The sequence below is a fragment of the Rhinoderma darwinii genome (assembly GCF_050947455.1).
Source record: "Rhinoderma darwinii isolate aRhiDar2 chromosome 8 unlocalized genomic scaffold, aRhiDar2.hap1 SUPER_8_unloc_2, whole genome shotgun sequence".
Lineage (NCBI taxonomy): Eukaryota > Metazoa > Chordata > Amphibia > Anura > Rhinodermatidae > Rhinoderma > Rhinoderma darwinii.
Genome location: NW_027461825.1, coordinates 1 through 72,089, shown reverse-complemented (window position 1 = coordinate 72,089; position 72,089 = coordinate 1). Strand labels below are relative to the sequence as shown.

The window sequence follows — 72,089 nt, the reverse complement described above, 5'->3', positions numbered from 1 at the left end:
GTCGTCAGACAGACGCTGGAATATCGCCCGCCGCCTGCTCTTATTCTTCACACTGTTCACATTGATGGAGGTGATTTTCAGCCTCATCCTGGTTACATGTCTTTCCTACTTTTTTTCCTTCTTCCACTGCTATGTCCTGTAACACCCCATCTTTTGGTGGACATTGTGGGGTCAGCATCTTCATCCTGAGGTTCGTCATCTGGGTTGTGTGAGGAGACTTGCTCCATCTCTGCTTCTTCTTCCTGGTCATCTTCTCCCAGCGCACAGTAACGTCCCCCAGTTATCGCCAGCACTGGAGACTCTGGTGATTTCTTTGCAGCAGTGATTTTTTTCCTAGAAGAATTATCTGTTTTACTTCTCCTTTTAACCGTCTGAAATCCCTCCTCATCGATACTGGCCGCTGCGGCTGGATCAGCTGGTTTTTTACTGGTCGCTGCGGCTGGCCCAGCTGGTTTTTTACTGGTCGCTGCGGCTAGATCTGCTGGTTTTATACTGGTCGCTGTGGCTGGATCAGCTGGTTCCTTACTGGTCGCTGCGGCTGGATCAGCTGGTTCCTTAATGTTCGCTGCGGCTGGATCAGCTGGTTCTTTACTGGTGTTGGGCAGATGTTTAGATGTTTTGGTGACAGAGTGACTGGATATTTTACTTTTAGCATGACCTCTATTTTCAGTGGCTGGTGACACTTGTGCAGCATCCACAGATGGGACATTCGTCTCTGGAGCACGATCTCTGGTACTTCGGCTCACATCCTCGCTTGGACTTCCAGGTTCTGGGGTTGTATCTACACATATGGAGACATCCTCCTGGTCTTCCTCCATGGCTTCATTAAAGGTCTTCTCCTTATTATGTTCTGCATGCGGACACTCCCGGAATGTATGTCCAGGTCCTAAGCACAGGTTACAGATGACAGACCCTGTACAATCGTCCTTCACATGCCCAAACTGACCACATAGTGAGCACTTAATACGGGAACAGTTGAATGCCAGGTGTCTGCCCCCACATCTATGGCACCGTCGCGGTTGACCAGGGTAGTAACATACGCCTTTCTCCGAGCCCAGGTAGAAGGAGTGCGGCAGATGTCTGGTCACTCCATTCTCCTGAACCAGCTGGATCTTGACAGAATATCCTCCATTCCAGATCTCCTCCTCATCATAGATCTTTGTTGGCAGTCTCTTCACCTCACAATATCTGCTCAACCAGTGCTGCAAATCTGCCAGAGCCACCACCTCAGACTGGAACAGGACGGTGGCAGTGACTACCTGGGGTTTAGTCAGCTGGATGACATGTAGATGCTCCCACATCGCGTGCTCCTTTGTATCATTATAAATACTCCAGAACAAGTCTAGACTATATTGCAGCTTGAAACTGATGTCATAATTCCAGCTGGAGGGAACGTGGATCAGAGCGAACACCTCAGAAGCTTTAAACTTCATCAACTCCTTCAACAAAACTTTCCCAATGTGGAGTCTGGAGGGGAGGTTTTCCTCTGGTCCTGAGTACCTGATTCTGAACGCGTTCCTCCTCTGAGGTGTGGGGTTAGTCGGTCTTGTGACGCTGGAGAACAGTCTCCTGTACTGAGGTCTGTCTGCAGGTGGGTCAGGAATGGACCTCTCCTCAGCTGATTGTACTGCAGATCCTCCTGTGTCTGCTCCTGATCGCTGTGTAACCTGCACTCCATTCACTGACACTGTGGACGGCTGAACCTCCAGAACAGGGTCTGCAATGTCCGCCTCAGCCTGTGCCGCTGGTTCATCAGATATCAGACTGTCAATCACCGCGCTGAGCGAGGTCTCACTTACAATATCCGGACATGAGGCACTTTCTTGCTCATTCCCAGGAGTGCCACTCGCATTCACTTCATCAGTACTGCACATAGAGTCTACTGCAGTTAACCCCTCGTCAGTTGGCACACATTTCTCTGCAGCTTTAGCAGCATTTGTGTTGGCTGATTGCACAGACCCCACACATGATGAGAGATGTGAACCTCCAGCCACTGCACACTCATATCTTCCAGGGTTTCCCTGTGCCACAATATTATAGTCAGTGTCTTTTTTTGCAATTATATTTTTTCTCTTCACAGTTTGGGCTCTGGTCTCCCTTTTATTCTCAATTGCCCAGTTCTTTATTTTGGGTACTGTGCATGATTCTTTCTGCAATCTCTCCTTCAATATCACCAGCTCACGTGTGCAAACATCCAGACACTCACATTTCATCAGCTTTGCCTTTTGATCAGTCTCTTGGTTAATTTCAGTTCTCAATTTGCGAACTTGCATTTCCATTTTAAAGATATTTTTCTTTGTCATTATTGTGCACAATTCACCAACATCATGAGATTCAGTTGACTCACCAGCCACCATTTCCAGATCATCACCTCCACCATCTCCATGCTGCAGGCCAAACTCCAGACTCTGGGCTTTCCCAGGATCATCAGCCCAGGACCCCTCCCCTCCACCTGGGTCAGAAGCCATGCATAGTCCTAACAGGGAGCTCACAAGCACACGTCTATCCTCTCCTATGGACAAGAATATAACTACTATAATACTGCCTCCTATATACAAGAATATAACTACTATAATACTGCCCCTATATACAAGAATATAACTACTGTAATACTGCCTCCTATATACAAGAATATAGATACTATGATACTGCCTCCTATATACAAGAATATAACTACTATAATACTGCTCATATATACAAGAATATAACTACTATAATACTGCCCCCTATATACAAGAATATAACTACTATAATACTGCTCCTATATACAAGAATATAACTACTATAATACTGCCCCTATATACAAGAAAATAACTACTATAATACTGCCTCCTATATACAAGAATATAGATACTATGATACTGCCTCCTATATACAAGAATATAACTACTATAATACTGCTCATATATACAAGAATTTAACTACTATAATACTGCCCCTATATACAAGAATATAACTACTATAATACTGCCCCTATATACAAGAAAATAACTACTATAATACTGCCCCTATATACAAGAAAATAACTAGTATAATACTGCCCCTATATACAAGAAAATAACTAGTATAATACTGCACCCTATATACAAGAATATAACTACTATAATACTGCTCCTATATACAAGAATATAACTACTATAATACTGCCTCCTATATACCAGAATATAACTACTATAATACTGCCCCCTATATACAAGACTATAACTACTATAATACTGCTCCTATATACAAGAATATAACTACTATAATACTGCTCCTATATACAAGAATATAACTACTATAATACTGCTCCTATATACAAGAATATAACTACTATAATACTGCCTCCTATATACCAGAATATAACTACTATAATACTGCCCCCTATATACAAGAATATAACTACTATAATACTGCTCCCTATATATACAAGAATATAACTACTATAATACTGCTCCTATATACAAGAATATAACTACTATAATACTGCCCCCTATATACAAGAATATAACTACTATAATACTGCCCCTATATACAAGAATATAACTACTATAATACTGCTCCTATATACAAGAATATAACCACTATAACACTGCCCCTATATACAAGAATATAACTACTATAATACTGCCCCCTATATACAAGAATATAACTACTATAATACTGCCCCTATATACAAGAATATAACTACTATAATACTGCTCCTATATACAAGAATATAACTACTATAATACTGCCCTCTATATACAAGAATATAACTACTATAATACTGCCCCCTATATACAAGAATATAACTACTATAATACTGCTCCCTATATACAAGAATATAACTACTATAATACTGCTCCTATATACAAGAATATATCTACTATAATACTGCCCCCTATATACAAGAATATAACTACTATAATACTGCCCCTATATACAAGAATATAACTACTATAATACTGCCCCTATATACAAGAATATAACTACTATAATACTGACCCCTATATACAAGAATATAACTACTATAATACTGCCCCTATATACAAGAATATAATTACCATAATACTGCCCCTATATACAAGAATATAACTACCATAATACTGCCCCTATATACAAGAATATAACTACTATAATACTGCTCCTATGTACAAGAATATAACTACTATAATAGTGCCCCTATATACAATAATATAACTACTATAATACTGCTCCTATGTACAAGGATATAACTACTATAATAGTGCCCCTATATACAATAATATAACTACTATAATACTGCTCCTATATACAATATAACTACTATAATTTTGCCCCTATATACAAGAATATAACTACTATAATACTGCCCCCTATATACAAGAATATAACTACTAGAATACTGCCCCCTATATACAAGAATATAACTACTATAATACTGCTCCCTATATACAAGAATATAACTACTATAATACTGCCCCCTATATACAAGAATATAACTACTATAATACTGCCCCTATATACAAGAATATAACTACTATAATACAGCCCTCTATATACAAGAATATAACTACTATAATACTACTCCTATATACAAGAATATAACTACTATAATACTGCCCCTATATACAAGAATATAACTACTATAATACTGCCCCCTATATACAAGAATATAACTACTATAATACTGCTCCTATATACAAGAATATAACTACTATAATACTGCTCCCTATATACAAGAATATAACTACTATAATACTGCCCCCTATATACAAGAATATAACTACTATAATACTGCTCCTATGTATAAGAATATAACTACTATAATACTGCTCCTATGTATAAGAATATAACTACTATAATACTGCTCCTATATACAAGAATATAACTACTATAATACTGCTCCTATATACAAGAATAGAACTACTATAATACTGCTCCTATATACAAGAATATAACTACTATAATACTGCTCCTATATACAAGAATATAACTACTATAATACTGCCCCTATATACAACAATATAACTACTATAATACTGCCCCTATATACAACAATATAACTACTATAATACTGCCCCCTATATACAACAATATAACTACTATAATACTGCCGCCTATATACAAGAATATAACTACTATAATACTGCCTCTATATACAAGAATACAACTACTATAATACTGCCTCCTATATACAAGAATACAACTACTATAGTACTGCCTCCTTTATACAAGAATATAACTACTATAATACTGCTCCTATATACAAGAATATAACTACTATAATACTGCCCCCTATATACAAGAATATAACTACTATAATACTGCTCCTATGTATAAGAATATAACTACTATAATACTGCCCCTATATACAAGAATATAACTACTATAATACTGCCCCCTATGTACAAGAATATAACTACTATAATACTGCCCCCTATATACAAGATTATAACTACTATAATACTGCTCCCTATATACAAGAATATAACTTCTATAATACTGCCCCCTATATACAAGAATATAACTACTATAATACTGCCTCTATATACAAGAATATAACTACTATAATACTACCCCTATATACAAGAATATAACTACTATAATACTGCTCCTATATACAAGAATATAACTACTATAATACTGCCCCCTATATACAAGAATATAACTACTATAATACTGCTCCTATATACAAGAATATAACTACTATAATACTGCCCCTATATACAAGAATATAACTACTATAATACTGCTCCTATATACAAGAATATAACTACTATAATACTGCCCCCTATATACAAGAATATAACTACTATAATACTGCTCCTATATACAAGAATATAACTACTATAATACTGCCCCTATATACAAGAATATAACTACTATAATACTGCTCCTATATACAAGAATAGAACTACTATAATACTGCCTCCTATATACAAGAATATAACTACTATAATACTGCCCCCTATATACAAGAATATAACTACTATAATACTGCTCCCTATATACAAGAATATAACTACTATAATACTGCCTCCTATTTATAAGAATATAACTACTATAATACTACCCTCTATATACAAGAATATAACTACTATAATACTGCCCCTATATACAAGAATATAACTACTATAATACTACCCCTATATACAAGAATATAACTACTATAATACTGCCCCCTATATACAAGAATATAACTACTATAATACTGCTCCCTATATACAAGAATATAACGACTATAATACTGCCCCCTATATACAAGAATATAACTACTATAACACTGCCCCTATATACAAGAATATAACTACTATAATGCTGCTCCCTATATACAAGAATATAACTACTATAATACTGCTCCTATATACAAGAATATAACTACTATAATACTGCCCCCTATATACAAGAATATAACTACTATAACACTGCCCCTATATACAAGAATATAACTACTATAATACTGCCCCTATATACAAGAATATAACTACTATAATACTGGCCCTATATACAAGAATATAACGACTATAATACTGCTCCTATATACAAGAATATAACGACTATAATACTGCTCCTATATACAAGAATATAACTACTATAATACTGCCTCCTATATACAAGAATATAACTACTATAATACTACCCCCTATATACAAGAATATAACTACTATAATACCGCTCCTATATACAAGAATATAACTACTATAATACTGCTCCTATATACAAGAATATAACTACTATAATACTGCTCCTATATACAAGAATATAACTACTATAATACTGCTCCTATATACAAGAATATAACTACTATAATACTACTCCTATATACAAGAATATAACTACTATAATACTGCCCCCTATATACAAGAATATAACAACTATAATACTGCCCCCTATATACAAGATTATAACTACTATAATACTGCTCCTATATACAAGAATATAACTACTATAATACTGCCCCCTATATACAAGAATATAACTACTATAATACTGCCTCTATATACAAGAATATAACTACTATAATACTGCTCCTATATACAAGAATATAACTACTATAATACTGCTCCTATATACAAGAATATAACTACGATAATACTGCCCCCTATGTACAATATAACTACTATAATACTGCTCCTATATACAAGAATATAACTACTATAATACTGCCCCCTATATACAAGAATATAACTACTATAATACTGCTCCTATATACAAGAATATAACTACTATAATACTGCTCCTATATACAAGAATATAACTACTATAATACTGCTCCTATATACAAGAATATAACTACTATAATACTGCCCCCTATATACAAGAATATAACTACTATAATACTGCCCCCTATATACAAGAATATAACTACTATAATACTACCCTCTATATACAAGAATATAACTACTATAATACTGCCCCTGTGTACAAGAATATAACTACTATAATACTGCCCCCTATATACAAGAATATAACTACTATAATACTGCCCCCTATATACAAGAATATAACTACTATAATACTGTCCCTATATACAAGAATATAACTACTATAATACTGCCCCTATATACAAGAATATAACTACTATAATACTGCCCTTATATACAAGAATATAACTACTATAATACTGCTCCCTATATACAAGAATATAACTACTATAATACTGCTCCCTATATACAAGAATAGAACTACTATAATACTGCCCCTATATACAAGAATATAACTACTATAATACTGCTCCTATATACAAGAATATAACTACTATAATACTGCTCCTATATACAAGAATATAACTACTATAATACTGCTCCTATATACAAGAATATAATTACTATAATACTGCCTCCTATATACAAGAATATAACTACTATAATACTGCCCCCTATATACAAGAATATAACTACTATAATACTGCCTCCTATATACAAGAATATAACTACTATAATACTGCCCCCTATATACAAGAATATAACTACTATAATACTGCCTCCTATATACAAGAATATAACTACTATAATACTGCCCCCTATATACAAGAATATAACTACTATAATACTGCCTCCTATATACAAGAATATAACTACTATAATACTGCTCCCTATATACAAGAATATAACTACTATAATACTGCCCCTATATACAAGAATATAACTACTATAATACTGCCTCCTATATACAAGAATATAACTACTATAATACTGCTCCTATATACAAGAATATAACTACTATAATACTGCCCCTATATACAAGAATATAACTACTATAATACTGCCCCCTATATACAAGAATATAACTACTATAATACTGCCCCCTATATACAAGAATATAACTACTATAATACTGCTCCTATATACAAGAACATAACTACTATAGTACTGCCCCCTATATACAAGAATATAACTACTATAATACTGCCCCCTATATACAAGAATATAACTACTATAATACTGCCCCCTATATACAAGAACATAACTACTATAGTACTGCCTCCTATATACAAGAATATAACTACTATAATACTGCCCCCTATATACAAGAATATAACTACTATAATACTGCCTCTATATACAAGAATATAACTACTATAATACTGCTCCTATATACAAGAATATAACTACTATAATACTGCCCCTATATACAAGAATATAACTACTATAATACTGCCCCTATATACAAGAATATAAATACTATAATACTTCCCCCTATATACAAGAATATAACTACTATAATACTGCCCCCTATATACAAGAATATAACTACTATAATACTGCCCCCTATATACAAGAATATAACTACTATAATACTGCCCCCTATATACAAGAATATAACTACTATAATACTGCGCCCTATATACAAGAATATAACTACTATAATACTGCCCCTATATACAAGAATATAACTACTATAATACTGCCCCCTATATACAAGAATATAACTACTATAATACTGCCCCTATATACAAGAATATAACTACTATAATACTGCCCCCTATGTATGCTTTCAGGAATACTAGTAACGATTGGAATAAATGCAGAGTTGACATTTAACCTCTTACTTGCTGACCACCACAACATTTGACACTTTATTACTGGAGAAATTATTATTAAACCTCTCAGTTATTGTTATGCACCCGGGATATTCGCTATTCACCTCTTTGCCCCCCTATATTTGCTGCTAGAATTGAAGGGGGGTTGAACAGAATCTCTACTCGTTGCCAGGTCCCCATATGACAGTGTCTGCCTTGTGGGGTGTGCTGCAGAGATGAGGGGCTGCAGGTTGTAATGTGGTGGAGTTGTGTAGCTGCTCTCTGCTGGAAAAAATTCCAGAAGTGAACGTTTTTGAACCCTCCGCTAAACCTACCGCCCGCAATTGCCTCTCATGTTCTAGTGATTGTCTGATTCACACCACCCCTACTCACAGGAGGCGTAGGACCCCCCTCTATTAATAAGAGCGCAGCTCTGAAGGTTTGTAGCCTCTACAGAGATCTGCTGCACGTTATACATTGTTTTCCTGTCCCCGTAGTGCAGAGTTCATCCTATTATCATATTGATCCACTGTGGACGCGCGGCCCCTGACAGCCACCACCGGATCACAGCGGCGCGGTCTAGTACCTGCACCCCGGGTGTCCTCATCCCGGATATTACAGGTAAAGAAGGAGATGGAACAAGGAGACACAACGGACCAATAATCACAACGGAGGAGATCTGCATGCGCTGGAATTCTGTCATCCATTGCGCAAAAATAGCGGCGTATGTGACGAACTCCACATTTATTGTTTTTTAGGCACTTTCCTCAACCGTATTGAAAAGTACCTAAGAAAGGGGCGTGGCTAAGAGTCGTAAAGTGGGCAGGATTGGTTATCTCAGAGCGCCGTGTACTGTAAAGTGCTTCAGCCATGAGGTGGCGCAAGGGAGAGAAACGTATCTAATAGGTCTAGTAAGATGCGCCAAATTTATCATACAACGTGGCCACTGGCATTAATTTGTCGCTGTTTCTGCCTGTCTGGTCTTGTTTTAAGACGGTATTAATCAATCTCCCCGTGTCCAGCGATCAGGGTCAGTCTGGTGGAAGGACGCGGCCGTAACGTGCAGCTCCTAGTAATGAATATAGCGAGGACTCTGACATTATCTACAGAACATCTCGCCCACTCTGACATACGATGCAGAACATCTCACCCGCTCTGACATACGATGCAGAACATCTCACCCGCTCTGACATACGACGCAGAACATCTCCCCCGCTCTGACATACGACGCAGAACATCTCCCCCGCTATGAGATACGACGCAGAACATCTCCCCCGCTATGAGATACGACGCAGAACATTTCACCCGCTCTGAGATACGACGCAGAACATTTCACCCGCTCTGAGATACGACGCAGAACATCTCCCCCGCTCTGACATACGACGCAGAACATCTCACCCGCTCTGACATACGACGCAGAACATCTCCCCCGCTATGAGATACGACGCAGAACATCTCCCCCGCTATGAGATACGACGCAGAACATCTCCTCCGCTCTGAAATACGACGCAGAACATCTCACCCGCTCTGACATACGACGCAGAACATCTCCCCCGCTATGAGATACGACGCAGAACATCTCCCCCGCTCTGACATACGACGCAGAACATCTCCCCCGCTATGAGATACGACGCAGAACATCTCCCCCGCTATGAGATACGACGCAGAACATCTCCCCCGCTCTGACATACGACGCAGAACATCTCCCCCGCTCTGACATACGACGCAGAACATCTGTGTGATTGTATATAGTGTGTGTGTGTGTGATTGTATATAGTGTGTGTGATTGTATATAGTGTGAGTGTTATTGTATATAGTTTGTGTGCGTGTGATTGCATATAGTGTGTGTGGTATAGTGTGTGTGTGTGTGTGTGTGTGTGTGTGTGATTATATATAGTGTGTGAGATTGTATATGAGATTGTATATAGTGTGTGTGTGAGATTGTATATAGTGTGTGTTTGTATATAGTGTGTGTGAGTGTGTGATTGTATATAGTGTGTGTGTGTGTATATGTGTGATTGTATATAGTGTGTGTGTGTTTGTATATAGTGTGTGTGATTGTATATAGTGAACGTGTGTGTATGTGTGATTGTATATAGTGTGTGTGTGTGTGTGTGTGTGTGTGTATGTGTGATTGTATATAGTGTGTGTGTGTGTGAGTGTGTGTGTGTGATTGTATATAGTGTGTGTGTTTGTATATAGTCTGTGTGATTGTATATAGTGTGTGTGATTGATTGTGTGTGTGTAGTGTGTGTGTGTTTGTATATAGTGTGTGTTTGTATATAGTGTGTGAGTGTGTGTGATTGTATATAGTGTGTGTGTGTGTTTGTATATAGTCTGTGTGATTGTGTGTGTGATTGTATTAAGTGTGATTGATTGATTGATTGTGTGTGCGTGTGTGTGTATGTGTGTAGTGTGTGTGTTTGTATATAGTGTGTGTGTTTGTATATAGTGTGTGTTTGTATATAGTGTGTGTGTGTGTGTGTGTGATTGTATATAGTGAACGTGTGTGTATGTATGTGTGATTGTATATAGTGTGTGTGTGTAGTGTGTGTGAGTGTGTCTGATTGTATATAGCGTGTGTGAGTGTGTGTGATTTGTATATAGTCTGTGTGATTGTGTGTGTGTTTGTATATAGTGTGTGTGTGAGTGTGTGTGATTGTATATAGTGTGTGTGTTTGTATATAGTCTGTGTGATTGTATATAGTGTGTGTGTGTGTGTGTGTGTTTGTATATAGTCTGTGTGATTGTGTGTATATAGTGTGTGTGTTTGTATATAGTGTGTGTGTGAGTGTGTGTGATTGTATATAGTGTGTGTGTTTGTATATAGTCTGTGTGATTGTATATAGTGTGTGTGTGTGTGTGTGTGTGTGTTTGTATATAGTGTGTGTGTGTGTTTGTATATAGTGTGTGTGTGTGTGTGTGTGTGTGTGTGTTTGTATATAGTGTGTGTGTGTGTTTGTATATAGTGTGTGTGTGTGTGTGTATAGTTTTTGTGTGTTTGTACTTTTTAAAAAAAAAAGTCCTAAAATGCGCCGAATTTATTAATGATGAGACAAAACTCTGGTCTAAAGTAAGTCAATAAAGAGGTGGTGGAAGTTATAAAAGTTAATAAATAACTGCCCCCCGATAGAGGGAAACCCCTACCCCGGAAATGACCCCCCCGGCGGGGACTACACCTTCATATGTCGCAGGGGCGCTGTAATCCCTCCAGTCACATGACAGACAGTAGAATGACCCCCAAACAATGAAGCATTTTACGAATTGACAGAACATCAGAGCGAGACCTGCGATTAAATCAGCAAAGAGCGCGGCGCTGGAGACCTAATAACTATCATTTACATTGAATATTCGCCGGATCTCAAACTGTTCTACAATTACCAGGAATTCAGGTGTTATTAAGAGCGGAATCTTTAACACGCCAGTCAGCGGAGCAGCAATGGCGCGCAGCGGCGGGTGAATTAGGGAACGTTTTCTCCCACACTCTGTTATAAAAACGGTTATTACGGAGCATTGATAGCGCAGCGGTCGCAGCCAAACCGCTCTGATCAGCCTCAGCCCGTGCCGGCGTTTACTATGGGAAGAGGAGAGCCGTTCAGGGGTCAGGAAAGCGGTAATTATAGGTACACATAATAGAGGTGCGCAATTTACAATATAGGGTAAGGGCTTATTCATAATACGTCCATGCTACGCCCGTGATTATCACTCGCCTCGCGCGGACGTATGTTAGTTTATGGGGCCGTTCAGACTGTCAGTGACTTTCACGCTGCGTAAAACTTACGACATGTCCGATATTTGCCCGTTTTTCGCGCATCACACACCAATTGAAGTCAATGGGTGCGTGAAAACCACGCACGGCTCACGGACGCACTTCCGTGTGCCACGCGTGATGCGCGCTACAGTAGTAAAAACTATGAATGAAAACAGAAAAGCACCACGTGCTACAAACATACAGAGTGTCATAATGATGGCGGCTGCGCGAAAATCACAAAGCCACGCATCATACGCTGCTGACACACGGAGCTGTTATGGACCTTTTGCGCGCGCAAAACGCACCCGCTCGTGTGAATCCGGTCTTACTGTGTAAATCCTGAGCTTCAGGCCGGATTCACACGAGCGTGTGCGTTTTGCGCGCGCAAAAGGTCCATAAAAGCTCCGTGTGTCAGCAGCGTATGATGCGTGGCTTTGTGATTTTCGCGCAGCCGCCATCATTATGACACTCTGTTTGTATGTTTGTAGCATGCAGTGCTTTTCTGTTTTCACTACTGTAGCGCGCATCATGCGCGGCATACGGAAGTGCGTCCGTGAGCCGTGCGTGGTTTTCACGCACCCATTGACTTCAATTGGTGTGTGATGCGCGAAAAACGGGCAAATAAAGGACATGTCGTGAGTTTTAGGCAGCGGACACACACTGCGTGAAAATCACTGACAGTCTGAACGGCCCCATTGACTAACATAGGTCCGTGCGAGGCAGGTGATAATCACGGGCGTAGCATGGAAGTATTATACGTTCGTCTGAATAAGCCCTTACTTAGTGTTCTGATACGGTCCAGAGTTAAATCATCCCGGACTCCAGTTACATCCAGAGCTGCATTCACAATTCTACTGTTACATCATGTTTTATGCTCCAACCACATCCAGAGCTGCATTCACAATTCTACTGTTAAATCATGTCTTACGCTCCCGTCACATCCAGAGCTGCATTTGCAATTCTGCTGATAAATCATCTCTTAGGCTGGGTTCACACATGCACGTCCGTTACGGCTGAAATTACGGAGCTGTTTTCAGGATAAAACAGCACCGTAATTTCAGACGTAATGGCAGGTTGCCAGCGTTTTTCGCTGCGTCCATTACGGACGTAATTGGAGCTGTTTTTCTATGGAGTCAATGGAAAAAGGCTCCAATTACGTCCCAAAAAGTGACAGGCACTTCTTTGACGCGGGCGTCTTTTTTACGCGTCGTCTTTTGACAGCGGCGCGTAAAGAAAATGACCGTCGGCAAAGAACATTATAAAACCCATTCAAATGAATGGGCAGATGTTTGCCGCCACTTTGGTGCCGTATTTTCGGATGTAATTCGAGGTTAAAACGCCCAAATTACGTCCGAAATAGGTCGTGTGAACCCAGCCTTATACTCCAGCAACGTCCTAAACTGCATTTAAAATTCTACTGTTAATCATGTCTTACACTCTAATCACATCCAGAGCTGCACTCACAATTCTGTCAGTGACCTCTGATTGGTTACTTGCATGTGATTTTCTGCTGTCAGTAAGGGAGGAGAACAGTCTACTATGAATTGCGCTACTATATAATTTGTGCAATAATAGTGGCATTATTATATATGACTTTCACTATTATATGGGCACTGCAGCTGGCACTATTATATGGGCACTGCAGCTGGCACTATTATATGGGCACTGCAGCTGGCACTATTATATGGGCACTGCAGCTGCCACTATTATATGGGCACTGCAGCTGGCACTATTATATGGGCACTGCAGCTGGCACTATTATATGGGCACTGCTGCTATCTGCCTGCCCTGTATCTGCCCTCCTCTGCCCCTCTGCCCTCCCCTGCCCCTGACTATCTGCCTGTCCTGTATCTGACTCAATAGCATACAGTGTTGTTATCATTGTCCGCCATGTTATAGATGTAGTGGAGCTGCAGGCCGGTCACAGTCACTGTTTCGGCACGGTCAGTCCTCTAGCGCACATTACCCTCAGCACTCCCCGCACCTGCGGTCATACTCCTCTCACACTGCAGGGGCCGCTGTAGTCCAGGACTTTATCAGTTAGCACGTCGCCTCTGCACACGCAAACCCTAGAAAGTGGAGATTACAGAGGATTCTCCCAGAGGATTGTCAACCACAGACGGCAGGGATCTGGGAGTGATCAGAAGATATGAAGGTAACAAGCGCTGGCATCAGGTGGGGGGGGGGGGGGGTGAAGAGCCAGGAGGCGACTTGGTCATATAAGAAGATGAGTTAATAATAGGAAGAAGTAGATTATTGTCACGATCCTTGGGTATGTGGACCCACTAGGCCGCCCCGCCGTAGCAGATTAGCAGCTGGCCAAACCACAGTCCATACAAAGTCCTACTACCAGAGCACTTGTGATGGTCCAGACAGTAGCAGAGGCACGGATGAAACTTGAAGGAAGAGGACAACACACGTGGTGTATGATATCAGGCGTGACAGGTGGCACAACACGACTCCAAGGCTCAGGGACAAACACAGGTAGCAGGGCACGGGAACAGGATAACACTAAAGGGGCCATTTGCTAAGACTAACACAGGAATACACAACAAAGCTCAGGAAAGGAGTGAAAGGGCAGAGCCCTTCTTATAGTCCATGGTGATTAGGGCTAATGAACAATATTGTACATGTATGCACGCTGGCCCTTTAAGGTCGGGCACGAGCGCACACCCTACAGGATACTGCAGAGCAGAACAGAAGGGAGTGCTGGCGTCTCCTGGTGAGCAGATGGCGGCCAGCACTCACAAGTCCATGGCTGCGGCCGTCGGCGGCGAGTAGGAAAGACGGTCTGCGGCTCCCCTTACATCCACTCTTCTTGGGAATAGAGAGAGAGAGGAATTTCTTAATGAGGGTAGCGGCATTGAGGTTCTCTTCTGGCTCCCAGGACCTCTCCTCTGGACCAAACCCCCTCCAATCTACTAAATAAAAAGTCCTTCCTCCTACCCTCTTGCCGTCCAGGATCTCCTTCACTTCGAACACATTGGAAGAACCGCTGGGAGCCTCTGCAGGACTAGGAGTCTGCGTTAATTTGCTGCAGGATCTCAAAAGGTCAGAGGAACCTGGGAGCAAACTTGTACGAAGGCACCTTCAGCCGGAAATTCCTTGAGGAGAGCCAGACTTTGGTACCCGGCAGATACTGAGGCGGCGCTCTTCTTCTTCTTCTTCTTGTATCCGCCTTTCGCTTCATGCGACCGTCTGCCAGAAAAATAAAAGGACTGGGTCTGCTGCCAGATTTGTAGAAAGTCCCAAATGTAGAGTCAGCTGCGGGTACCAGGGATGTAGCCGCCACAGAAGAAGGGATTCTTGGATGTTGACTGTACACAATGTAGAATGGAGTGGAAGTGGTGGACTCACTCGTGTGGTTGTTATACGAGAACTCGGCCCATGGAAGAAGCTGCACCCAGTCATCCTGCTGCATGGAGATGAAGTGGCGGAGATAATTCTCCATGATCTGGTTGATCCTCTCGACTTGTTCATTGGACTGGGGACGATCGGCCGAGGAAAAAGGTCCAACTTCACGTCTAGTAGTTTACAGAGGGCACTCCAGAACTTAGAGGTGAACTGAACCCCCCGATCACAATGTGAAGGGGCAAGCCATGCAAGCGGAAGATGTGCTGGATGAAGAGACTCGCCAGTTGAGGAGCAGAAGGAAGGCCGGTCAGCGGGATAAAATGTGCCATCTTCGAGAGACGTCCACCACCATCCAGACCGTATTACATCCTGCTGAGGGGGGAAGGTCAGTGACAAAGTCCATCGCAATGTGCTGCCAGGGAGCGTTGGGCACAGGCAGGGGTTGGAGCAGAATGGCAGGCTTGGAGTGAGCAACTTTGTAGGAAGCGCACACCGTACGGGACGAGAAAAACTCTACAATATCTTTGGGCAGCATGGGCCACCAAAAATGACGAGCAATCAGATCTCGAGTCTTATGAACACCCGAGTGCCCAGCCAGTTTGGATTCTCCTCCTGTCTGCCAACCGCACAAAAGTCTTCCCCGGAGGGATCTCTCTAACTTGCAGGGGATTAGCAGTAATAATGCAGGACGGGTCTATGATATATTGAGGGGACTCCACAATGTCCTGGACACGGGATCGGCCCTCACATTCTTGTCAGCAGGACGGTGGTGGATCAAAAGTTGGAACCGGGTGAAGAACAGCCACCACCTGGCTTGACGGGGGTTCAGCCATTGAGCCGACTGGAGATAGGTGAGGTTCTTGTGGTCGGTGTATATCAGGATGGGGTGAGCTGCGCACTCTAGTAGATTTCTCCACTCCTCCAGAGCCAATTTGATGGCCAGCAGCTCCCGATCCCCAATACAGTAATTGCGCTCTGCGGGGGGAAAAAGTCTCGAGTAATAGCCACACACCACTGCCTTTCCTTTGAAGCATCTCTGGAACAGAAGTGCACCTGCACCAACAGAAGAAGCGTCCACCTCCAACGAAAACTGTCGAGATACGTCAGGATGATGGAGGATCGAGGCTGAAGTGAAGGCTTCAAGACTATTCATTCAAACCCTTCTTGGTGAGGGTTGGTAGAGATGGGGGCCGTCAGTGATGAGAAGTTTGGGATAAACTGCCGGTAGAAATTGGCGAATCCCAGGAAACGCTGTATGGACCGCAGGCCTTGAGGACGTGGCCACCCCAGGACAGCTCTCACTTTCTCAGGATCCATCTTGAGACCTTGATCCGAGAGAACTACTCTCAAAGACGCACTTCTCCAGCTTGGCATATAAACCATTCTCCCTTAATCGCAGTAGAACCTGACGGACATGCCTCCGATGAGTCGTCGGATCTGGAGAGAAAAATCTAAATATCTGCGAAACAGACCACAACACAGACATAGAGGAGATCTCGGAAGATATCATTGACGAATTCCTGGAAAACCGCGGGAGCGTTATATAGACCGAAGGGAATCACCAAGTATTCGTAGTGCCCGTCTCGGGTGTTAAATGCCGTCTTCCACTCGTTACCTTGACGGATTCAGATCAAATTGTAAGCCCCACGCAAGTCTAGTTTAGAGAAAATCCTGGCTCCTCTCCAGATTCTCTTTGATATAGGCCAACATGGACTGAGTCTCTGGCAAGGAGAGAGGGTACACAAGACCACGGGGAGAAGCGCTAGGAACCAGTTCAATCGGACAGTCGTAAGGCCAATGCGGGGGAATCATTTCAGCCTCCTTCTTGCTGAACACGTCTGCAAATTGGGAAAAATGAGTGGGTAATCCCGCTAATGACTGGCAGAGGAGGCTGGACGGGATGGAACTGTACCAGGCAGTGGTGGGGACATTTGGGGCCCCATTAGAGAACTTTTCCGGAATTCCAGGACAGGAGCATGCACCCGGAGACAAGGCAGACCCAGTAGACAGGATTGACGGCAAGACAAGAAATGTAATCAGTTCAGTATGAAGGACTCCAACTTGGAGTTTCAGCGGTTTGGTCTCAGACACGATCGGATCGGGGAGAGGAAGTCCATTCACCGAGGCAAAGATATTGCGGGCAAATGGAGAAGATCCACCATGTTGGGTGAAGTTTGCTGCGGATCCAGAGTCGCTACGGTCATGGGAATGGACAGTTTAGAAAATATTTTTTTTTTTAGCACCGTTCCGCCTAGGGTTGTCTCTCCAACCAATCCGAAGCATTGGAGTTTTTGGGCGTCTTGGGGCACAAACGCACAACATGGCCCCCGAGGCCGCAATACAGACAAAGTCCCGAAGTGCGTCTGCCTTGTTTCTCCTGGGCTGACAATTTGAGTCGGTCCACCTGCATAGGCTCCTCTGGGGGAACAACTGGTGAGGGTGACAGAGATTGCTGGAAAGTAGGAGCCAGCCTGGGGAATCCACTCTCCTGACGAACCTCTTGGGATCTCTCCCGGATCCTCATATCAATCCAGGTGGCGAGAAGAATGAGGTCATCCAGGGTCGGTGGCAGATCACGAGCGGCAAGCTCTTCTTTAATTTCGGAAGACAGTCCCTGCCAGAATGTAGCCACCAAGGCCTCGTTGTTCCAGGACAGCTCTGCCGCCAGGGTGCGAAGCTGAATGGCGTACTCGCCCACGGAGAGGTCTCCCTGATGTAGGGTCAGTAGAGATGCACCTGCAGAAGAAACTCTCCCAGGTTCCTCAAATACAGTACGGAATGTCTGTAAGAAACACTGGAAGTCATGAGACTCTGGTCCCCGACGTTCCCAAATGGGGTTCCCCCATGCCAGAGACTTCCCAGTAAGGAGATTATGAAGGCGATCCTTGCGTCATCAGAAAGGAAGGCATTTGCTTGCAGCCTGAAGTGGATCTGGCATTGGTTCAGAAATCCCCTGCATGTCCTCGCGTCTCCGTCATAGCGAGAAGGCAGTGGCAGCGAGAATCGGGAGTCGGCACTGGTACTGAGAGGAGGAACAGCAGGAGCAACAAGAACAGGTGCTGTAACCTAAATTCTCGCATGGGATAACACAACAACGCTCAGGCAAGGAGTGAAAGGATAGAGCCCTTCTTATAGTCCATGGTGATTAGGGAGAATTAAAAATATTGTACATGTGGCCCTTTAACGCGGCTCTGTCACCAGATTATAAGTGCCCGATCTCCAACATAATCTGATCGGCACTGTAATGTAGAGAACAGCAGTGGTTTTTATTGGTGGCAGAGCCTCTTTAAGGCCGGGCACGCGCGCACACCCTGCGGGACACTGTAGAGCGGAGCGGAAGCGAGTGCTGGCGTCTCCTAGGAAGCAGATGCCGGCCAGCACTCACAAGTCCATGGCCACGTGGGCGAGTAGGAACGACGGTTCGTGGCCGTTACACTTATATTACCACTGGTACTAGGACCCCGTCTTGAGTACTGTGTACAGTTCTGGAGACTCTTCTTAGAAAGACATTAAGAAAACAGAGAAAATTCAAAAGAAGGGATATTCCCCACATAGGTCCACAGGATAGGTGATAAGTGTCTGATCACTGGGACCCCCACCGATCACTAGGACAGTGGTCCCAAGTCTCCCGTTCCTCGAAGACAGCAGTGAGGATGACATGGAATGGAGCGCTGGTTGAGCACTTGTGTGTCGCACTATTCAACGTCTATGGGAATGACGGAAACAGCCAAGTACAGCGCCCACCTGCTCCCGTCAGTCCCATAGACATTAAATGGCGCATTCTCATCTTCCACTTATTTCCAGCTCCTCCCATATAAGTTATATATATTCCAGCGGTGACATCACATATAAGTTATATATATATCCCAGCGGTGACATCACATATCAGTTATATATATCCCAGCGGTGACATCACACATAAGTTATATATATATATATATATATATATATATATCCCAGCGGTGACATCACATATAAGTTATAAATACAAAAAAAGGGAACGTGAAGCAGCACTCAAATAAAGTGAATTTATTCATCCAACATGGAACCACAACGTTTCACCTCCTCTATGAAAATGCCTTCATATGCCTTCATAGAGGTGAAACGTTGTGATTCCATGTTGGATGAATAAATTCCCTTTATTTGAGTGCTGCTTCACGTTCCCTTTTTTGGATATCTAACACATAAGGAGAGGTCACTTTTATTTTTGAAGCTTTGCACCAGCCTAGTCAGGCATTTGTTCACAGTGCTGCTCCAATCCTCTGCTTTTTTCTACATATAAGTTATATATAGTCCAGTGGTGACATCACCTATAAGTTATATATAGTCCAGTGGTGACATCACCTATAAGTTATATATAGTCCAGTGGTGACATCACGTATAAGTTATATATAGTCCAGTGGTGACATCACGTATAAGTTATATATATCCCAGCAGTGACATCACCTATAAGTTATATATAGTCCAGTGGTGACATCACGTATAAGTTATATGTGATGTCACTGCTGGAATATATATCTTATATGTGATGTCACTGCTGGAATATATATATATATATATATATATATATATATATATATATATATATATATATTATAGGTGATGTCACCGCTGGAATATATATATAACTTATATGTGATGTCACTGCTGGAATATATAAATATATATATATATATATATATATATATATTATAGGTGATGTCACCGCTGGAATATATATATATTCCAGCAGTGACATCACCTATAAGTTATATATATCCCAGCGGTGACATCACATATGTTATATATATATTCCAGCAGTGACATCACATATAAGATATATATATATTCCAGCAGTGACATCACATATAAGTTATATATATATATATATTCCAGCAGTGACATCACCTATAAGATATATATATATATCCCAGCAGTGACATCACCTATAAGTTCTATATATCCCAGCGGTGAAATCACCTATAAGTTATATATAGTCCAGTGGTGACATCACATATAAGTTATATATATCCCAGCGGTGACATCACATATAAGATATATATATATCCCAGTGGTGACATCACATATCAGTTATATATATATCCCAGCGGTGACATCACATATCAGTTATATATATATATATCCCAGCGGTGACATCACATATCAGTTATATATATATCCCAGCGGTGACATCACATATCAGTTATATATATATTCCAGGAGTGACATCACATATCAGTTATATATATATCCCAGCGGTGACATCACATATCAGTTATATATATATCCCAGCGGTGACATCACATATCAGTTATATATATATCCCAGTGGTGACATCACATATCAGTTATATATATATATCCCAGCGGTGACATCACATATCAGTTATATATATATATATCCCAGTGGTGACATCACATATCAGTTATATATATATCCCAGCGGTGACATCACATATCAGTTATATATATATATATCCCAGCGGTGACATCACATATCAGTTATATATATATATATCCCAGCGGTGACATCACATATCAGTTATATATATATATTCCAGCGGTGACATCACATATAAGTTATATATATATATATTCCAGCGGGACATCACATATAAGTTATATATATATATATATATATCCCAGCGGTGACATCACCTATAAGTTATATATATATTCCAGGAGTGACATCACATATCAGTTATATATATATATATATTCCAGCAGTGACATTACATATAAGATATATATATATCCCAGCGGTGACATCACATATCAGTTATATATATATATATTCCAGCAGTGACATCACCTATAAGTTATATATATCCCAGCAGTGACATCACATATAAGTTATATATATCCCAGCGGTGACATCACATATAAGTTATATATATCCCAGCAGTGACATCACCTATAAGTTATATATATCCCAGCAGTGACATCACATATAAGTTATATATATCCCAGCGGTGACATCACATATATTATATATACATCTCAGTTGTCTTTACTGCCCGGGCATGGTTTATATACAGTGTGTGCCACTATGGGGGCTGGGTGTGAGACACACATTCATTATTCATATATCACCATCCCCCCCATGTCAGGCCCCTGATCTCGCCCTCCCATTGGCTGCTGTCTGGCGTGACGTCACAATCATGATGAGAATTGATGATCGGACGCGCTGATTTCATTGTCTGGAGCCGGAGCCGAGAAGACCCGGCGAGGCCCGGGGAACCCAGCGGCGGGGGGGAGGTAGGTGGAGGGTGGGGAGCCCCGGGAGGGAGTGGGGGGCTCGGAGGCCGGAGGGGGGGGGGAATCAGGGGCAGCGGGCGCAGGGACTTGGGGTACGGGGCGGCTGAGAACGCTCCTCCCCCATATCTACAGCAGGCACATCGGGGTCACACGGGGCTTCTCTAACCCCTGCGCCGCCGAGCAGACGTCCTGCGGTTCTCCAGCAGCGGAGGGGTTAAAGAGAAATCATCCGGCCCCCCCTCCCCGGCCTCCGTGTACGGGAGAGAGAGGGGGAGCCTTATTTCTTCCTCCCCCTTCCCGAGCATGCGCACTGCGCTTCTTCCTCTCCTGCGCTGCACCTGTCTCATCACGCACTGATACAAAGTATCCGGCGCCGAACACGTGACCCGCCGCACTGAAACAATGTAACAAAATCACAGCTGCTGCACGTGATCAGAGGCCGGCCCTACTCGTAACAGCTGCATTACCTGGGGGTGCCTGATCCTTATACACACACAGATCAGTGACATTACACACACAGAGAGCAGTGACATCACACACATTATATACACACACACACAGCAGTGACATCACACACATTATATACACACACACAGCAGTGACATCACACACATTATATACACACACACAGCAGTGACATCACACACATTATATACACACACACACACACACACAGCAGTGACATCACACACATTATATACACAGCAGTGACATCACACACATTATATACACACACAGAGCAGTGACATCACACATACATTATACACGCAAAGAGCAGTGACATCACACATACATTATATACACACAGAGCAGTGACATCGCACATACATTATACACACACAGCAGTGACATCACACACATTATATACACACAGCAGTGACATTACACATACATTATACACGCACAGAGCAGTGACATCACACATACATTATATACACACAGAGCAGTGACATCACACACATTATATACACACACACAGCAGTGACATCACACACATTATATACACACACAGAGCAGTGACATCACACATACATTATACACGCACAGAGCAGTGACATCACACATACATTATATACACACAGAGCAGTGACATCGCACATACATTATATACACGCACAGCAGTGACATCACACACACATTATATACACACACAGCAGTGACATCACACATACATTATATACACACAGCAGTGACATTACACATACATTATACATACACAGCAGTGACATTACACATACATTATACACACACAGAGCAGTGACATCACACATACATTATATACACACAGCAGTGACATCACACATACATTATACACACACAGCAGTGACATCACACATACATTATACATACACAGCAGTGACATTACACATACATTATACACACACAGAGCAGTGACATCGCACATACATTATATACACACAGAGCAGTGACATCACACATACATTATATACACACACAGCAGTGACATCACACATACATTATATACACACAGAGCAGTGACATCGCACATACATACACAGCAGTGACATCACACATACATTATACACGCACAGAGCAGTGACATCACACATACATTATATACACACAGAGCAGTGACATCGCACATACATACACAGCAGTGACATTACACATACATTATATACACACAGCAGTGACATCACACATACATTATATACACACAGCAGTGACATCACACATACATTATACACACACAGCTGTGACATCACACACACATTATATACACACAGCAGTGACATCACACATACATTATACACACACAGCAGTGACATCACACATACATTATACACACACAGCTGTGACATCACACACACATTATATACACACAGCAGTGACATCACACATACATTATACACACACAGCAGTGACATCACACATACATTATACACACACAGCAGTGACATCACACACACATTATATACACACACAGCAGTGACATCACACATACATTATATACACACAGCAGTGACATCACACACACATTATATACACACAGCAGTGACATCACACACACATTATATACACACAGCAGTGACATCACACATACATTATATACACACACAGCAGTGACATCACACGTACATTATATACACACAGAGCAGTGACATCACACGTACATTATATACACACACAGCAGTGACATCACACACACATTATATACACACACAGAGCAGTGACATCACACATACATTATATACACACAGCAGTGACATCACACACACATTATATACACACACAGAGCAGTGATATCACACATACATTATACACACACATTATATACACACAGCAGTGACATCACACATACATTATACACACAGCAGTGACATCACACACACATTATATACACACACAGAGCAGTGACATCACACATACATTATATACACACACAGAGCAGTGACATCACACACACATTATATACACACAGAGCAGTGACATCACACACACATTATATACACACACACACAGCAGTGACATCACACATACATTATACACACACATTATATACACACACATCAGTGACATCACACATACATTATATACACACACAGCAGTGACATCACACACACATTATATACACACACAGAGCAGTGATATCACACATACATTATAAACACACATAATATATACACACACAGCAGTGACATCACACACACATTATATACACACACAGAGCAGTTATATCACACATACATTATACACACACATTATATACACACAGCAGTGACATCACACACACATTATATACACACAGCAGTGACATCACACACACATTATATACACGCACAGCAGTGACATCACACATACATTATATACACACAGCAGTGACATCACACATACATTATATACACACACAGCAGTGACATCACACATACATTATATACACACACAGCAGTGACATCACACATACATTATATACACACAGCAGTGACATCACACATTATATACACACACAGAGCAGTGACATCACACATACATTATATACACACAGAGCAGTGACATCACACATACATTATATACACACAGCAGTGGCATCACACATACATTATATACACACACAGCAGTGACATCACACATACATTATATACACACAGCAGTGACATCACACACATTATATATACACAGCAGTGACATCACACATACATTATATACACAGCAGTGACATCACACACACATTATATACACACAGCAGTGACATCACACATACATTATATACACACACAGCAGTGACATCACACATACATTATATGCACACAGCAGTGACATCACACATACATTATATACACACACAGCAGTGACATCACACATACATTATACACACACAGCAGTGACATCACACATACATTATATACACACACAGCAGTGACATCACACATACATTATATACACAGAGCAGTGATATCATACATACATTATATACACACAGCAGTGACATCACACATACATTATATACACACACAGAGCAGTGATATCACACATACATTATACACACATTATATACACACAGCAGTGACATCACACACACATTATATACACGCACAGCAGTGACATCACACATACATTATATACACACAGCAGTGACATCACACACACATTATATACACACAGAGCAGTGACATCACACATACATTATATACACACAGCAGTGACATCACACACACATTATATACACGCACAGCAGTGACATCACACATACATTATATACACAGCAGTGACATCACACATACATTATATACACAGCAGTGACATCACACACACATTATATACACACAGCTGTGACATCACACACACACATTATATACACACAGCAGTGACATCACACATACATTATATACACACAGCAGTGACATCACACATACATTATATACACACAGCAGTGACATCACACACACATTATATACACACAGCAGTGACATCACACACACATTATATACACGCACAGCAGTGACATCACACATACATTATATACACACAGCAGTGACATCACACACACATTATATACACACAGCAGTGACATCACACACACATTATATACACACACAGAGCAGTGACATCACACACACATTATATACACACACAGAGCAGTGATATCACACATACATTATACACACACATTATATACACACAGCAGTGACATCACACACACATTATATACACGCACAGCAGTGACATCACACATACATTATATACACACAGCAGTGACATCACACACACATTATATACACACAGCAGTGACATCACACACACATTATACACACACAGCAGTGACATCACACACACATTATATACACACAGCAGTGACATCACACACACATTATATACACGCACAGCAGTGACATCACACATACATTATATACACACAGCAGTGACATCACACATACATTATATACACACAGCAGTGAAATCACACATACATTATACACACAGCAGTGACATCACACATACATTATATACACACACAGCAGTGACATCACACATACATTATATACACACAGCAGTGACATCACACACACATTATATATACACAGCAGTGACATCACACATACATTATATACACACACAGCAGTGACATCACACATACATTATATACACACAGCAGTGACATCACACACACATTATATACACACAGCAGTGACATCACACATACATTATATACACACACAGCAGTGACATCACACATACATTATATACACACACAGCAGTGACATCACACATACATTATATACACACACAGCAGTGACATCACACATACATTATATACACACACAGAGCAGTGACATCACACATACATTATATACACACAGAGCAGTGACATCACACATACATTATATACACACAGCAGTGACATCACACATTATATACACACACAGCAGTGACATCAAACATACATTATATACACACAGCAGTGACATCAAACACATTATATATACACAGCAGTGACATCACACATACATTATATACACAGCAGTGACATCACACACACATTATATACACACAGCAGTGACATCACACATACATTATATACACACACAGCAGTGACATCACACATACATTATATACACACACAGCAGTGACATCACACATACATTATACACACACAGCAGTGACATCACACATACATTATATACACACACAGCAGTGACATCATGCATACATTATATACACACACAGAGCAGTGATATCACACATACATTATACACACATTATATACACACAGCAGTGACATCACACACACATTATATACACGCACAGCAGTGACATCACACATACATTATATACACACAGCAGTGACATCACACACACATTATATACACACAGAGCAGTGACATCACACATACATTATATACACACAGCAGTGACATCACACACACATTATATACACGCACAGCAGTGACATCACACATACATTATATACACAGCAGTGACATCACACATACATTATATACACAGCAGTGACATCACACACACATTATATACACACAGCTGTGACATCACACACACACATTATATACACACAGCAGTGACATCACACATACATTATATACACACAGAGCAGTGACATCACACATACATTATATACACACAGCAGTGACATCACACACACATTATATACACACAGCAGTGACATCACACACACATTATATACACACAGCAGTGACATCACACACACACATTATATACACACACAGAGCAGTGACATCACACACACATTATATACACACACAGAGCAGTGATATCACACATACATTATACACACACATTATATACACGCACAGCAGTGACATCACACATACATTATATACACACAGCAGTGACATCACACACACATATACACACAGCAGTGACATCACACACACATTATACACACACAGCAGTGACATCACACACACATTATATACACACAGTGACATCACACACACATTATATACACGCACAGCAGTGACATCACACATACATTATATACACACAGCAGTGACATCACACATACATTATATACACACACAGCAGTGACATCACACATACATTATATACACACACAGCAGTGACATCACACATACATTATATACACACAGCAGTGACATCACACATACATTATACACACAGCAGTGACATCACACATACATTATATACACACACAGCAGTGACATCACACATACATTATATACACACAGCAGTGACATCACACACACATTATATATACACAGCAGTGACATCACACATACATTATATACACACACAGCAGTGACATCACACATACATTATATACACACAGCAGTGACATCACACACACATTATATACACACAGCAGTGACATCACACACACATTATATACACACAGCAGTGACATCACACATACATTATATACACACACAGCAGTTACATCACACATACATTATATACACACACAGCAGTGACATCACACATACATTATATACACACACAGCAGTGACATCACACATACATTATATACACACACAGCAGTGACATCACACATACATTATATACACAGAGCAGTGATATCATACATACATTATATACACACACAGAGCAGTGATATCACACATACATTATACACACACATTATATACACACAGCAGTGACATCACACACACATTATATACACACAGAGCAGTGACATCACACATACATTATATACACACAGCAGTGACATCACACACACATTATATACACGCACAGCAGTGACATCACACATACATTATATACACACAGCAGTGACATCACACACACACATTATATACACGCACAGCAGTGACATCACACATACATTATATACACACAGCAGTGACATCACACACACATTATATACACACAGCAGTGACATCACGCATACATTATATACACGCACAGCAGTGACATCACACATACATTATACACACAGCAGTGACATCACACACACATTATATACACACAGCAGTGACATCACACACACATTATATACACAGACAGCAGTGACATCACACACACACATTCTATACACACAGCAGTGACATCACACATACATTATATACACACAGCAGTGACATCACACATACATTATATACACACACAGCAGTGACATCACACATACATTATATACACACAGCAGTGACATCACACATACATTATATACACACAGCAGTGACATCACACACACATTATATATACACAGCAGTGACATCACACACACATTATATACACACACAGCAGTGACATCACACACACATTATATACACACAGCAGTGACATCACACATACATTATATACACACAGCAGTGACATCACACATACATTATATACACACAGAGCAGTGACATCACACATACATTATACACACACAGCAGTGACATCACACATACATTATATACACACAGAGCAGTGACATCACACATACATTATATACACACAGAGCAGTGACATCACACATACATTATACACACACAGCAGTGACATCACACATACATTATATACACACAGCAGTGACATCACACATACATTATATACACACAGACCAGTGACATCACACATACATTATACACACACAGCAGTGACATCACACATACATTATATACACACAGCAGTGACATCACACATACATTATATACACACAGAGCAGTGACATCACACATACATTATACACACACAGCAGTGACATCACACATACATTATATACACACACAGCAGTGACATCACACACACATTATATACACACAGCAGTGACATCACACATACATTATATACACACACAGCAGTGACATCACACATACATTATATACACACAGCAGTGACATCACACACACATTATATACACACAGCAGTGACATCACACATACATTATATACACACACACAGCAGTGACATCACACATACATTATATACACACAGCAGTGACATCACACATACATTATATACACACAGAGCAGTGACATCACACATACATTATACACACACAGCAGTGACATCACACATACATTATATACACACACAGCAGTGACATCACACACACATTATATACACACAGCAGTGACATCACACATACATTATATACACACACAGCAGTGACATCACACATACATTATATACACACAGCAGTGACATCACACACACATTATATACACACAGCAGTGACATCACACATACATTATATACACACACAGCAGTGACATCACACATACATTATATACACACACAGCAGTGACATCACACATACATTATATACACACACAGCAGTGACATCACACATACATTATATACACACACAGCAGTGACATCACACATACATTATATACACAGAGCAGTGATATCATACATACATTATATACACACACAGAGCAGTGATATCACACATACATTATACACACACATTATATACACACAGCAGTGACATCACACACACATTATATACACGCACAGCAGTGACATCACACATACATTATATACACACAGCAGTGACATCACACACACATTATATACACACAGAGCAGTGACATCACACATACATTATATACACAGCAGTGACATCACACACACATTATATACACGCACAGCAGTGACATCACACATACATTATATACACAGCAGTGACATCACACATACATTATATACACAGCAGTGACATCACACACACATTATATACACACAGCAGTGACATCACACACACACATTATATACACACAGCAGTGACATCACACATACATTATATACACACAGCAGTGACATCACACATACATTATATACACACAGAGCAGAGACATCACACATACATTATATACACACAGCAGTGACATCACACACACATTATATACACACAGCAGTGACATCACACACACATTATATACACGCACAGCAGTGACATCACACATACATTATATACACACAGCAGTGACATCACACACACATTATATACACACAGCAGTGACATCACACACATTATATACACACACAGAGCAGTGATATCACACATACATTATACACACACATTATATACACACAGCAGTGACATCACACACACATTATATACACGCACAGCAGTGACATCACACATACATTATATACACACAGCAGTGACATCACACACACATTATATACACACAGCAGTGACATCACACATACATTATACACACAGCAGTGACATCACACACACATTATATACACAGCAGTGACATCACACATACATTATATACGCACAGCAGTGACATCACACATACATTATATACACAGCAGTGACATCACACACACATTATATACACACAGCTGTGACATCACACATACATTATATACACACACAGCAGTGACATCACACACACATTATACACACACAGCAGTGACATCACACACACATTATATACACACAGCAGTGACATCACACATACATTATATACACACAGCAGTGACATCACACACACATTATATACACGCACAGAGCAGTTATATCACACATACATTATACACACACATTATATACACACAGCAGTGACATCACACACACATTATATACACACAGCAGTGACATCACACACACATTATATACACGCACAGCAGTGACATCACACATACATTATATACACACAGCAGTGACATCACACATACATTATATACACACAGCAGTGACATCACACATACATTATACACACAGCAGTGACATCACACACACATTATATATACACAGCAGTGACATCACACATACATTATATACACACACAGCAGTGACATCACACATACATTATATACACACAGCAGTGACATCACACACACATTATATATACACAGCAGTGACATCACACATACATTATATACACACACAGCAGTGACATCACACATACATTATATACACACAGCAGTGACATCACACACACATTATATACACACAGCAGTGACATCACACATACATTATATACACACACAGCAGTGACATCACACATACATTATATACACACACAGCAGTGACATCACACATACATTATATACACACACAGCAGTGACATCACACATACATTATATACACAGAGCAGTGATATCATACATACATTATATACACACACAGAGCAGTGATATCACACATACATTATACACACACATTATATACACACAGCAGTGACATCACACACACATTATATACACGCACAGCAGTGACATCACACATACATTATATACACACAGCAGTGACATCACACACACATTATATATACACAGCAGTGACATCACACATACATTATATACACACACAGCAGTGACATCACACACACATTATATACACACAGCAGTGACATCACACACACATTATATACACGCACAGCAGTGACATCACACATACATTATATACACACAGCAGTGACATCACACACACATTATATACACGCACAGCAGTGACATCACACATACATTATATACACACAGCAGTGACATCACACATACATTATATACACAGCAGTGACATCACACATACATTATATACACAGCAGTGACATCACACACACATTATATACACACAGCAGTGACATCACACACACATTATATACACACAGCAGTGACATCACACATACATTATATACACACAGCAGTGACATCACACACACATTATATACACACAGCAGTGACATCACACACACATTATATACACGCACAGCAGTGACATCACACATACATTATACACACAGCAGTGACATCACACACACATTATATACACAGACAGCAGTGACATCACACACACACATTCTATACACACAGCAGTGACATCACACACACACATTCTATACACACAGCAGTGACATCACACATACATTATATACACACAGCAGTGACATCACACATACATTATATACACACACAGCAGTGACATCACACATACATTATATACACACACAGCAGTGACATCACACACACATTATATATACACACAGCAGTGACATCACACATACGTTATATACACACACAGCAGTGACATCACACATACATTATATACACACAGCAGTGACATCACACACACATTATATATACACAGCAGTGACATCACACACACATTATATACACAGAGCAGTGACATCACACATACATTATACACACACAGAGCAGTGACATCACACATACATTATACACACAGCAGTGACATCACACATACATTATATACACACAGCAGTGACATCACACATACATTATATACACACAGCAGTGACATCACACATACATTATATACACACAGCAGTGACATCACACATACATTATATAAACACAGAGCAGTGACATCACACATACATTATACACACACAGCAGTGACATCACACATACATTATATACACACAGAGCAGTGACATCACACATACATTATACACACACAGCAGTGACATCACACATACATTATACACACACAGCAGTGACATCACACATACATTATATACACACAGAGCAGTGACATCACACATACATTATACACACACAGCAGTGACATCACACATACATTATATACACACAGCAGTGACATCACACATACATTATACACACACAGCAGTGACATACATTATACACACACAGCAGTGACATCACACATACATTATACACACACAGCAGTGACATCACACATACATTATATACACACAGAGCAGTGACATCACACATACATTATATACACACAGAGCAGTGAAATCACACATACATTATACACACACAGCAGTGACATCACACATACATTATATACACACAGCAGTGACATCACACATACATTATATACACACAGAGCAGTGACATCACACATACATTATACACACACAGCAGTGACATCACACATACATTATATACACACACACAGCAGTGACATCACACATACATTATATACACACAGCAGTGACATCACACATACATTATATACACACAGAGCAGTGACATCACACATACATTATACACACACAGCAGTGACATCACACATACATTATACACACACAGCAGTGACATCACACATACATTATATACACACAGCAGTGACATCACACATACATTATATACACACAGCAGTGTCATCACACATACATTATATACACACACAGCAGTGACATCACACATACATTATATACACACAGCAGTGACATCACACACACATTATATATACACAGCAGTGACATCACACATACATTATATACACACACACAGCAGTGACATCACACATACATTATATACACACAGCAGTGACATCACACATACATTATATACACACAGAGCAGTGACATCACACATACATTATACACACACAGCAGTAACATCACACATACATTATATACACACAGCAGTGACATCACACATACATTATACACACACAGCAGTGACATCACACATACATTATATACACACAGCAGTGACATCACACACACATTATATACACGCACAGCAGTTACATCACACATACATTATACACACAGCAGTGACATCACACACACATTATATACACACAGCAGTGACATCACACACACATTATATACACAGACAGCAGTGACATCACACACACACACATTCTATACACACAGCAGTGACATCACACATACATTATATACACACAGCAGTGACATCACACACACATTATATACACACAGAGCAGTGACATCACACATACATTATATACACACAGCAGTGACATCACACACACATTATATACACACAGAGCAGTGACATCACACATACATTATATACACACAGCAGTGACATCACACACACATTATATACACACAGAGCAGTGACATCACACATACATTATATACACACAGCAGTGACATCACACACACATTATATACACGCACAACAGTGACATCACACATACATTATATACACACAGCAGTGACATCACACACACATTATATACACACAGAGCAGTGACATCACACATACATTATATACACACAGCAGTGACATCACACACACATTATATACACGCACAGCAGTGACATCACACATACATTATATACACAGCAGTGACATCACACATACATTATATACACAGCAGTGACATCACACACACATTATATACACACAGCTGTGACATCACACACACACATTATATACACACAGCAGTGACATCACACATACATTATATACACACAGCAGTGACATCACACATACATTATATACACACAGAGCAGTGACATCACACATACATTATATACACACAGCAGTGACATCACACACACATTATATACACACAGCAGTGACATCACACACACATTATATACACGCACAGCAGTGACATCACACATACATTATATACACACAGCAGTGACATCACACACACATTATATACACGCACAGCAGTGACATCACACATACATTATATACACACAGCAGTGACATCACACATACATTATATACACACAGCAGTGACATCACACATACATTATACACACAGCAGTGACATCACACATACATTATATACACACACAGCAGTGACATCACACATACATTATATACACACAGCAGTGACATCACACACACATTATATATACACAGCAGTGACATCACACATACATTATATACACACAGCAGTGACATCACACACACATTATATACACACAGAGCAGTGACATCACACATACATTATACACACACAGCAGTGACATCACACATACATTATACACACACAGCAGTGACATCACACATACATTATATACACACAGCAGTGACATCACACATACATTATATACACACAGAGCAGTGACATCACACATACATTATACACACACAGCAGTGACATCACACATACATTATATACACACACAGCAGTGACATCACACACACATTATATACACACAGCAGTGACATCACACATACATTATATACACACACAGCAGTGACATCACACATACATTATATACACACAGCAGTGACATCACACACACATTATATACACACAGCAGTGACATCACACATACATTATATACACACACAGCAGTGACATCACACATACATTATATACACACACAGCAGTGACATCACACATACATTATATACACACAGAGCAGTGACATCACACATACATTATATACACACAGCAGTGACATCACACACACATTATATACACGCACAGCAGTGACATCACACATACATTATATACACAGCAGTGGCATCACACACACATTATATACACACAGCAGTGACATCACACATACATTATATACACACAGCAGTGACATCACACATACATTATATACACACAGAGCAGTGACATCACACATACATTATATACACACAGCAGTGACATCACACACACATTATATACACACAGCAGTGACATCACACACACATTATATACACGCACAGCAGTGACATCACACATACATTATATACACACAGCAGTGACATCACACACACATTATATACACACAGCAGTGACATCACACACATTATATACACACACAGAGCAGTGACATCACACACACATTATATACACACACAGAGCAGTGACATCACACACACATTATATACACACAGCAGTGACATCACACACACATTATATACACGCACAGCAGTGACATCACACATACATTATATACACACAGCAGTGACATCACACACACATTATACACACACAGCAGTGACATCACACACACATTATATACACACAGCAGTGACATCACACATACATTATATACACACAGCAGTGACATCACACATACATTATATACACACAGCAGTGACATCACACACACATTATATACACGCACAGAGCAGTTATATCACACATACATTATACACACACATTATATACACACAGCAGTGACATCACACACACATTATATACACACAGCAGTGACATCACACACACATTATATACACGCACAGCAGTGACATCACACATACATTATATACACACAGCAGTGACATCACACATACATTATATACACACAGCAGTGACATCACACATACATTATATACACACAGCAGTGACATCACACATACATTATACACACAGCAGTGACATCACACACACACATTATATATACACAGCAGTGACATCACACATACATTATATACACACACAGCAGTGACATCACACATACATTATATACACACAGCAGTGACATCACACACACATTATATATACACAGCAGTGACATCACACATACATTATATACACACACAGCAGTGACATCACACATACATTATATACACACAGCAGTGACATCACACACACATTATATACACACAGCAGTGACATCACACATACATTATATACACACACAGAGCAGTGATATCACACATACATTATACACACACATTATATACACACAGCAGTGACATCACACACACATTATATACACACAGCAGTGACATCACACACACATTATATACACACAGCAGTGACATCACACACACATTATATACACGCACAGCAGTGACATCACACATACATTATATACACACAGCAGTGACATCACACACACATTATATACACGCACAGCAGTGACATCACACATACATTATATACACACAGCAGTGACATCACACATACATTATATACACAGCAGTGACATCACACATACATTATATACACAGCAGTGACATCACACACACATTATATACACACAGCTGTGACATCACACATACATTATATACACACAGAGCAGTGACATCACACATACATTATATACACACAGCAGTGACATCACACATACATTATATACACACAGAGCAGTGACATCACACATACATTATATACACACAGCAGTGACATCACACACACACATTATATACACACAGCAGTGACATCACACATACATTATATACACACAGAGCAGTGACATCACACATACATTATATACACACAGCAGTGACATCACACACACATTATATACACGCACAGCAGTGACATCACACACACATTATATACACACAGCAGTGACATCACACACACATTATATACACGCACAGCAGTGACATCACACATACATTATATACACACAGCAGTGACATCACACACACATTATATACACACAGCAGTGACATCACACACACATTATATACACGCACAGCAGTGACATCACACATACATTATACACACAGCAGTGACATCACACACACATTATATACACAGACAGCAGTGACATCACACACACACATTCTATACACACAGCAGTGACATCACACACACACATTCTATACACACAGCAGTGACATCACACATACATTATATACACACAGCAGTGACATCACACATACATTATATACACACACAGCAGTGACATCACACATACATTATATACACACACAGCAGTGACATCACACACACATTATATATACACACAGCAGTGACATCACACATACATTATATACACACACAGCAGTGACATCACACATACATTATATACACACAGCAGTGACATCACACACACATTATATATACACAGCAGTGACATCACACATACATTATACACACACAGCAGTGACATCACACATACATTATATACACACACAGCAGTGACATCACACATACATTATACACACACAGCAGTGACATCACACATACATTATATACACACAGCAGTGACATCACACATACATTATATACACACACAGCAGTGACATCACACACACATTATATACACACAGAGCAGTGACATCACACATACATTATATACACACAGCAGTGACATCACACATACATTATATACACACAGCTGTGACATCACACATACATTATATACACACAGCAGTGACATCACACATACATTATATAAACACAGAGCAGTGACATCACACATACATTATACACACACAGCAGTGACATCACACATACATTATATACACACAGAGCAGTGACATCACACATACATTATATACACACACAGCAGTGACATCACACATACATTATACACACACAGCAGTGACATCACACATACATTATATACACACAGAGCAGTGACATCACACATACATTATACACACACAGCAGTGACATCACACATACATTATATACACACAGCAGTGACATCACACATACATTATACACACACAGCAGTGACATCACACATACATTATACACACACAGCAGTGACATCACACATACATTATACACACACAGCAGTGACATCACACATACATTATATACACACAGAGCAGTGACATCACACATACATTATACACACACAGCAGTGACATCACACATACATTATATACACACAGCAGTGACATCACACATACATTATATACACACAGAGCAGTGACATCACACATACATTATACACACACAGCAGTGACATCACACATACATTATATACACACAGCAGTGACATCACACATACATTATATACACACAGCAGTGACATCACACATACATTATATACACACACAGCAGTGACATCACACATACATTATATACACACAGCAGTGACATCACACACACATTATATATACACAGCAGTGACATCACACATACATTATATACACACACACAGCAGTGACATCACACATACATTATACACACACAGCAGTGACATCACACATACATTATATACACACAGCAGTGACATCACACATACATTATATACACACAGAGCAGTGATATCACACATACATTATATACACAGCAGTGACATCACACACACATTATATACACACAGCAGTGACATCACACATACATTATACACACACAGCAGTGACATCACACATACATTATACACACACAGCAGTGACATCACACATACATTATATACACACAGCAGTGACATCACACATACATTATATACACACAGCAGTGACATCACACATACATTATATACACACACAGCAGTGACATCACACATACATTATATACACACAGAGCAGTGACATCACACATACATTATACACACACAGCAGTGACATCACACATACATTATATACACACAGCAGTGACATCACACATACATTATACACACACAGCAGTGACATCACACATACATTATACACACACAGCAGTGACATCACACATACATTATACACACACAGCAGTGACATCACACATACATTATATACACACAGAGCAGTGACATCACACATACATTATACACACACAGCAGTGACATCACACATACATTATATACACACAGCAGTGACATCACACATACATTATATACACACAGAGCAGTGACATCACACATACATTATACACACACAGCAGTGACATCACACATACATTATATACACACAGCAGTGACATCACACATACATTATATACACACAGCAGTGACATCACACATACATTATATACACACACAGCAGTGACATCACACATACATTATATACACACAGCAGTGACATCACACACACATTATATATACACAGCAGTGACATCACACATACATTATATACACACACACAGCAGTGACATCACACATACATTATACACACACAGCAGTGACATCACACATACATTATATACACACAGCAGTGACATCACACATACATTATATACACACAGAGCAGTGATATCACACATACATTATATACACAGCAGTGACATCACACACACATTATATACACACAGCAGTGACATCACACATACATTATACACACACAGCAGTGACATCACACATACATTATACACACACAGCAGTGACATCACACATACATTATATACACACAGCAGTGACATCACACATACATTATATACACACAGCAGTGACATCACACATACATTATATACACACACAGCAGTGACATCACACATACATTATATACACACAGAGCAGTGACATCACACATACATTATATACACACAGAGCAGTGACATCACACATACATTATACACACACAGCAGTGACATCACACATACATTATATACACACAGCAGTGACATCACACATACATTATACACACACAGCAGTGACATCACACATACATTATATACACAGCAGTGACATCACACATACATTATACACACACAGCAGTGACATCACACATACATTATACACACACAGCAGTGACATCACACATACATTATATACACACAGCAGTGACATCACACACACATTATATATACACAGCAGTGACATCACACATACATTATATACACACAGAGCAGTGACATCACACATACATTATACACACAGCAGTGACATCACACATACATTATATACACACAGCAGTGACATCACACATACATTATATACACACAGAGCAGTGACATCACACATACATTATACACACACAGCAGTGACATCACACATACATTATATACACACAGCAGTGACATCACACATACATTATATACACACACAGAGCAGTGACATCACACATACATTATACACACACAGCAGTGACATCACACACACATTATATACACGCACAGCAGTGACATCACACATACATTATACACACAGCAGTGACATCACACACACATTATATACACACAGCAGTGACATCACACACACATTATATACACAGACAGCAGTGACATCACACACACACACACATTCTATACACACAGCAGTGACATCACACATACATTATATACACACAGCAGTGACATCACACATACATTATATACACACACAGCAGTGACATCACACACACATTATATATACACAGCAGTGACATCACACATACATTATATACACACACACAGCAGTGACATCACACATACATTATATACACAGCAGTGACATCACACACACATTATATATACACAGCTGTGACATCACACACACATTATATACACACAGCAGTGACATCACACACACATTATATACACACAGAGCAGTGACATCACACATACATTATATACACAAAGCAGTGACATCACACATACATTATATACACACAGCAGTGACATCACACATACATTATATACACACAGCAGTGACATCACACATACATTATATACACACAGAGCAGTGACATCACACATACATTATACACACACAGCAGTGACATCACACATACATTATATACACACAGCAGTGACATCACACATACATTATACACACACAGAGCAGTGACATCACACATACATTATACACACACAGCTGTGACATCACACATACATTATATACACACAGCAGTGACATCACACATACATTATATACACACAGAGCAGTGACATCACACATACATTATACACACACAGCAGTGACATCACACATACATTATATACACACAGCAGTGACATCACACATACATTATATACACACAGCAGTGACATCACACACACATTATATACACACACAGCAGTGACATCACACATACATTATATACACACAGCAGTGACATCACACATACATTATATACACACAGAGCAGTGACATCACACATACATTATACACACACAGCAGTGACATCACACATACATTATATACACACAGCAGTGACATCACACATACATTATATACACACAGCAGTGACATCACACACACATTATATATATACACAGCAGTGACATCACACACATTATATACACACACAGCAGTGACATCACACACACATTATATACACACAGAGCAGTGACATCACACATACATTATATACACACAGCAGTGACATCACACATACATTATATACACACACAGCAGTGACATCACACATACATTATACACACACAGCAGTGACATCACACATACATTATATACACACAGCAGTGACATCACACATACATTATATACACACAGAGCAGTGACATCACACATACATAATACACACACAGCAGTGACATCACACATACATTATATACACACAGCAGTGACATCACACATACATTATACACACACAGCAGTGACATCACACATACATTATACACACACAGCAGTGACATCACACATTATATACACACAGAGCAGTGACATCACACATACATTATATACACACAGCAGTGACATCACACATACATTATATACACACAGCAGTGACATCACACATACATTATATACACACAGCAGTGACATCACACATACATTATATACACACAGCAGTGACATCACACATACATTATATACACACAGCAGTGACATCACACATACATTATATACACACAGTAGTGACATCACACATACATTATATACACACAGCAGTGACATCACACATACATTATATACACACAGAGCAGTGACATCACACATACATTATACACACAGCAGTGACATCACACATACATTATATACACACAGAGCAGTGACATCACACATACATTATATACACACACAGCAGTGACATCACACATACATTATATACACACAGCAGTGACATCACACACACATTATATATACACAGCAGTGACATCACACATACATTATATACACACACAGCAGTGACATCACACATACATTATATACACACAGCAGTGACATCACACACACATTATATACACACAGCAGTGACATCACACATACATTATATACACACACAGCAGTGACATCACACATACATTATATACACACACAGCAGTGACATCACACATACATTATATACACACACAGCAGTGACATCACACATACATTATATACACAGAGCAGTGATATCATACATACATTATATACACACACAGAGCAGTGATATCACACATACATTATACACACACATTATATACACACAGCAGTGACATCACACACACATTATATACACGCACAGCAGTGACATCACACATACATTATATACACACAGCAGTGACATCACACACACATTATATACACACAGAGCAGTGACATCACACATACATTATATACACACAGCAGTGACATCACACACACATTATATACACGCACAGCAGTGACATCACACATACATTATATACACAGCAGTGACATCACACATACATTATATACACAGCAGTGACATCACACACACATTATATACACACAGCTGTGACATCACACACACATTATATACACACAGCAGTGACATCACACATACATTATATACACACAGCAGTGACATCACACATACATTATATACACACAGAGCAGTGACATCACACATACATTATATACACACAGCAGTGACATCACACACACATTATATACACACAGCAGTGACATCACACACACATTATATACACGCACAGCAGTGACATCACACATACATTATATACACACAGCAGTGACATCACACACACATATACACACAGCAGTGACATCACACACACATTATACACACACAGCAGTGACATCACACACACACACATTATATACACACACAGAGCAGTGACATCACACACACATTATATACACACACAGAGCAGTGATATCACACATACATTATACACACACATTATATACACACAGCAGTGACATCACACACACATTATATACACGCACAGCAGTGACATCACACATACATTATATACACACAGCAGTGACATCACACACACATATACACACAGCAGTGACATCACACACACATTATACACACACAGCAGTGACATCACACACACATTATATACACACAGCAGTGACATCACACACACATTATATACACGCACAGCAGTGACATCACACATACATTATATACACACAGCAATGACATCACACATACATTATATACACACAGCAGTGACATCACACATACATTATATACACACAGCAGTGACATCACACATACATTATATACACACACAGCAGTGACATCACACATACATTATATACACACAGCAGTGACATCACACACACACATTATATACACACAGCAGTGACATCACACATACATTATATACACACAGCAGTGACATCACACATACATTATATACACACAGAGCAGTGACATCACACATACATTATATACACACAGCAGTGACATCACACACACATTATATACACACAGCAGTGACATCACACACACATTATATACACGCACAGCAGTGACATCACACATACATTATATACACACAGCAGTGACATCACACACACATATACACACAGCAGTGACATCACACACACATTATACACACACAGCAGTGACATCACACACACACATTATATACACACACAGAGCAGTGACATCACACACACATTATATACACACACAGAGCAGTGATATCACACATACATTATACACACACATTATATACACACAGCAGTGACATCACACACACATTATATACACGCACAGCAGTGACATCACACATACATTATATACACACAGCAGTGACATCACACACACACATTATATACACACAGCAGTGACATCACACATACATTATATACACACAGCAGTGACATCACACATACATTATATACACACACAGCAGTGACATCACACATACATTATATACACACAGCAGTGACATCACACACACATTATATATACACAGCAGTGACATCACACATACATTATATACACACACAGCAGTGACATCACACATACATTATATACACACAGCAGTGACATCACACACACATTATATACACACAGCAGTGACATCACACACACATTATATACACACAGCAGTGACATCACACATACATTATATACACACACAGCAGTGACATCACACATACATTATATACACACACAGCAGTGACATCACACATACATTATATACACACACAGCAGTGACATCACACATACATTATATACACAGAGCAGTGATATCACACATACATTATACACACACATTATATACACACAGCAGTGACATCACACACACATTATATACACACAGCAGTGACATCACACACACATTATATACACACAGAGCAGTGACATCACACATACATTATATACACACAGCAGTGACATCACACACACATTATATACACGCACAGCAGTGACATCACACATACATTATATACACACAGCAGTGACATCACACATACATTATATACACAGCACTGACATCACACATACATTATATACACAGCAGTGACATCACACACACATTATATACACACAGCTGTGACATCACACACACACATTATATACACACAGCAGTGACATCACACATACATTATATACACACACACAGCAGTGACATCACACACACATTATATACACGCACAGCAGTGACATCACACATACATTATATACACACAGCAGTGACATCACACACACATTATATACACACAGCAGTGACATCACACACACACATTATATACACAGACAGCAGTGACATCACACACACATTCTATACACACAGCAGTGACATCACACATACATTATATACAAACAGCAGTGACATCACACATACATTATATACACACACAGCAGTGACATCACACATACATTATATACACACAGCAGTGACATCACACACACATTATATACACGCACAGCAGTGACATCACACACACATTATACACACAGCAGTGACATCACACACACATTATATACACACAGCAGTGACATCACACATACATTATATACACACACAGCAGTGACATCACACACACATTATATACACGCACAGCAGTGACATCACACACACATTATACACACAGCAGTGACATCACACACACATTATATACACACAGCAGTGACATCACACACACACATTATATACACAGACAGCAGTGACATCACACACACATTCTATACACACAGCAGTGACATCACACATACATTATATACAAACAGCAGTGACATCACACATACATTATATACACACACAGCAGTGACATCACACATACATTATATACACACAGCAGTGACATCACACACACATTATATATACACAGCAGTGACATCACACATACATTATATACACACACAGCAGTGACATCACACATACATTATATACACGCACAGCAGTGACATCACACATACATTATATATACACAGCAGTGACATCACACACACATTATATACACACACAGCAGTGACATCACACACACATTATATACACACAGCAGTGACATCACACATACATTATATACACACAGCAGTGACATCACACATACATTATACACACACAGCAGTGACATCACACATACATTATATACACACAGCAGTGACATCACACATACATTATATACACACAGAGCAGTGACATCACACATACATTATACACACACAGCAGTGACATCACACACACATTATATACACGCACAGCAGTGACATCACACACACATTATATACACACAGCAGTGACATCACACACACATTATATACACGCACAGCAGTGACATCACACACACATTATATACACACAGCAGTGACATCACACATACATTATATACACAGCAGTGACATCACACATACATTATATACACAGCAGTGACATCACACACACATTATATACACACAGCAGTGACATCACACACACATATACACACAGCAGTGACATCACACACACATTATATACACGCACAGCAGTGACATCACACATACATTATATACACAGCAGTGACATCACACACACATTATATACACACAGCAGTGACATCACACACACATATACACACAGCAGTGACATCACACACACATTATATACACGCACAGCAGTGACATCACACATACATTATATACACACAGCAGTGACATCACACATACATTATACACACACAGCAGTGACATCACACATACATTATATACACGCACAGCAGTGACATCACACATACATTATATATACACAGCAGTGACATCACACACACATTATATACACACACAGCAGTGACATCACACACACATTATATACACACAGCAGTGACATCACACATACATTATATACACACAGCAGTGACATCACACATACATTATACACACACAGCAGTGACATCACACATACATTATATACACACAGCAGTGACATCACACATACATTATATACACACAGAGCAGTGACATCACACATACATTATACACACACAGCAGTGACATCACACACACATTATATACACGCACAGCAGTGACATCACACACACATTATATACACACAGCAGTGACATCACACACACATTATATACACGCACAGCAGTGACATCACACACACATTATATACACACAGCAGTGACATCACACATACATTATATACACAGCAGTGACATCACACATACATTATATACACAGCAGTGACATCACACACACATTATATACACACAGCAGTGACATCACACACACATATACACACAGCAGTGACATCACACACACATTATATACACGCACAGCAGTGACATCACACATACATTATATACACACAGCAGTGACATCACACACACATTATATACACACAGCAGTGACATCACACACACATTATATACACGCACAGCAGTGACATCACACATACATTATACACACAGCAGTGACATCACACACACATTATATACACAGACAGCAGTGACATCACACACACACATTCTATACACACAGCAGTGACATCACACACACATTCTATACACACAGCAGTGACATCACACATACATTATATACACACAGCAGTGACATCACACATACATTATATACACACACAGCAGTGACATCACACATACATTATATACACACACAGCAGTGACATCACACACACATTATATATACACACAGCAGTGACATCACACATACATTATATACACACACAGCAGTGACATCACACATACATTATATACACACAGCAGTGACATCACACACACATTATATATACACAGCAGTGACATCACACACACATTATATACACAGAGCAGTGACATCACACATACATTATACACACACAGAGCAGTGACATCACACATACATTATACACACAGCAGTGACATCACACATACATTATATACACACAGCAGTGACATCACACATACATTATATACACACACAGCAGTGACATCACACACACATTATATACACACAGAGCAGTGACATCACACATACATTATATACACACAGCAGTGACATCACACATACATTATATAAACACAGAGCAGTGACATCACACATACATTATATAAACACAGAGCAGTGACATCACACATACATTATACACACACAGAGCAGTGACATCACACATACATTATACACACAGAGCAGTGACATCACACATACATTATACACACACAGCAGTGACATCACACATACATTATACACACAGAGCAGTGACATCACACATACATTATATACACACAGAGCAGTGAAATCACACATACATTATACACACACAGCAGTGACATCACACATACATTATATACACACAGCAGTGACATCACACATACATTATATACACACAGCAGTGACATCACACACACATTATATACACACACAGCAGTGACATCACACATACATTATATACACACAGCAGTGACATCACACATACATTATATACACACAGAGCAGTGACATCACACATACATTATACACACACAGCAGTGACATCACACATACATTATATACACACAGCAGTGACATCACACATACATTATATACACACAGCAGTGACATCACACATAGATTATATACACACACAGCAGTGACATCACACATACATTATATACACACAGCAGTGACATCACACACACATTATATATATACACAGCAGTGACATCACACACATTATATACACACACAGCAGTGACATCACACACATTATATACACACACAGCAGTGACATCACACACACATTATATACACACAGAGCAGTGACATCACACATACATTATATACACACAGCAGTGACATCACACATACATTATATACACACACAGCAGTGACATCACACATACATTATACACACACAGCAGTGACATCACACATACATTATATACACACAGCAGTGACATCACACATACATTATATACACACAGAGCAGTGACATCACACATACATTATACACACACAGCAGTGACATCACACATACATTATATACACACAGCAGTGACATCACACATACATTATACACACACAGCAGTGACATCACACATACATTATACACACACAGCAGTGACATCACACATTATATACACACAGAGCAGTGACATCACACATACATTATATACACACAGCAGTGACATCACACATACATTATATACACACAGCAGTGACATCACACATACATTATATACACACAGCAGTGACATCACACATACATTATATACACACAGCAGTGACATCACACATACATTATATACACACAGCAGTGACATCACACATACATTATATACACACAGCAGTGACATCACACATACATTATATACACACAGCAGTGACATCACACATACATTATACACACAGCAGTGACATCACACATACATTATATACACACAGAGCAGTGACATCACACATACATTATATACACACACAGCAGTGACATCACACATACATTATATACACACAGCAGTGACATCACACACACATTATACATACACAGCAGTGACATCACACATACATTATATACACACACAGCAGTGACATCACACATACATTATATACACACAGCAGTGACATCACACACACATTATATACACACAGCAGTGACATCACACATACATTATATACACACACAGCAGTGACATCACACATACATTATATACACACACAGCAGTGACATCACACATACATTATATACACACACAGCAGTGACATCACACATACATTATATACACAGAGCAGTGATATCATACATACATTATATACACACACAGAGCAGTGATATCACACATACATTATACACACACATTATATACACACAGCAGTGACATCACACACACATTATATACACACAGAGCAGTGACATCACACATACATTATATACACGCACAGCAGTGACATCACACATACATTATATACACAGCAGTGACATCACACATACATTATATACACACACACACAGCAGTGACATCACACACACATTATATACACGCACAGCAGTGACATCACACACACATTATATACACACAGCAGTGACATCACACACACATTATATACACGCACAGCAGTGACATCACACATACATTATATACACACAGCAGTGACATCACACACACATTATATACACACAGCAGTGACATCACACACACATTATATACACGCACAGCAGTGACATCACACATACATTATACACACAGCAGTGACATCACACACACATTATATACACAGACAGCAGTGACATCACACACACACATTCTATACACACAGCAGTGACATCACACACACACATTCTATACACACAGCAGTGACATCACACATACATTATATACACACAGCAGTGACATCACACATACATTATATACACACACAGCAGTGACATCACACATACATTATATACACACACAGCAGTGACATCACACACATTATATATACACACAGCAGTGACATCACACATACATTATATACACACACAGCAGTGACATCACACATACATTATATACACACAGCAGTGACATCACACACACATTATATATACACAGCAGTGACATCACACATACATTATACACACACAGCAGTGACATCACACATACATTATATACACACACAGCAGTGACATCACACATACATTATACACACACAGCAGTGACATCACACATACATTATATACACACAGCAGTGACATCACACATACATTATATACACACACAGCAGTGACATCACACACACATTATATACACACACAGCAGTGACATCACACACACATTATATACACACAGCAGTGACATCACACATACATTATATACACACAGCAGTGACATCACACATACATTATACACACACAGCAGTGACATCACACATACATTATATACACACAGCAGTGACATCACACATACATTATATACACACAGAGCAGTGACATCACACATACATTATACACACACAGCAGTGACATCACACACACATTATATACACGCACAGCAGTGACATCACACACACATTATATACACACAGCAGTGACATCACACACACATTATATACACGCACAGCAGTGACATCACACACACATTATATACACACAGCAGTGACATCACACATACATTATATACACAGCAGTGACATCACACATACATTATATACACAGCAGTGACATCACACACACATTATATACACACAGCAGTGACATCACACACACATATACACACAGCAGTGACATCACACACACATTATATACACGCACAGCAGTGACATCACACATACATTATATACACACAGCAGTGACATCACACACACATTATATACACACAGCAGTGACATCACACACACATTATATACACGCACAGCAGTGACATCACACATACATTATACACACAGCAGTGACATCACACACACATTATATACACAGACAGCAGTGACATCACACACACACATTCTATACACACAGCAGTGACATCACACACACATTCTATACACACAGCAGTGACATCACACATACATTATATACACACAGCAGTGACATCACACATACATTATATACACACACAGCAGTGACATCACACATACATTATATACACACACAGCAGTGACATCACACACACATTATATATACACACAGCAGTGACATCACACATACATTATATACACACACAGCAGTGACATCACACATACATTATATACACACAGCAGTGACATCACACACACATTATATATACACAGCAGTGACATCACACACACATTATATACACAGAGCAGTGACATCACACATACATTATACACACACAGAGCAGTGACATCACACATACATTATACACACAGCAGTGACATCACACATACATTATATACACACAGCAGTGACATCACACATACATTATATACACACACAGCAGTGACATCACACACACATTATATACACACAGAGCAGTGACATCACACATACATTATATACACACAGCAGTGACATCACACATACATTATATAAACACAGAGCAGTGACATCACACATACATTATATAAACACAGAGCAGTGACATCACACATACATTATACACACACAGAGCAGTGACATCACACATACATTATACACACAGAGCAGTGACATCACACATACATTATACACACACAGCAGTGACATCACACATACATTATACACACAGAGCAGTGACATCACACATACATTATATACACACAGAGCAGTGAAATCACACATACATTATACACACACAGCAGTGACATCACACATACATTATATACACACAGCAGTGACATCACACATACATTATATACACACAGCAGTGACATCACACACACATTATATACACACACAGCAGTGACATCACACATACATTATATACACACAGCAGTGACATCACACATACATTATATACACACAGAGCAGTGACATCACACATACATTATACACACACAGCAGTGACATCACACATACATTATATACACACAGCAGTGACATCACACATACATTATATACACACAGCAGTGACATCACACATAGATTGTATACACACACAGCAGTGACATCACACATACATTATATACACACAGCAGTGACATCACACACACATTATATATATACACAGCAGTGACATCACACACATTATATACACACACAGCAGTGACATCACACACATTATATACACACACAGCAGTGACATCACACACACATTATATACACACAGAGCAGTGACATCACACATACATTATATACACACAGCAGTGACATCACACATACATTATATACACACACAGCAGTGACATCACACATACATTATACACACACAGCAGTGACATCACACATACATTATATACACACAGCAGTGACATCACACATACATTATATACACACAGAGCAGTGACATCACACATACATTATACACACACAGCAGTGACATCACACATACATTATATACACACAGCAGTGACATCACACATACATTATACACACACAGCAGTGACATCACACATACATTATACACACACAGCAGTGACATCACACATTATATACACACAGAGCAGTGACATCACACATACATTATATACACACAGCAGTGACATCACACATACATTATATACACACAGCAGTGACATCACACATACATTATATACACACAGCAGTGACATCACACATACATTATATACACACAGCAGTGACATCACACATACATTATATACACACAGCAGTGACATCACACATACATTCTATACACACAGTAGTGACATCACACATACATTATATACACACAGCAGTGACATCACACATACATTATACACACAGCAGTGACATCACACATACATTATATACACACAGAGCAGTGACATCACACATACATTATATACACACACAGCAGTGACATCACACATACATTATATACACACAGCAGTGACATCACACACACATTATACATACACAGCAGTGACATCACACATACATTATATACACACACAGCAGTGACATCACACATACATTATATACACACAGCAGTGACATCACACACACATTATATACACACAGCAGTGACATCACACATACATTATATACACACACAGCAGTGACATCACACATACATTATATACACACACAGCAGTGACATCACACATACATTATATACACACACAGCAGTGACATCACACATACATTATATACACAGAGCAGTGATATCATACATACATTATATACACACACAGAGCAGTGATATCACACATACATTATACACACACATTATATACACACAGCAGTGACATCACACACACATTATATACACACAGAGCAGTGACATCACACATACATTATATACACGCACAGCAGTGACATCACACATACATTATATACACAGCAGTGACATCACACATACATTATATACACACAGCAGTGACATCACACACACATTATATACACACAGAGCAGTGACATCACACATACATTATATACACACAGCAGTGACATCACACACACATTATATACACGCACAGCAGTGACATCACACATACATTATATACACAGCAGTGACATCACACATACATTATATACACAGCAGTGACATCACACACACATTATATACACACAGCTGTGACATCACACACACACATTATATACACACAGCAGTGACATCACACATACATTATATACACACAGCAGTGACATCACACATACATTATATACACACAGAGCAGTGACATCACACATACATTATATACACACAGCAGTGACATCACACACACATTATATACACACAGCAGTGACATCACACACACATTATATACACGCACAGCAGTGACATCACACATACATTATATACACACAGCAGTGACATCACACACATATACACACAGCAGTGACATCACACACACATTATACACACACAGCAGTGACATCACACACACACACATTATATACACACACAGAGCAGTGACATCACACACACATTATATACACACACAGAGCAGTGATATCACACATACATTATACACACACATTATATACACACAGCAGTGACATCACACACACATTATATACACGCACAGCAGTGACATCACACATACATTATATACACACAGCAGTGACATCACACACACATATACACACAGCAGTGACATCACACACACATTATACACACACAGCAGTGACATCACACACACATTATATACACACAGCAGTGACATCACACACACATTATATACACGCACAGCAGTGACATCACACATACATTATATACACACAGCAATGACATCACACATACATTATATACACACAGCAGTGACATCACACATACATTATATACACACAGCAGTGACATCACACATACATTATATACACACACAGCAGTGACATCACACATACATTATATACACACAGCAGTGACATCACACACACACATTATATACACACAGCAGTGACATCACACATACATTATATACACACAGCAGTGACATCACACATACATTATATACACACAGAGCAGTGACATCACACATACATTATATACACACAGCAGTGACATCACACACACATTATATACACACAGCAGTGACATCACACACACATTATATACACGCACAGCAGTGACATCACACATACATTATATACACACAGCAGTGACATCACACACATATACACACAGCAGTGACATCACACACACATTATACACACACAGCAGTGACATCACACACACACATTATATACACACACAGAGCAGTGACATCACACACACATTATATACACACACAGAGCAGTGATATCACACATACATTATACACACACATTATATACACACAGCAGTGACATCACACACACATTATATACACGCACAGCAGTGACATCACACATACATTATATACACACAGCAGTGACATCACACATACATTATATACACACACAGCAGTGACATCACACATACATTATATACACACAGCAGTGACATCACACACACACACATTATATACACACAGCAGTGACATCACACATACATTATATACACACAGCAGTGACATCACACATACATTATATACACACACAGCAGTGACATCACACATACATTATATACACACAGCAGTGACATCACACACACATTATATATACACAGCAGTGACATCACACATACATTATATACACACACAGCAGTGACATCACACATACATTATATACACACAGCAGTGACATCACACACACATTATATACACACAGCAGTGACATCACACACACATTATATACACACAGCAGTGACATCACACATACATTATATACACACACAGCAGTGACATCACACATACATTATATACACACACAGCAGTGACATCACACATACATTATATACACACACAGCAGTGACATCACACATACATTATATACACAGAGCAGTGATATCACACATACATTATATACACAGAGCAGTGATATCACACATACATTATACACACACATTATATACACACAGCAGTGACATCACACACACATTATATACACACAGCAGTGACATCACACACACATTATATACACACAGAGCAGTGACATCACACATACATTATATACACACAGCAGTGACATCACACACACATTATATACACGCACAGCAGTGACATCACACATACATTATATACACACAGCAGTGACATCACACATACATTATATACACAGCAGTGACATCACACATACATTATATACACAGCAGTGACATCACACACACATTATATACACACAGCTGTGACATCACACACACACATTATATACACACAGCAGTGACATCACACATACATTATATACACACACACAGCAGTGACATCACACACACATTATATACACGCACAGCAGTGACATCACACATACATTATATACACACAGCAGTGACATCACACACACATTATATACACACAGCAGTGACATCACACACACATTATATACACGCACAGCAGTGACATCACACACACATTATACACACAGCAGTGACATCACACACACATTATATACACACAGCAGTGACATCACACACACACATTATATACACAGACAGCAGTGACATCACACACACATTCTATACACAGCAGTGACATCACACATACATTATATACAAACAGCAGTGACATCACACATACATTATATACACACACAGCAGTGACATCACACATACATTATATACACACAGCAGTGACATCACACACACATTATATATACACAGCAGTGACATCACACATACATTATATACACACACAGCAGTGACATCACACATACATTATATACACGCACAGCAGTGACATCACACATACATTATATACACACAGCAGTGACATCACACACACATTATATACACACACAGCAGTGACATCACACACACATTATATACACACAGCAGTGACATCACACATACATTATATACACACAGCAGTGACATCACACATACATTATACACACACAGCAGTGTCATCACACACACATTATATACACACAGCAGTGACATCACACATACATTATATACACACAGCAGTGACATCACACATACATTATACACACACAGCAGTGACATCACACATACATTATATACACACAGCAGTGACATCACACATACATTATATACACACAGCAGTGACATCACACATACATTATACACACACAGCAGTGTCATCACACATACATTATATACACACACAGCAGTGACATCACACATACATTATATACACAGCAGTGACATCACACATACATTATATATACACAGCAGTGACATCACACACACATTATATACACACACAGCAGTGACATCACACACACATTATATACACACAGCAGTGACATCACACATACATTATATACACACAGCAGTGACATCACACATACATTATACACACAGCAGTGACATCACACATACATTATATACACACAGCAGTGACATCACACATACATTATATACACACAGAGCAGTGACATCACACATACATTATACACACACAGCAGTGACATCACACATACATTATATACACACACAGCAGTGACATCACACACACATTATATACACACAGCAGTGACATCACACATACATTATATACACACACAGCAGTGACATCACACATACATTATATACACACAGCAGTGACATCACACACACATTATATACACACAGCAGTGACATCACACATACATTATATACACACACACAGCAGTGACATCACACATACATTATATACACACACAGCAGTGACATCACACATACATTATATACACACACAGCAGTGACATCACACATACATTATATACACAGAGCAGTGATATCATACATACATTATATACACACACAGAGCAGTGATATCACACATACATTATACACACACATTATATACACACAGCAGTGACATCACACACACATTATATACACGCACAGCAGTGACATCACACATACATTATATACACACAGCAGTGACATCACACACACACATTATATACACACAGAGCAGTGACATCACACATACATTATATACACACAGCAGTGACATCACACACACATTATATACACGCACAGCAGTGACATCACACATACATTATATACACAGCAGTGACATCACACATACATTATATACACACAGCTGTGACATCACACACACATTATATACACACAGCAGTGACATCACACATACATTATATACACACAGCAGTGACATCACACATACATTATATACACACAGAGCAGTGACATCACACATACATTATATACACACAGCAGTGACATCACACACACATTATATACACACAGAGCAGTGACATCACACATACATTATATACACACAGCAGTGACATCACACACACATTATATACACACAGCAGTGACATCACACACACATTATATACACACACAGCAGTGACATCACACACACATTATATACACACAGCAGTGACATCACACACACATTATATACACACAGCAGTGACATCACACACACATTATATACGCACAGCAGTGACATCACACATACATTATATACACACAGCAGTGACATCACACACACATTATATACACACAGCAGTGACATCACACACACATTATATACACACACAGAGCAGTGACATCACACACACATTATATACACACACAGAGCAGTGATATCACACATACATTATACACACACATTATATACACACAGCAGTGACATCACACACACATTATATACACGCACAGCAGTGACATCACACATACATTATATACACACAGCAGTGACATCACACACACATTATATACACACAGCAGTGACATCACACACACATTATACACACACAGCAGTGACATCACACACACATTATATACACACAGCAGTGACATCACACATACATTATATACACACAGCAGTGACATCACACATACATTATATACACACAGCAGTGACATCACACATACATTATACACACAGCAGTGACATCACACACACATTATATATACACAGCAGTGACATCACACATACATTATATACACACACAGCAGTGACATCACACATACATTATATACACACAGCAGTGACATCACACACACATTATATACACACACAGCAGTGACATCACACATACATTATATACACACAGCAGTGACATCACACACACATTATATACACACAGCAGTGACATCACACATACATTATATACACACACAGCAGTGACATCACACATACATTATATACACACACAGCAGTGACATCACACATACATTATATACACACACAGCAGTGACATCACACATACATTATATACACACACACAGCAGTGACATCACACATACATTATATACACACAGAGCAGTGACATCACACACACACAGCAGTGACATCACACACACACATTCTATACACACAGCAGTGACATCACACATACATTATATACACACACAGAGCAGTGATATCACACATACATTATACACACACATTATATACACACAGCAGTGACATCACACACACATTATATACACGCACAGCAGTGACATCACACATACATTATATACACACAGCAGTGACATCACACATACATTATATACACACAGCAGTGACATCACACACATTATATACACGCACAGCAGTGACATCACACATACATTATATACACACAGCAGTGACATCACACATACATTATATACACAGCAGTGACATCACACATACATTATATACACAGCAGTGACATCACACACACATTATATACACACAGCTGTGACATCACACACACACATTATATACACACAGCAGTGACATCACACATACATTATATACACACAGCAGTGACATCACACACACATTATACATACAGAGCAGTGACATCACACATACATTATACACACACAGCTGTGACATCACACATACATTATATACACACAGCAGTGACATCACACATACATTATATACACACAGAGCAGTGACATCACACATACATTATATACACACAGCAGTGACATCACACATACATTATATACACACAGCAGTGACATCACACATACATTATATACACACAGCAGTGACATCACACACACATTATATACACACACAGCAGTGACATCACACATACATTATATACACACAGCAGTGACATCACACATACATTATATACACACAGAGCAGTGACATCACACATACATTATACACACACAGCAGTGACATCACACATACATTATACACACACAGCAGTGACATCACACATACATTATATACACACAGCAGTGACATCACACATACATTATATACACACAGCAGTGACATCACACATACATTATATACACACACAGCAGTGACATCACACATACATTATATACACACAGCAGTGACATCACACACACATTATATACACACACAGCAGTGACATCACACACATTATATACACACACAGCAGTGACATCACACACACATTATATACACACAGAGCAGTGACATCACACATACATTATACACACACAGCAGTGACATCACACATACATTATATACACACAGCAGTGACATCACACATACATTATATACACACACAGCAGTGACATCACACACACATTATATACACACAGCAGTGACATCACACATACATTATATACACACAGAGCAGTGACATCACACATACATTATACACACAGCAGTGACATCACACATTATATACACACAGAGCAGTGACATCACACATACATTATATACACACAGCAGTGACATCACACATACATTATATACACACACAGCAGTGACATCACACATACATTATATACACACAGCAGTGACATCACACACACATTATATATACACAGCAGTGACATCACACATACATTATATACACACAGCAGTGACATCACACACACATTATATACACACAGCAGTGACATCACACACACATTATATACACAGCAGTGACATCACACATACATTATATACACACAGCAGTGACATCACACATACATTATATACACACAGCAGTGACATCACACATACATTAAATACACACAGTAGTGACATCACACATACATTATATACACACAGAGCAGTGACATCACACATACATTATATACACACAGCAGTGACATCACACATACATTATATACACACAGCAGTGACATCACACATACATTATACACACACAGCAGTGACATCACACACATTATATACACACAGAGCAGTGATATCACACACACATTATATACACACAGCAGTGACATCACACATACATTATATACACACAGCAGTGACATCACACATACATTATATACACACATCAGTGACATCACACATACATTATATACACACAGCAGTGACATCACACATACATTATATACACACAGCAGTGACATCACACATACATTATATACGCACACAGCAGTGACATCACACATACATTATATACACACAGAGCAGTGACATCACACATACATTATATACACACAGCAGTGACATCACACACACATTATATACACACAGCAGTGACATCACACACACATTATATACACACAGCAGTGACATCACACATACACATTCTATACACACAGCAGTGACATCACACACACATTATATACACACAGCAGTGACATCACACATACATTATATACACACAGCAGTGACATCACAGTTAGAGCAGTTAGAGATGACGTCTGAAATTGTGACGAGATGTCTGTTAATCGCTTCCCGCGGTGAATGACCGGAGTCTAATAATAATACAGGGCGGTAGCAGCAAGTGCTCTCTGTTATCACATCCTTGTATTCTGCCGTTTCCGTGCTGGACAATAATCGCGGTGTGTAAATATAGAATATAAAGTGCCAGAAGCGCTGCAGAATGTCAATAATAGGAGGGGACAGAAAAACCAGCGCAACGCTCGGTGTGAACGGGATTTTCTGTCTATTTACCGCAGTGCGACATCTGGCGAGGTAAACGGCCAAAACGTAACGAAAACGGTGAAAATGCTGAACGGTAACGATTACAATTCGTGGTTCAATTATTGGAGCAAACTTGGGTGACTCGTGAGGTGGAGAGGAAACGGGCAATGTCCTGCGGGGGCCGCGGGGGCCGTCCGTTCACGCCGCACAAGTCCCCTCCCCCGGTGCATCTGCCAATTACGCATTCACTTCTCTTTTCGGTGACCGTTTTGTCGCTGACCGCAGAATTAATCCGATATTTTCTTTGTTCTTCTTTAGGGCGGTAGAAATTCTGCAGGAAAGTCCGGTACAGGCGAAGGATGGAGGGAACGGGGGCCCCGAACGTTGGGGAGGTCACCTCCACCGGGTCCCAGGGGTATCAGCCGGAGGTGGGATTTCTCTTTATTACAATGTTCTCACAGCCGGTAGATTGTTACAAGAATCTGATAAACCCCAAAGCCAGATATGAGGTCTGCTCCGCTGCTACTGCTCTCTGTTATCAGCACAGGCACGATCCAGCTCTGAGCAGTGGAGTCCTGTCTGACAATCCGGTTGCTATGGATAGATTGTAACTATGGACAGTGTTTACATGACGTTGTCAGGCAGCGAGTCCCTAGTAACCGGTGTGTGACTCAGCGGAGGACGGGGGCCACGCGCTAGGACCCGCTTTGACTGTAAGGCGCCATTTCCGTATCTCACAGACCCGTAGACTTCTTTATGCTGCTCGGAGTCCATGTCTATTTCCAACTTGAACCTAAGATTTTTCTTGCAGATTCTGTGAGGAAAAAAAAAAAATATTTATAAAAATGTGCGTCATTTCTATCACGCCACGTTACGAGGCGCCACGCAGCGCGCACTCAGGGTCCACAGCACGCCGCAGGCCTCCACAGACTGGGTATTGCTGCGTACGAGACCTTGCGGTGCGTTCCCACATACTGGTGAGGGTAGGTTCACACAGATTATTTTTGGCCGATTTTTCGGGCCGTAAAATCTGAAGCAGAACGCCTCCAAACATCTGCCCATCGATTTCAATGGGAAAAACGGCGTTCTGTTCCGATGGGCAGTTTTTTTACGCGACCATATTGAAAAACGTCCGTGTTAAAGACATTCGCGAAAAAGCGCAGGTCACTCCTTGAGCCGTTTTTCATTCACTCTATAGAAAAACAGCTCCAAAAACAGCCGTGAAAAACGCGAGAAACAGCTGAAAATCAGGAGTGGTGAACATAGACTTAGGCCCTGTTCACACAGAGTTTTTTTGACACGGAAACTGCGTCGGAAAATGCGCCAAAAACGGCCGAAAATGCCTCCCATTGATTTCAATGGGAGGGAAACGTGTTTTTTTACCGCGAGCAACATGCCCTATCTTCGGGCGTTTTATGCCTCTGACCTCCCATTGACATCAGAGAAAGCGTATTTTGCGGCGTTTTTGCCCGAAGCATTCAATGGGCGCGAGAGCCAAAGACGCCGCAAACGGCGTGCAGGGAGATGAAAATCTGCCTGCAAAAAACTCAGTGTGAACACAGCCCTCAGGGTGAAGAAACGCCGCAAATGTTGTGCCAAGAAACAGAACCGACAATACGTCATCAAGGCTGCGGCTTTTAAAGGGACAAAGGATTGAAGGTTAAGGAACGGAGCTACGGGGGAGGGGGGGGCTCAGTTTTCTTTTTATTCTGCACAGAACTAAATATATTAAACACGAAAAAATTCTTAAGACTGAAAAAAATATGAATTCTCTTCATGTCCTGAAATCCGGAGCGCTCAGAGCCAGTGAGGTGCACAGCGAGCAGAATCGGCCGCATGGATATGAAAGTTGGGCCACGTTCACACGCTGAAAAAGTCTGAAAATACGGAGCGGTTGTCAAGGGAAAACACCTCCTGATTTTCAGCCATTTTTTACGGCTGTTTTTGGAGCGTTTTTTTCTAGAGAAGTGACCCGCACTATTTCGCAGGCGTTTTTTAACGCTCCCACATAAAAAGACGGCCCATCAGAACAGAACGCCGTTTTTCCCATTGAAATGAATGGGCAGATGTTTTTGTGGCGTTCTGCGTCTGATTTTTCGGCCGTGTGAACATAGCCGGACGCAGGTCTGGGGCAGAAGCCGTGTATTCAGGTCCAAGAAGGCGGACCTCAGGATGAAGCAGGGAAAGCTCCCCGAAGGCTTTGGCGGGTAACGCCGCGCTCAGAGACGGCGGGTGGTTGCAGATATCGTCCCGAACATCCGCAGTCATTTACAGTACGAGACATTTCGGGGTTTTTGAAACGTCACCCACAGAAATCAGAGCGTTCGCATTATTCTTGTCCCGCTTTTTAACTAATTGAATCCATAGCGTGCTGGAAGTTTTGCGCAGATTTTTTCCATTACACGTAGATGGAGTTTTTAAACACCGCAGCCCCGTCTCGTACTGTAACTGATGACGGATTTTCAGCGTGGGATCTGCAACGTGTGAACTTACCCTAAGGTTTCATTCCCAGGGCGCGGTCACGTTGAGATTTTCGCAGAATCGGCGCACCCTGGAGGATTTCCTGTTTTGTCCTGACTGGATCCGGTCCCGCATTCGGTACTGAACATGCGGCTACTGCTGCAGGGCTGGTTCATGGCTGTCCAGACGGTTTAGACTTCATTCACATTTGCTTTTAGGGGAGCCTCTCCATTCATCGCCCCCCTTACAGCAGTAGCAGCATATAGTGTCCCATACAGTGCTCCATGTGCTGGGTGCATGAGGTCTTATATAAGGGCCACATACTGACCATCAGCCATTTCACCGTGTGACTGAGCAGCCCCCCCCAGTGGTAGGTGTGATGGCTGACGCCCGCGCTGCACCTGGGGGCCCCTCCCCCATATAACACTGAGCTTCTCCGCTCGCAGCGTCTCCAGGTGATTGTGTAGGTGGACAGGGACGCGGCAGTAATAGATGGACCGTGATTTACTTTCCTGTTGTAATGGGATTATTTGTTTTCTGTGCCGGATTACCCGAGATCTTGGATTAACAAGGAAACCAGAATAAAAGCCTCATATAAGAGCAGCGCGGGTTGTGGGGGCCCCGGGAGTCTCGTTAGTTTATTAAAGAGGTTCATCCGGGTCTACATGCAAAAGTTCTACAACTTGCTACAAGTAGACTTTAAATTGCAATTCTTCATTGTATTTAAGATATTGGTTTGCTGTCAGTGAATGAAAATACTTGTATTCATTCAGAGGTAGAAAACCTGTACATAGTGTATACTTCTCTCAGCGGAGGGTTTGTTACAATTGTATCTTGTCTAGGCAATGCTCTGTGAGAATGACACATCAATTGTTTGCTACAATGTATCAGTCCAGGCGTGTTCTCTCCCGGAGCATTGTGCACACCGATACAATTGTCTCCACTTCATAGCTGAGGTCAGGACAGGCTACGTGCAGGATTACGGCTGTGGATAGTAAGGCCGCGTTCACACGAATGTATCCCACCTCGAACGTAAAAAACTGCGGTCTATGGAGGGGAGCGTGACACAAACTAAAATCGGACTTGTCCTGTTTTTGAATGGACCCTTCACCCGCTCCACTGGAACAGTCGTGTGAACGGCCTGAAATACACGAGTCCGTCTGACGGCCGTTGTTTTAACAGCCCTAACGTGTCCTCATTCACTGACTGCAAACTAAGATCTTAAAATTGATTATGGATTAAAACGTAAAGTCTATTAGAAAGTTTTGTACTTTTCCTTCTGTAAAGACTTCGCTTCGTGTATATAAAACCCCTTTAATCGCTGGGAACGCACGTAGCGAGCCGGTCACTGATTTGTCAGTTGCAGGGACGGATCTTCCAGCCGGGTTCCCCTTTAAATCCACAGATGACCTGCTGTTTGTAGACTTACTTGCTGTTTGTTGACTTTCTCTTGTGGTTTTGGATTGAGCCGATTTTCCGCTGCGGATCTGGTGTTCCATTAGTCTCCTGTATTTTACTGTTGCAGATGAACCTCCGCTCTGTGTTCACTGCGGAGCAGCAGAGAATATTGCAGCGATATTATGACCGCGGTATGACGAATCAGAGCAAAAGCTGCTTCCAGCTTATATTACAGTGCGCTCAGGAGACAAAGATGGACTTCAGTGTGGTCAGGGTAAGTGGCCGGAGACTCCTCCAGAGGGGGTGGGGGGGTGAAGCGTTGGGGAGTGAAATGGTCTCATCCCAAATCCCACAGTTCTCCAGTTTATTTTGCAGATGATTCTGAGATTTAGTAAATCTATTTTCTTGACAATTCTGAGAAAAGGCTTCACTCACGGTGACCATACTGGACCCTGGCGTGATAAACATGACAATACCCCCTGGGGTACAGCAGGAGGGTCCCCCCAAAGGTACAGTGTGAGGGTAACACCAGGAGTACACCAGAAATAGAGCATGAGGGTTCCCCCCAGCAGTACATCATGAGGGTTCCCCCCCAGCAGTACATCATGAGGGTTCCCCCCAGCAGTACATCATGAGGGTTCCCCCCATCAGTACATCATGAGGGTTCCCCCCATCAGTACATCATGAGTGTTCCCCCCAGCAGTACATCATGAGGGTTCCCCCCAGCAGTACATCATGAGGGTTCCCCCCAGCAGTACATCATGAGGGTTCCCCCCATCAGTACATCATGAGGGTTCCCCCCATCAGTACATCATGAGTGTTCCCCCCAGCAGTACATCATGAGGGTTCCCCCCAGCAGTACATCATGAGGGTTCCCCCCAGCAGTACATCATGAGGGTTCCCCCCAGCAGTACATCATGAGGGTTCCCCCCAGCAGTACATCATGAGGGTTCCCCCAGCAGTACATCATGAGGGTTCCCCCCAGCAGTACATCATGAGGGTTCCCCCCAGCAGTACATCATGAGGGTTCCCCCCAGCAGTACATCATGAGGGTTCCCCCCAGCAGTACATCATGAGGGTTCCCCCCAGCAGTACATCATGAGGGTTCCCCCAGCAGTACATCATGAGGGTTCCCCCCAGCAGTACATCATGAGTGTTCCCCCCAGCAGTACATCATGAGGGTTCCCACCCAGCAGTACATCATGAGGGTTCCCACCCAGCAGTACATCATGAGGGTTCCCACCCAGCAGTACATCATGAGGGTTCCCACCCAGCAGTACATCATGAGGGTTCCCACCCAGCAGTACATCATGAGGGTTCCCCCCCCCCAGCAGTACATCATGAGGGTTCCCCACCAGCAGTACATCATGAGGGTTCCCCCCCTCAGCAGTACATCATGAGGGTTCCCCCCCAGCAGTACATCATGAGGGTTCCCCCCCAGCAGTACATCATGAGGGTTCCCCCCCAGCAGTACATCATGAGGGTTCCCCCCCAGCAGTACATCATGAGGGTTCCCCCCCAGCAGTACATCATGAGGGTTCCCCCCCAGCAGTACATCATGAGGGTTCCCCCCCAGCAGTACATCATGAGGGTTCCCCCCCCAGCAGTACATCATGAGGGTTCCCCCCCAGCAGTACATCATGAGGGTTCCCCCCCAGCAGTACATCATGAGGGTTCCCCCCCAGCAGTACATCATGAGGGTTCCCCCCAGCAGTACATCATGAGGGTTCCCCCCAGCAGTACATCATGAGGGTTCCCCCCAGCAGTACATCATGAGGGTTCCCCCCAGCAGTACATCATGAGCGTTCCCCCCAGCAGTACATCATGAGGGTTCCCCCCAGCAGTACATCATGAGGGTTCCCCCCAGCAGTACATCATGAGGGTTCCCCCCAGCAGTACATCATGAGGGTTCCCCCCAGCAGTACATCATGAGGGTTCCCCCCAGCAGTACATCATGAGGGTTCCCCCCAGCAGTACATCATGAGGGTTCCCCCCAGCAGTACATCATGAGGGTTCCCCCCAGCAGTACATCATGAGGGTTCCCCCCAGCAGTACATCATGAGGGTTCCCCCCAGCAGTACATCATGAGGGTTCCCCCCAGCAGTACATCATGAGGGTTCCCCCCAGCAGTACATCATGAGGGTTCCCACCCAGCAGTACATCATGAGGGTTCCCACCCAGCAGTACATCATGAGGGTTCCCACCCAGCAGTACATCATGAGGGTTCCCCCCCCAGCAGTACATCATGAGGGTTCCCCACCAGCAGTACATCATGAGGGTTCCCCCCCTCAGCAGTACATCATGAGGGTTCCCCCCCAGCAGTACATCATGAGGGTTCCCCCCCAGCAGTACATCATGAGGGTTCCCCCCCAGCAGTACATCATGAGGGTTCCCCCCCAGCAGTACATCATGAGGGTTCCCCCCCAGCAGTACATCATGAGGGTTCCCCCCCCAGCAGTACATCATGAGGGTTCCCCCCCAGCAGTACATCATGAGGGTTCCCCCCCAGCAGTACATCATGAGGGTTCCCCCGCAGCAGTACATCATGAGGGTTCCCCCCAGCAGTACATCATGAGGGTTCTCCCCCAGCAGTACATCATGAGGGTTCCCCCCCCAGCAGTACATCATGAGGGTTCCCCCCAGCAGTACATCATGAGGGTTCCTCCCCAGCAGTACATCATGAGGGTTCCCCCCCAGCAGTACATCATGAGGGTTCCCCTAAGAGCACGGCAGGCAGGGGCCCCCAAGGGTACAGTATGAGGGGAACACCCGGGGTATAGCATGAGTAACACCAGGAGTACAGCAGGAGGGTGCCCCCAGGAGTACAGCATGAGTAACACCAGGAGTATAGCAGGAGGGTGCCCCCAGGAGTACAGCAGGAGGGTGCCCCCAGGAGTACAGCATGAGGGTTCCCCAGGAGTACAGCATGAGGGTTCCCCAGGAGTACAGCATGAGGGTTCCCCAGGAGTACAGCATGAGGGTTCCCCAGGAGTACAGCATGAGGGTTCAGCAGGAGTACAGCAGGAGAGTTCCCCAGGAATACAGCAGGAGGTGCCGGTTATTTCTGCTCTCAATGGGCAAATGGAGGATTAGAGGAGTTTTATGTAAATAAAAGAGAAACTAGTCCGTGTATGATAAAGAGGTCTTCAGCTTTCCAATAGACTTTGTTTTAATTTCTTACTATTTTCAATATCTGTGCTAACTGTCAACGAAAATTGCCCATCCATATGTTGAAAACGGATCCTTCCTGGCTTAATACATTTAAGATGAGGGTTTGTTACAATTGTATCCAGTCTACATGATCCTCCCGCCACACATCCCTCTCCTGTCCTGACACATTGTTCTGAATTATCAGTGCAGGTAAAAAGTATCAGTCTGGAGTTCGGGCTATTTAACTAACAGAGGTTTGTCTAGACTGGATACAATGTAACAAACACTCAGCTGTGAGTAATAGGTCATATTGACATTGGTTGTCCTCTACAGTCTGTCTTCTCTATCCCTGGTGTAGGGCAGTGATCCCCAGGCTTTCCGCAGCTGCAGATATAATTGGCTGTGGAGACTGGTACATGTGGTGGTGATGTGTGTGTGAGGCTCCTCCACTTCTTATATACGGCCGGAGAGGATGTTGTAGCATCAGACACCTGGCGGCAGGTTCAGGGCCTTATCACTGGCAATTGGCACCAAAGTCAACGCTGAAGTGGAATAGAATTCTGTGCATTTTTATTTGTTTATTAATTCCTGAATTGGTTGTAAATTGTTTTATAAATGTGACATTTCAATATTTACCAATATTTTTATAGAGTATTTATTTAACGTTATTGAAGTTGTCACTGTGTACATACATGACGTGACTTATACTGTATTATACTCCAGAGCTGCAGTCACTATTCTGCTGGTGGAGTCACTGTGTACATACATTACATTACTTATCCTGTACTGATCCTGAGTTATATCCTGTATTATACTCCAGAGCAGTACTCACTATTCTGCTGGTGGAGTCACTGTGTACATACATTACATTACTTATCCTGTACTGATCCTGAGTTACATCCTGTATTATACTCCAGAGCTGCACTCACTATTCTGCTGGTGGAGTCACTGTGTACATACATTACATTACTTATCCTGTACTGATCCTGAGTTACATCCTGTATTATACTCCAGAGCTGCACTCCCTATTCTGTTGGTGGAGTCATGGGGTACATACATTACATTACTTATCCTGTACTGATCCTGAGTTATATCCTGTATTATACTCCAGAGCTGCACTCACTATTCTGCTGGTGGAGTCACTGTGTACATACATTACATTACTTATCCTGTACTGATCCTGAGTTACATCCTGTATTATACTCCAGAGCTGCACTCACTATTCTGCTGGTGGAGTCACTGTGTACATACATTACATTACTTATCCTGTACTGATCCTGAGTTATATCCTGTATTATACTCCAGAGCTGTACTCACTATTCTGCTGGTGGAGTCACTGTGTACATACATTACATTACTTATCCTGTACTGATCCTGAGTTATATCCTGTATTATACTCCAGAGCAGTACTCACTATTCTGCTGGTGGAGTCACTGTGTACATACATTACATTACTTATCCTGTACTGATCCTGAGTTACATCCTGTATTATACTCCAGAGCTGCACTCACTATTCTGCTGGTGGAGTCACTGTGTACATACATTACATTACTTATCCTGTACTGATCCTGAGTTACATCCTGTATTATACTCCAGAGCTGCACTCCCTATTCTGTTGGTGGAGTCATGGGGTACATACATTACATTACTTATCCTGTACTGATCCTGAGTTATATCCTGTATTATACTCCAGAGCTGCACTCACTATTCTGCTGGTGGAGTCACTGTGTACATACATTACATTACTTATCCTGTACTGATCCTGAGTTACATCCTGTATTATACTCCAGAGCTGCACTCCCTATTCTGTTGGTGGAGTCATGGGGTACATACATTACATTACTTATCCTGTACTGATCCTGAGTTATATCCTGTATTATACTCCAGAGCTGCACTCACTATTCTGCTAGTGGAGTCACTGTGTACATACATTGCATTACTTATCCTGTACTGATCCTGAGTTACATCCTGTATTATACTCCAGAGCTGCACTCACTATTCTGCTGGTGGAGTCACTGTGTACATACATTACATTACTTATCCTGTACTGATCCTGAGTTACATCCTGTATTATACTCCAGAGCTGCACTCACTATTCTGCTGGTGGAGTCACTGTGTACATACATTACATTACTTATCCTGTACTGATCCTGAGTTATATCCTGTATTATACTCCAGAGCTGTACTCACTATTCTGCTGGTGGAGTCACTGTGTACATACATTACATTACTT

General features: G+C 40.7%; 1 long non-coding RNA gene across 1 annotated transcript; it reads left to right on the top strand.

Moving 5' to 3' along the window:
• Positions 1-22,216: 22,216 nt before the first annotated feature.
• Positions 22,217-70,439, top strand: LOC142697916 (uncharacterized). The gene is made up of 4 exons (XR_012865608.1): positions 22,217-22,306; positions 63,167-63,276; positions 66,834-66,980; positions 70,215-70,439. It is a non-coding gene; the product is annotated as an uncharacterized LOC142697916 (long non-coding RNA).
• Positions 70,440-72,089: the final 1,650 nt, after the last annotated feature.